This window comes from Esox lucius, chromosome 16, assembly GCF_011004845.1.
Source record: "Esox lucius isolate fEsoLuc1 chromosome 16, fEsoLuc1.pri, whole genome shotgun sequence".
In the NCBI taxonomy this organism is placed as follows: domain Eukaryota; kingdom Metazoa; phylum Chordata; class Actinopteri; order Esociformes; family Esocidae; genus Esox; species Esox lucius.
Window position 1 is genome coordinate 13,755,322 of NC_047584.1, and position 61,083 is coordinate 13,816,404.

Sequence of the window (61,083 nt, forward strand, 5' to 3'; positions counted from 1 at the left end):
AGCTTATGTGTCCTCAGGCGTAGAAGGCTTAAGTAATTCCACTATCTAAAAACGGTAAAGCTTTCCAGTGACTAGCAGCCACCCAGTCACCTTACTGCCTGCTCCTAGTAAAATCACAGAGAGAACTGTGTTTGACCACATATAATGCTGTTTTTAGAGAACAAGTTAACTACAGTCAGCATGCATATAGTGAAGGGCACACAATACCACCTCAGAATAAAATAAATGAATATTAAGATCTGGAGCTGTATTTTTTGACTTTGGTGCATCCTTTCTTGATAACTGTTAAATTCTAGTGTTTGATCAATTCTAAGGAATTTTTCAAACACTCTTCTCCTGAGTGACGTAGAATAGTGTAAAAAACACTCTTCTTTTAGTTTGACATGACGTACCACCGCTTGGTTGGAGAGGTACTTATCTAATATGACTCCGAAAGTGTTCTTCAGTGGGCTCCTCTGTAATGTTAGAGATGTAAAGTGCAACGTCCCTCCGGCAAGCTGTCTTGGTCTCTTTCTTTTCAGCGACAAAGAAACAACTTCTCACTTGTCTTACAGTAAGCTAGAACAGTCCGGTATGCTAATGACTCTACAACTCTACGTGTCAGCACACAAAGCCAGTGAGCTCACTGAGACTCAAAGGTATTTTAGGAGTTTGTCAGTAAAGCTCTACTCCATGTAGTGGACAAATAGGCACCCCGCTACCAAGATGAGCATCTCCACTTGGAAATCTCCAGAAAACCGATGACTGCTGTATTTTACACACTGGTATACAGTGTGGAATCAGGCTTCTCTGGCTGCAGAAAATGTGAGACCACTTGTGTCACCCAGGTAGCCACCAGGTTGACTGGGTGGTAATGTCTGACAATGTTAATCCTTATATGAGCGGCAACCATTTACAACATCAACAACAGACATTTCATTTGACTTAGCATGTAAGATTCAGAATGCATCAGAATGGATTGTAGGGTACCAGACTGCTAAACTTAACACTGACCCTTACCCTAACCTCAATAAGCTCACATTTATGCCTAAATGTAACCTAGCCTTAACGCCCAACCCAATTCCAAAACTATGCAGACACTGCATTTTCCCTAGTGGGAACCTGCCCCAAAAAATCTGGTTTTACAATCTTTGTGGGATTTAAGGTACCCACATGTACACATAGGCATGATGTCACACACACAAACACATAGACAAGAACACACACAAAGATTTTACCTGGGTGGTTTAGATTCATCTTGGCATCTTCTCCCTGGCCTGCTCTTGACAGCGCTCATAGAACAATAACTAATTCAACATTCATGGCTGTCTACTGCATAGATCTGTGCAGCTATCCATTGTTACTTTAATAATAACAGCAATTACTGTAAAGTAATTGGCTTCTCTCACAATAGTATCAACTTGATAGTTTTCATATGATTACTTTACTCATAGTGTGTAGCTAGCTAGAAGGTAAGCGATTGGACAAAATTCAATGTCACTCATTTGTTCCTCTATGCCTACCCACTGTCAGACCCCAACGCTCGTCAGTTACAGACGCGCACCTATGTGAAGCTAGCCTTAATATGGAAAAGCCATACCAGTGAAATGTGCGTTTTGACTTCAAAATAAAAGTCTCCCAAGAAAAGTAACGTAAAGGGGACATAAACCGTGGAATCAAACTAGATTTGGACTAGATAATCCACAACAAAGTTAGTATGCTGTGTAATATTGCTTTATAATGCAATAATATATTATTTTGAAAACAAAAACAATATTTTGAAAATAAATACCTTTAAATATTTTATATTTATTTTGGCCTTACTAATATTTATTGCACAGATTAAGCTGGAAATTGAGAAACCATAATATTGAGGTGTTTGGAGATTTACTCAAATCTGTTCCGGAGGTAGGCCAGTTATTGTTATTGGTTGATTCAATTTAGAGGGAGGAGCTTACATAGCAACTCTGAAATCACTCTATTTAAGTTTAATTCTGAACTGGTAAATATAAGGCTTAAGGTTATAATGGTAGGACAAACACTTTGGTTTAAGCTCAATTTTGAGCATTCAGTCCATTTTAAATGTTCTGCCCTCCACTGAGCAAACACATTACAATAAATGCTGCCTTGAGGGCAGATCTTCCTCCAAATCATGCTTGAGTAAGGGAAACACCAATGTACTAAAATGGGGCATCAGACCACTTTGAAAAACTCAGAATACAAGAATGTACATGAATCTTAGCTCTTATTTATTTTGTCTATAATCTTTGACCCAGAATTTACTTGGAAGGTGATTTTTTCTGAGTCAAAGACATGCAGTTAAGAGTTAAGGAATTATTTGTGTACAGGATGATATCATCCTTTTAATAGTGAACAATATACCAATGTACAATTACAGTTCAATACAAAAAATTAGACAAGCAAAATTTCACTTAAGAGAATTGGGGACTGAGTCTAGCCCCCAAGGAAGGGGTGTAGGCTTGTGGCTGGTTCTTACTCATTGGCTCATGTAGCCACTCCAGTAGTTACAATGGCTGGAGATCTTGATAGTCTGGTATAGCAAGAATATTCTGCACTGGTGTTTCAAGTCCCACAAGAAGTTAAGAAGCTAATATTTGTATACACTCTTCACAGTCAATCTGTGGGGGTAACTGTATAATATATTCACAGTGAAATGTGAGTAGTTTTTATTGTAAAACATTATTATTAATATATGAATTATTAAAATGATACAAAAACATTCCAACCTTGCTTACCATTATCTGGATCAATGTATATCCGTGTACGTCACTTTCAATGGGGAACGTTTATTTTGAAGTCATCTGGCAAACGCAACTAATGTGTCTAATCCTTATTGTGGCTAGTTTCACGTCATCAGACGCGCTGCCTGCCTCCCCTCAGTTCATATGTTGCCGATTCTGACTGGGAATAGAAAAATAAATATACAAACCTCTGAACAACAACTCAGAACGCCGAACGTTTCCGCCGGTAAAGACATTTTTATTATTTATATGTGTAACATGTTATTTTTTTGAGAATAATGTGTGAAGATAATTTGCGCAGTTAGCAAAGTTAGCTTGCTAGTAGTAGCTAGCTGGCTAAACGGCATCCAATGCGAGAAAGGCAATGTTGACGAAGCTTTGGCCTAGCTGAAAGACTACAGTAGCTAGCTTATTATAGCAGATGTTTACCAGCAGCCGACTAAAACGTTTTTTTCTTTTTTTTGACAAGCTTTTTTTAAGCACGTATCACGCTGACATAACGAGGTGGTTGTTAGTTTTGAACGTTCAACTAGTATCTAGTTCACTAAGTCATGTAACTAGCTAGCGAACTTAACATAAGTCACATTAGGTAGCTGGTTAGCAATGTGGCTAGCAAATGCTAACTAACCATGTGAGGCCTGCCACAATCTCGTTAAGGAGGCTGTAGTTGGCCATGCTATTTAGTTGGCTTAATGCTAGCTAAATAAATATCCATTAGCTAGCCACCAGTTAGCTTATTTTGTAACTATTGTCAGCGTACTTTTACCTCACTAGGAGTTACAGCAGTAAGGTAGGTACAATAGTTATATTGAAGTAATAATGAGTAAGAGTCGTAGTGGTTGTGGCCTGGTCATTCTGAAAAAGTTAATGCTCCTTGAAACTACCGGCGCAAGTTAGCCGGTGAAATTGGATTTTGTAATGCGATGAAAATGAGCTTTCATGTTGCTGTACTAGCTAGGCTAATGAATGCATTTGCCATGTATCAGCTATCGAATTATCCATATACAGTAGTTACACCATTGTCACTAAAGAAATGTGACAGGTTTGATTTCTGTGGTGTTCCTCCAACTTTTGTGATTTTTGGCTTCCCCGGAAGTAGCCCAGTTTAATTCTTTTTTTTTTCTATTTTTTTTTTGTTACTTGAAGGCGTTATGGATATTATTCAATATACAATATATTACCATTTCGTTCCCAGAATCCTCTTCCCAAGTGAATCAAACTTGGCCTATGGTAATAATTCCCGTCGCAATAGAAATTGGATGGATAGGTTTAGGGCTTATTTACAATAGGGTAGTTCAATTGTTAACTTCAATTAACAATACTTTTCTTGACATCTTCAATGAAAGTGTAACATCTCATTTGTCACTGGGATTTTCCTAGATTAAGGTAGTGTGAAAACATTGCTTTACCAATTGTGTATTTTTACATTATTTGATTGACAGTCCTGGTTGTCTACAGATTTTTGTTGCTCCAGCTTCAGACATGACATTTGTTCAGACTATGGAAATAGTGATACAGTGATGTTTCAAAACATTCTTCAAAAAAGGTTTATTGCCTGTATTTGAAAACCTGTAGTGTGCCATTATAGAGATACTGTGCTGTTGGGCTGCAGAATTTGGATAAAATATTGAATCGTGATTTATTTGACAAATATTGCAATTACAATTTGATTTGCGATTTTGCAACTTGGGTGTAAACAGTGTAAATAATTTAAATTAAAAAGAGTTCTTAGCCTCTGTAGTGAGCTATTAAACTGAATAAAATTGAGTTAATGTAGTATTTTTGAGACATGGGCGTATGATGCATGCCCAATGCCTTGCGTGAAGCTCATCTCATTCACCTTCTTTTTGGAGCTGAAAATCACATAAGTTGGCGATTTGAATATTGCACATGTCAGTATCGCAATTTTAATTATAATTCAGTTAATTGTGCAGCCCTACCGTGCTCCAACCAAAGCATTTCCAAACAGGGCTGCAACTAACCACCGTTTTCTTTATCAAGTATGTCAATTATTATCAATTCATCGGATACAAACAAATATACTGTCTGGAATTGAATGCATGTCTTATTGTAAATAAAAAGGGTTTTCCTAATCTTGCCCAATGCTGCATGTAAAACAACTTTAAATAGCAGTTATATAATTTTACAATTGATCCTTAATCCTACGATGTGCTTAACAAACATATAAAATATAAGGACTAAGGAGAGATGGGGAAACGTAAAACACTAAGATTCTCATTACAGGTAGTTTTAACTAAAGTTAATTAGAAAAATAATTGACTGGGCATAGTATCAATTGTGGAGAAATAAAATTAGGTAACTCTGACACTCATGACATGATCCATCAGTGGCTGTTCGGTACAATATCTTGCAAGGCTTTTGTGTAAGTCTAGTACCACTAAACATGTAGGCCACTGGTTTGGTGGTACTAGCTTTCTGTTTGTGCACAGCTCAACCATCCATTCAAGATTAGCGATATCTCATTTCAAAACACAACTCATGCCAAATCTAATATAACCTCTCTTGTTTTAGGTCAACGTATCGCTTTGAGCCCTCGTCAACCTCTGTCATCACGACTTTAATGTATTCGCTTTAGTGTGCGTGCTTCACTGTCATGCTGGGTCTTCAGTTTAAAGTGCTATTGAGTTGTACACATTTTTCTTTACTTTTGTAGTGTGTCCCACATAGAGTGAGGGGAAACCATATTTGATCCCCTGCTGATTTTGTTTGCCCACTGACAAAAAATGATTAGTCTATCATTTTAATGATAAGTTTATTTGAACAGTGAGAGACAGAATAACAACTAAAAAATCCAGAAAAAAGCATGTGATATATTGATTTGCGTTTTAATGAGTGCTCCTAATCTCAGTTTGTTACCTCTATAAAAGACACCTGTCCACAGAAGCAATCAATCAATCAGATTCCAAACTCTCCACCATGGCCAAGCTGTCCAAAGATGTCAGGGACAAGATTGTAGACCTATACAAGGCTGGAATGGGCTACAAGACCATTTCCAGGCAGCTTGGTGAGAAGTTGACAACAGTTGGTGCATTTATTCACAAATGGAAGAAACACAAAAGAACTGTCAATCTCCCTCGGTCTGGGGCTCCATGCAAGCTCTCACCTTGTGGAGTTGCAATGATCATTAGAACGGTGAGGAATCAGCCCAGAACTACACGGGAGGATCTTGTCAATGATCTCAAGGCAGCTGGGACCATAGTCACCAATAAAACAATTGGTAACACACTATACCGTGAAAGACTGAAATGCTGCAGCCCTCGCAAGGTACCCCTGCTCAAGAAAGCACATGGACAGGCCCGTCTGAAGTTTTCCAATGAACATCTGAATGATTCAGAGGAGAACTGGGTGAAAGTGCTGTGGTCAGATGAGACCGAAATTGTTCTCTTTGGCATCAACTCAATTTGCTGTGTGTGGAGGAGGGGAAATGCTGCCTATGACCCCAAGAACACCATCCCCACTGTCAAACATGGAGGTGGAAACATTATGCTTTGGGGGTGGTTTTCTGCTAAGGGGACAGGACAACTTCACTGCATCAAAGGGACGATGGATGGGGCCATGTACCTTCAAATCATGGGTGAGAACCTCCTTCCCTCAGCCAGGGCATTGAAAATGGGTCGTGGATTGGTATTCCAGCATGACAATGACCCACAACACACGGCCAAAGCAACCAAGGAGTGGCTCAAGAAGAAGCACATTAAGGTCCTGGAGTGGTCTCCAGGTCTTAATCCTATGGAAAATCTGTGGAGGGAGCTGAAGGTTTGAGTTGCCAAACGACAGCCTTGGAAACCTTACTGACTTGGAGAAAATCTGCAAAGAGGAGTGGGGCAAACCTGGTGGCCAATTACACAAAACGTCTGACCTCTGTGATTGCCAACAAGGGTTTTGCCACCAAGTACTAAGTAATGTTTTGCAGAGGGGTCGAATACTTATTTCACTCATTAAAATGCAAATCAATTTATAACAATTTATGTCTCTCACTGTTCAAGTAAACCTACCATTAAAATTATAGACTGACCATTTCTTTGTCAGTGGGCAAACATACAAAATCAGCAGGGGATTAAATTATTTTTTCCCCTCACTGTATCAAATTTTTTCCTAAAATTGACTTGTTTCGTTACCAGTCATACATTTTTTTGTGTTAGTAGTTGCATCCATGTTGCTATCCTACAATAATCAAATGGAATAAAACTATGTAGCACAACAATAGCTGCTTTTGATCAGCTATGCCTAATGTGCTATATCTGCAAGTTTACACAACAAAATAATATAGCGTTTTGAATCTTTAATATTTCTTGGAAAATCTAGTGTTAAGAGATTGCACTTATTTTAAGTCTCTCTGGATCAGAGCGTCTGCTAAATAACTAAAATGTAAATGTTAAAAAGGTTTTATTCCTATATAATAAATAGTTAAGTAAATATATAATAATTTTGTTTATTGCTACCTAAAGATTAATTTAGTAATTTCATGAGATTGATTTAATGGAGAGCCATCTATAGGCTGGACAATAGAATGCTTCTAAATTCACCCGTACCTGTAAAACCACTAAAGAATGCTGGCTTAGCTAGAACCCTAGCGCAATGCCATAGCAAATGAATTAAATCGAACCTTCGCTGAGCCTCTCGTGGCATGATTAATGCTAAATTCCATTCCCTCAAAATGGCACCAACAAATGTGTCCATTTTTATTTTAATCTTACCATTGCTTCTTAAGACGAAACTGGGGTGGAAAAACAGATGTCGAAAGTAAACATTCAACTCTGATGTATCAATTGTGATTACATCTGTGTAAACTGGAAGTATTAAAATAAATTGGAACTCCTGAATATTTGTAGTCTAGTATTCAATTACAAAGGATTGTGTGACCAAATTGCATTTTATTAAAAGGAGATTGTCTTGATTAAAATGATGCCCCAATTATAGAAATTAAAATATATATATAAAATATATATTTTTGAGATTTTCACCTAAATAAACCAGCATGTCTCTCCATTGGAAATCAATAGGCGAAGCTCAGAGTTCCAAGGGAAGAAGGTTTTTAGGCAGTAGCATTGTATTAGAATGAATGGCACAGTGTAAGCATATTTGGTTATGAAGCTGAGATTGTCCTGATTTAAAATGGTGTGACTTGAAATAGAATTATATAATATAATATTACACATTTTGAGATATGGTGTGAATTACACAGGCAGGTCTGCACATTTAGCCTTTCCATTGGATAACATTGGGAAAGCAAGATTTGGTATTTCTGAAATTTCAAAGGCTAACTGTAGATAACAATACATTTAAATGAAAAGTGTCTTCCTTATACTAGCAGTATGCATAGTGGGCTTTTTTTGTTTTGATTTAGTATGTGTTCTGAAGACAAGTTGATGCCACATGGCTCAATACAATTGATAGGAAGAGCCAGGGTGAAAAACACTTAAACTAAGGCCTAGGTCGTGGCTGGCTCTCAATTGGTGCCAAGCCCCGGAGTTTAGGACTTAGGTCGGGGTTTGCAGGTTGTGCTGTTATGTGCTGTGAAAATGCAGCGTGTTGTTCTATTCGAATAGCGGTGTGTATCGTTTGCTTTAGGCTTCTCGTAATGGTTTTCATTCGATTTAACAAACTGATCCCTGATAAAATAAAGAAAAGTAAAGCGACAGGACATGGAAGAAAGAGTTGGAACAACTGAAGGTGATATGATGCCATTAACTTGATAGAAAAACGGAGCGCTGAGACCGAGATGTACCCTGCAGAACCTATAGCCACACACAATTACCTAAATTCTGCCAAATCCTTCCATTAGAGGTAGATCGTTTTGACAAAATACTTATTAAACTAAATAATGAATACACTGGCTTTCAGTTGCAATGTCATTGGTATAAGTGGAGAAGGAGCCATTCACAGGAGTTTGAGGAAGGAATGAGTTTATTACTCAAGTTCTAATGCTGTATTGTAAACAAACTGAACATGACGTTATTGTTTATTTTATTTTACTAACAGAAAAATATCGTCTTTTATTTTTCATAACTGGAAAACCAAATCGCGTTGATCGTTTACCTCTACCTCCCCAGCTGAGCCCCTCCTTAAGTCGTTGGTACCAAATGTATAGTCGAAACAGGAAAGCCTAGATCCGACATTAGCACAAATCACTGAAGTAGCCCTGGTACCGGGGTAAAGCACCAGTGGAAATGCGGCATAAGGGTACTAGCATTGGTCTCTGTTTTTTGATAAGAATGCAATTGTGCCTACGCCTAACTGCACTATTTAAGTAGTACAGTTTACAGCAATTACCTGTGTTGTTTACATACGTTACATTTACAACTGCTAGGCATTTAAAAAAAGAAATATTTCTTAAGGTATTTAAAACTAGATTAGGTCTAATTGCAACTTCAATTAGGTGGGAATGTTTTGTTTGACTACTGCGAGGGTGACATGCATGTAGTGAATAATTCGTAATTTTTAGAAATATTTTGCAAACTAACTGCACTTCACTAATAAGGCCATTGAGAGGTTCCCCCTCAATGGCATTCATTTTCATCCGCTTGTCTTCCATTAGTTTAAGGGGAGATGTCTGTGTCAGTAGGTGGGGAAATGAGGCAATTTCATACGCTGTACAATAACATGAGTACATATTGTCTTTAGCATATGTTGGATTTAGAGGGAGCTCATTTTTTGTTGGATCTCTTGTAGATTTGAGTTGAGTTTCTAATGACATTACGGGCATGTTGAATTTTGCTATGATCTCTGCATTCTCGCTTGGTTTCCACTATTGTTCTGCATCTTTTGCCACATCATTTTGCATACTGGAGACTGTTGCCTGAGTTAAGTGAGAGAGAGAGTGCATCTTTTCCAGCCACACACAAACTTGCTAAACAGACTAGCATTGCTGTTTGACCAATTCAATTAACTTGGACTGAATAAAGAATAGTTGTTGGTGGTTGTTCGTATCGCCAATAAAACGTTACAAAATGCAACCATTTGGTCGCTGTCTGGAGCCCTAAAGCTGGTAATTGGGGAAGAAAAGCATGAATTCAGATCCCAATTATGAGTGGCTCATTCAGTTCCTTTTTATTTCAAGATCTCACTCTGTGCCTGTGTTGGTACCCTTTTTCTCAAACATATTGTGTATGTCACTCACTGTCATATACTGCTTTATGCTCAGTCATACACGAGAGAGAGAATATGTTTTACTTGGTACAAATGAGAAATGCTTCCTCACCTGCTTGGCGGTTGTTTACTTTGAGGTCAGATGATAAAGGTGGGCCCACCTCCCGCACTTGCAAGTTGTGACATCTCAAACAACTTTATTTATAAGAGCTAAAAAGGAATTTATAATAAAAGCAACGACCGTATCATCCCGATGTATTTATGCGTTCTTAAAATGCTTGCATAGAAAGTAACAGCCTGAATAAAATAAGTCTTAATATTGAATATGGCTAAGCCAATAGATTAATGAATTCGATGACAGGGTCCAATGTTAACTTTTTTCTCACTGGCTGTGATGGGCCCGTTGGTCTGAAATCTACTGGCCTGCATTACATTTTTACTGCCCCGAACTAAATAAAAATAGAATACAATGCAATTGTATTTTACAGAAGTATTTTATGTAAAATCAAATAATCATAATTTTGATTTGTACCACAGTTTTGCATGTGATGTAAAACGAGCTGATACAAGCAATTGCTGTTTACATAATATAATATGATACATAATTACTTTTTATAAGTAGTTATCAAACTATTACTATAAATATCATTATCATGTTTTCATGAAGGTTCTTTCATTTTATGTGACATAAAAGCATGAAAATAAAATAACTGAGTTAATATATTAACTCATGGTTGCATAAATATGGCGCAATACAGTACTTGTACTAGTTGGGTGATTGGCTTCTTGTTTCTCACCGCTGGCAAGCGTGTAGGCAGGCGTAGGACACGTGACGCTTACTATCGACAAGCCATGTCCTTATGGTTTCTCTAACCGTATTCACAGACCGTCGTGGACGTAGTCCGTGAATGGTTTCTCCCTTTTCACAATACGTTCCTTGGTGCAGCTGCAGGGTTGTCAACAGCCCTGTTTTCTGTAGTTGTTCGTTCCCTTGAAAAACAACTTTGTCTTATCAGTTGAGGAGCTGGCGGCTCTACTCTTACCTTTTACTGTTCTCTCATGTTAGGTGGGTAATTCTAACTACCAGATACTGTATGTCATAATTATTTGAAAAAATTAAAAGATCTAGCAATGTATTTTCCCTTTAAGTGAGGCTTTATCTTGTCTCTTGATTACTTTTCTCACATTCGTGATTTTTTTCCCCCAAAGTTGGCTAGAGTTTAATCTGCTACTGAGAGTGACGACTAGTCGACATCAAGCTAGTGAGTGACACAGACATGTCCTCCCACAGAGATGAGCCCAGTGACTCTGTTACCTTGGTAACCTTGTCGCTGTTAGTGTCTGCTGAAATGGTTTTTACCTAAATTAAAAGCAAGTACAGTCCTAGCAACATGGCACAACCCCTGTTGTTCAACTTGTGAAACCGTTGTTTTTATTTGAGTATTCTGGTATCATCTCACATCTGCCACACCTAGTGTAGGCCTACTCTATAAGTATGCAGTCTTATTAGACTTGTTACCTTGTCTGTTATGTTTGAAACTTAGTGAGAAGTGTGTCTACGTTAGGTTATTTTGTATTCGTGGAGGTTTGTATGCGTGGTTTTGTTGAGCAGTTTGTTTCCCTGTTATGGTGGCCAGATGCCTGGTTTAACTTAACTGAAACTGGCATGCTGCAGCAAATGGTCTGTACTCCATTGCTACCTAACATTTTATACTGGCGATAATACCTTTGGACACCATAGGGCATTATATTGGTACAAGCCATATGCCAAATAAGGAATGACAATTACACCAAAACAGTGCAGAAACAATGAAATATGCATTTGTATGATTCTAATTGTCATAATACTATAGAGATTTTTGACTGTCAAGAAAATGCTTGTGCCGATTGCCTGCAGTCTACTGGATTGCTTAACCTGGTCACAATGTTAATTAATATACATGATAAGAGAGCATTGTTTCAAGAGTTCATTTGGATCCAAATCGCTATTGAAAACATTCCTCATGTTTTCCTGGGAGATGCAGCTTATCCAGGTGTATTGATAATTAGTTGGAATTAATTACAGGTTTCCCATTTACCGCCTGTTCTACGCGGAGCCGATTACCGGCACTTCAAATGTTTTACTACTTAGCACCTTTCCTATTAGGTTAGTGGCTCCAAGGTATTGACTGAAATAGAATGAGTTGTAATACCTGTAACACACCTCAGCAATATTTCACCATTCATTTCTTCCATAGGGGATTTGTTCTCTTCAAAAGGTCTGTGTTTTACGGTGGCGGTAAACTTAATAAGAAATGTGTTTTAGCTTAAATATCACACTGGCGTAGCGGTTAAAGACAGCCACCTGGGAGACCCGGGTTCGAATCCAGTGAGGGCAACAACATTTATCTCTGTAATTGCCGGCCGGCTGAACTAGGCTTGCCTGGTTTCTTTTCTGGTTTAAAACTCCCATGTATAGAACTACCACAAAAACTCTAACTGTATGAAATGGATATCCTATTCTGATTAAAAATCATTGTGTAAATTTAAGAGAATCGAGGAGGAAATCAGTCATGGCATTATAAATATTATTTTGGTTCTACTTAGTGTTAGCATAACTAGCGACTTTGGCAGGTTTTAAAATGTTTTGGCCTTCATGAAGTGAATATATTTTTTGCCATTTTTCTTTTTCTTCACAATGCACAAAGCTTTGTGCAACCTGTTCCGATTTTTAATGCACTAAAGAAAATTGTCTGAATAGAACACTGGGGTTGGAAAGGGTGAAACCATACACTAAACAATTAACAATGCCTTTTGTAATGCATTTGAGTGGGTCAGAGTGGAGTGTGAAGGGCTGACTACAAAGTTGTTTCATGGCATTTCTGTATTTCTCTGGTAGTAGTAATAATTGGGGAATGTTGTTGAAAATGTGTCATCATGTTTGCGGTGTTGGCAGCAGCGTGGTCTATTCTTGTTTAGTAGTGCTGACATGCTGGTAAAGTTTAATCCCCATTGCTGTCCATTGCCAAAGCTGTTGTATTCTACTGGGATGCTGAAATGTTCCCGAACTGGATCAAACCATTTCCGATTCTGTTATATCAACCCCGCGCCATAATACAGGACTGTAGTTATATTACCAATAGGACTATTTAAAATGCAGCAATTACATTTGAAATGTTCTTTTTAGTATCTCTGATTACCATCTTATTTTCTGATTTTGAGATTTATTTGGTGCTAACAGACTTGTTTTATCATTGCAACTCTCAATAGGCTGTTGAGTGTACAATTGGAACATGCTTGCCTTTTAGACGTGTCACGTCAATCTTGCTAAACTGGGAAGTCTGCGAAATCAGGGCAAGATGTCACATTTGGCTAAAGTCATCCAACCAGCCTGAGGTGGGTTGAAATGACCTGCCTGAAGGTCAAGGAAATCAGTTTAAACTGATGAAACTTTCCCCTCACCTGTGATGCTGGCCAATTTGCGCTCACCCATGGGACTCCCAGGAACATGGTGTCACAGTTAAAGCCTGAACCTAGACTGTTGTAGATACCTTTTGCTTTCCATTAAGAATATAGTAAAAAAAATAAATCAACACGATTAACAGTGAGATTATACCTAATGTTGTTTTCCCTTACGTCTACAAACCTGATTCCAAAAAAGTTGGGACACTGTACAAATTGTGAGGTTAAAAAGGAATGGAATAATTTACAAATCTCTAACTTATATTTAATTCACAATAGAATATAGATAACATATCGAATGTTGAAAGTGAGACATTTTGTAATGTCAAGTATTGGCTCATTTTGAATTTCATGAGAGCTACACATTCCAGAAAAGTTGGGACAGGTAGCAATAAGAGGCCGGAAAAGTTAAATGTACAGATAAGGAACAGCTGGAGGACCAATTTGCAACTTATTATGTCAATTGGCAACTTGATTGGGTATAAAAAGAGCCTCTCAGAGTGGCAGTGTCTCTCAGAAGTCAAGATGGTCAGAGGATCACCAATTTCCCCCAATGCTGCAGCGAAAAATAGTGGAGCAATATCAGAAAGGAGTTTCTCAGAGAAAAATTGCAAAGAGTTTGAAGTTATCATCATCTACAGTGCATAATATCATCCAAAGATTCAGAGAATCTGGAACAATCTCAGTGTATAAGGGTCAAGGCCGGAAAACCTTACTGGATGCCTGTGATCTTCGAGCCCTCAGACGGCACTGCATCACATACAGGAATGATGCTGTAATGGAAATCACAACATGGGCTCAGGAATACTTCCAGAAATCATTGTCAGTGAATACAATCCACTGTGCCATTCGCCGTTGCCGGCTATAACTCTATAGGTCAAAAAAGAAGCCGTATCTAAACAGGATCCAGAAGCGCAGGCTTTTTCTCTGGGCCAAGGATCATTTAAATTGGACTGTGGCAAAGTGGAAAAGTGTTCTGTGGTCAGACGATTCAAAATTTGAAGTTCATTTTGGAAAACTGGGACGCCATGTCATCCGGACTAAAGAGGACAAGGACAACCCAAGTTGTTATCAGCGCTCAGTTCAGAAGCCTGCATCTCTGATGGTATGGGGTTGCATGAGTGCGTGTGGCATGGGCAGCCTACACATCTGGAAAGGCACCATCACTGCTGACAGAAGGTGCGACAAAGAAGACCTAAGACAGTTGAGCAACTTCAAGCCTGTATTAGACAAGAATGGGACAACATTCCTATCCATAAACTTGAGCAACATGTCTCTTCAGTCCCCAGACGTTTGCAGTCTGTTATAAAACGAAGAGGGGATGCCACACAGTAGTAAACATGGCCTTGTCCCAACTTTTTTGAGATGTTGATGCCATGAAATTTAAAATCAACTTATTTTTCCCCTAAAGTGATACATTTTCTCAATTTAAACATTTGATATGTCATCTATGTTGTATTCTGAATAAAATATTGACATTTGAAACTTCCACATCATTGCATTCTGTTTTTATTCACAATTGTACAGTGTCCCAACTTCTTTGGAATCGGGTTTGTATTTAGGTCTGTGGCTCACCGCTCAGATGAACTTTTGGCCAACCAAGCACAAATCTTTCTACATACTATGTTTTTGTACGTATTTATTCATGCCATGTTTTTCAAATATTTAATGCAGCAAGTGGTTTAATGCTTGATCAAACCATAGCTTCCCAGAAAGAAAACAATGCTAGTTACTTTAATGTAACAATGATGCCCCCCATGTGGTCTTAATGCCCTCCCCAAAATGTTTTCCTTTAACCGAAGGTGTCCGCCGTGCCCTTGGTCAACTGACTGGAGGACTGGTGGAGGGCTCTGTACAATGTGCATGCTTGAATCACAACTTACCACATAGGTTTCTGAGGTCAAGTATGACAGGATACCATTGCTGTTTTCTAAGTATTTCTGCTGTTTACTTTCATTGTTTCAACAATGCGTACAGTGGCAGGCCGCACACTAACCTACCGTGATATGGGACATTAGCAGACTCGTTGTTAGGAGCTCTGCGGGAGATCATCTGAATCTGAAAATATCCATAATCGCAGTCTGTGATTTCTGGCCACTGATATATTATGTCAACATATTACACGTCTAGCCTAAAGTGGGAGTTAGAAATATATTAATCTCAAACGTCTCAGACTGAATCTTTAAGTTCTTTTTGTTTTTCTTTGTTTAATTTCCATGGATTTCAGGGGGAGATGGTGTTTCTTTGCCATACTTCGTTTGTATTCCAGGCTGCATTTTTAAGGGATGTTTCATTCACTTGCTTCATGGTTTTTCAATGTTAGTTTGAGTTTAAACTGCAAGCAAGCAGAGATGTCAGATTCAAGCTTGCGAGTGTCACAATTGTTTCCCACAGAGATCAGCACATGTAGCTCTATTGCCATTGTAACCTTCTGTCCTGGTAGCAGAAAATGTGCTTCAAATAAGAAATGTAGCATTATTTCTTAAAAATTCATTATTTGATAACATTTCACTGCATACCTGTTAATGTAATTGGGGAAGTAGTTTTTTTTTTTACCTAGTAACAGTGTACCTAGTAAAATACATACATTTCTTTCTCACAACTGTACAATAATATCATACATCTAAATGATATTAAAATATAATAACTTGACTTTAATCATGTATACTTTGCTCACTCAAACTTGAATGTTTTTGGCCAAGAACCAGACTATTCACCATTACACGCTTGAGACATGACCGTCGGCAAGTGACAATGTTGCCACTTGAGTGCGTATGTGAAGTCCAGTAGTAGGCCCAGTGACTTACTGACAGATTCCAGGACGTCCATATCTTGGCAGGTTTGAATTAGATGCCGTGTCTTCCTGTCCTCAGACAGGACCTGGGAGAGAGCCTTCTGCTGCTCTAGTATCCTGCTGATCATCTGTTGTCTGGAACCCCATCTTGTTTGGCATTCTGATATGAGGGAATGTAAAGGTAGATTGCGTTCCTTCTTTGCTCGTTCAAGAGCACTTCTGGCCTTCCAGGTGTGTGTGTGTGGCAGTGTTCTCACTTGTCTGATCCTCTGGGGAATAATGCAGTCCACATTAATGAAGTGTATGGTCAGACTTATGTAGGGCTCTGTGGTCCGGCTGGACCACAAGTCTGTTGTTGCTGTATAATATTCCACTTGTGACAGCTCTGTTTCAACTTGTGCCTTGCATTTCTCACACAACTCTGGGATGGAAACTTGAGAAAGATAGTTGCGTGATGGCATTACATACCGCTTGTCAAGCGATCGGATCAAGTTTAAAACCATCTTTGGTAACCGTGTTAATTGGTACCATGTCTTTGGCGACTTGAAATGTTATTGAATCTGCTATTTGGAACCTTTGTCGTATGGTGTAATACTGGCAAAGGCATCCAAAATATGTTTTTGCTTTGGAGGGCATTGAGATGCTTTGCACTCGTCATATGAAGATTTGTGGTTCCGCCTTAAATGATCAAACAAATTGGTCGTGTTGCCTCGTGTTGTGGCTCTCTCGACAAAGTACCTTTTTTTGGTCAACATCATCCTGTCTGTATTTCCATATCTATATTTGTCTATATATGTCTATATTTCCATATAATTGACAATGCGTTTCTTTTTGCGACCAAATGTTCCATTTGTCTTTTGCCTGTTCCTCGCTCATCATTTCGTCACGCGCAAGCAGAGCCTGCATGTCAACCACGTGCAGCAAGGAACTCCGTGTTTAAAATAATAATAATATCGTAGTAAATCACGTTATATCAGACACATAATGCTAGTTGAACATTGAAAAAAATATATTTATATTCACACTGTAGACTGTATGTTTACCTTACTAAATTACAAGTTCTGCAATGTGACTATTGCTGATGCATACATCGCAATATCGATGCTGAAACGATATATTGTGCAGCCCTAGTCAAAATGCTCTGACATGAAGACTATGGACATTTTCATATGCCTTTACCTTGACAGTTCATCAGCAAAGAGCCCCTTGTTAAGCAGTGTTGTGATTTACTTTCAGTGTCTGTCTCACACCCTCGTCCATCTGGACAGCAATGTACTCAAGGGCATTAAGTCAGTTTGCAAAGCGCTTCGAAAAGACGAGGTGTTCTCTGGAGGCAACTGAACGCTGGACTTTACAGGGAGTGACCGCTTGCCGAGCGGTCTGGATGTTTCCTTTTTCTATATTGCTCTTGGAGTGGAGTTATAATTATCTGTCAAGTGTAAAAAAAATAAAATAAAAAGGGAGAGATGTGAAGACCAGTATCATGCCTTGGTTTCTCACCTTCTGTTCCTCCCTCCTGATAGGCTTCGTCCCTGACTATGTTCTCCATTCCAGGTTTGTCAGGTTGTCTAATCGCATTACAGCTAATCTCTGCCACTGTATTGTTTGGCAATGGTCTCTCTTTCCCTGGCCTGTATCTGTCAGGGGGATATTAATGAAGCTGAGGTGATGTGATTCATGGGTCGCCTGCTTCCCAAATGGCCCTCTATTACCTATGTCGTGCTTTACTTATAGTACATTGCAATAGTAGTGCACTGCGTAGGGACTCGAGTGCCGTTTAGGACGGTACACATATGGGCTCTAGAGGAAGGAGAAACAGAAACCAATGTCTGTCTCCATTAGGCCCCAGGAGACTCTCACTGGAGTAACTGCTGGGCTTTGCAGGGCTCACATTTGCAAACACAGCAATAATGTAATGTTGACCCACTTCAAACACACACACACACACACACACACACACACACACACTCTTTCTCTCTTTAGGAAATATTATCCTTGTTTTTGGGTACGAGCTGCATTTTTATTTACCACATGTTGTGAATGACCCCCCTCTCATTTATCTGTTGGAAGCTAGGTGTGTTTGCCTGTTTTATTTGGGATTGGATTTTTTTTCTTTTTTTAAACCACAACTCATTTTGTTGTTGTTCAGCTCTAATCATGTTTTGAGAAGTGTGAATAACTGGTATGATGGGTGCAGTGAGGCAGGCATGGTTTGGTGATAAATGGAAAAGTTTACCTGCAAAACATAGGGTGTGCCGCCAAGCTGCTTGTCAAGAGTTATGGGCTCGGTAACTGCCCTTTGTAGTGCTTCTGTGAGTCACAGGGCTGTGACTCACAGGTAGAGGTTCTAAAATGATGACAATACTCTATCTCCACTGTGAGGAGACTCTTGGACAGAAACTGACTGAGTAGTGGCTTTGAGCTCTTGCCTGTCGTCTGACTGACTGAGTTAATGTTTTGTCATTTGTGTTTGTTCATTAATAATTTCTTGCATTTTGTTAGTTTGTCCCTTAGACATCTTTGTATGGATCTATTGATATGATTTATGGAAATTCTATTAACCCCTAGTGGTTTGATCTTAGGGTAACTGGTGTTTTGCAGGGAGCTATCCTGAAGACAGGAATGGAGCTAGCAGTGTATTGTTTCTGTAATCACAAAGGGACGCATCACAGGTTATCATCAAGTAGTAAAATTGTCTTTCCTCCTTTAGGGCTTGTTTGCATTAAGAGAGGGAGAATAAAATGTGGCAATCGTGGGAGCATCAAGTGATATGTGTGCTCATTGCAAAGAAACTTTGTACAGTTCTGGCAGACTTCACACTTGCATCATTCCGGGTATGCTCTATTAACAATGTGACCATGGCTACCTAAATTTTGCGTCTCGAGATATTGATGTCTGGTAGTTTACACAACTGACCCCTGATGACATGCTGCAACTGGGATTCCATCTATGCCACACCTCTTTTGATTTGGTGCTTTTTGTAATTTTCTTTCTACAAATGGTCCCACAAGTTACAATTATGGTTAGGTGGTCAAATCTTATTCTGTTCCATCTTCATGCTACTGCTCTAAGTAGATCTTAATGGTATTTGTGGAGTATTTGGGATTATTATTATGATGAAGGATAAACCTCTCTTTCTGGGCTGGATGTGTAATATATTTTTTGTGTTCATAATCTATAACTAGAATCACTATCACACCTCAGTTAACCATGAAATCCAATGTTTAAAATGGAGTGCTTTGTTGGGAAGCCTATATAGACACAGTACACTATTTTCGGGGACACTACTTGGCTCCACAGCAGCATTTTTACAACCTGTGGCAAAACATCACCGTCTGCATCTTTTAAACGGGTAGTTCGTCCAAAAATCATATTTTGTCTACTCACCAAAAGAGAATCCTGAAAGCACAGTAATGTTTTTCAACCAGTCCATTTTTCAGCTCTGTCCCAGTCTGAAATTAGCGTTATTAGCATCGTCCACATTCATGAGTGGTTTGTCCCACTATCAAAGCTGCATTGCAAGCAGAAAACGACTCTAAAACTCTCCAAACCAAGTAGTCTTGTTTATCAGAAAGAACATGACCATATTGTATTCCTCAATTTTTCACGATCTAATTCTCATTTCAAATAAACGGTACTACTTGTGTTTACCGGTCAGTTTTGTTGATTATATTATATTTTGTTCTTTCAGGAAGAATGTGTACACATCATAGACTGTCAAACTTTTGCTTGAGAAAGGAAAATGCATATGTTATATATAATTTCTGGTTCTGAATAAGAGCTGGTAGAATACTTATGGGGGGATAGAGCCTTACTTGTTCTGACCATGATACACTGATTAGTTGACATTATTTGGAGAAAAAAAACGCTGTCTTCAGGATTCTCTTTTGGTGAGTAGACTGAATTTTGGGCAAGCTATCCCTTTAAGAACTGTTCATCAAACACAAGGGTCTGCTTGAAATAGATGAAATTTTCTGTCATTGTCAGGTCAATATTCCAATTTTGATTTGAATTTGATTAATTGTGCAGCCCTACACATTGTATGAAATGAGAAATAATGTTTTTTTTTAATTAAATATCCCTCATTTGCACCCACCTTTTGGAAGTTAGCTGAATTCCAGAGACGACACATTCAAAACAATTCTCCCTGTCAGTTGCGCATGTTTTACTTTCCTTCAGTTTGGTCCACCAAATACATCCAGGACCAGTCTGTTTGTAGCATCCACTGCAAGGTATCGGGAGTTTATGCCTCTGGAAAATGTGAACATGAAATGGTGTGGGAAGTGTTACTGCTGTTCTGGTACATAACTTTACATCTGCACTTCTCTCCAACTAAGAAAAAATTATAGTGACCCCCCCCAAATGTTAAGGAGAAAATGTAAAAAAATTAAAAGATATTATATGATTGTATGATTTAACTTTACTGTCAGTGGTTTGGGTTTGATGTAAATGTTTAAATTACTATTAGTCTCAGTTATTCTATTACTGTAGAATTGCCCTAAAGCGACATCTCTGGTTTATCATCACCCTCATGTCTACCTGTCCCAAATTTAAAATACTGGGCACAACATTTGTTGGAGCTTTTCCTTCGAGGCAGGCAGACAGCAGTTTAATCTATCCAACTCTGCAGTGACCCAAGTTCTGGCTTTAAAACCATTACACCCTCACCCCCATCAGTCTTCCACGTCATATGAATGCTTTCCGAATCCTGTGTCATCAGTCATCCGAAAAGGGTCATGCAGCCAATTAAATTGCACAATATTACGGAATAACCTACCGAAGAGGGCCTGTAAGTCTACATGGCGACTGTATCTCTGCCAGGTGTTTCTTTTGTGTTTGCGTCCCTCAAAAACAGGCTTGCAAGTGCAAGCCTGGGTGTGAAAATGTAGACGGCCAGGGTGAAGACCAGCATGTTTGTGGTCGGCTAGCGCTTTCAGCACTTCCCCTGCTCGGCTGCTGCTCAGCGCTCACTGTAACTCTGCTCAAGACACAAGGTTGATGTGTGTTCTGACAAACTGCATGTTGTCTTTTGTAACACAGGCTATTGCAAACACAAACATGACACAAACAAGCCAGTATTTGTTTTTCAGGTGGGGAGATGCAGGTATCTAGGAAAGTAATTGCTAGGCTACTTTACATCGAATATCCAACAGGCAACGCACAGAGAATGTAGTCCATAACAAATAAATATTTTACTATTATCCTCATAAACATTGTCTGAACAGGAGGCTGGCCCGTGAAGGTTTTTTGGTTCCCAATATGGCCAGTTATTCCAATATGGCAGCAAAGGACACACGCGAGGACACGCGCTTGTTTTACTACACGTGTGAAGTCATTTTTTGTGACCAAAATATATTTCCATGAAAAATCCTATCTTCTCTAACACCTAACCTTAAACCGAAGCCTACAAATGCCATGTATAAAATCAAGGACAGGCAGAATGTCCTCATTACCGTGGGCTACTATACTTGTGCGTACATCTGGTCCTCAAGTATAGTAATACACCCACACCGTCACACAAAACACTGATTATTTCTGTACCACACTGTATTCCCAGCCACTGCCTTCTGGTCTGCCCTTCGCCTGCTCTTGGATGATACCCTTTCCTACGTCCCCCTTCCCTCTCGCTCCCTTGCAGTCTGCTGGCCGGGTGGGGAGGATCTACCAACACCAGCTTCTGTCAGACCAACGTAGAGGTCGAACACTTGACCTAATTAGAATAAATGCCTGGCGTGACCCTTCTATCTGCTCTGTCCTGGACCCCTGTAGAAAGCTTCTGCGGTTGCCCCTAACCCTGCGTTTTTCGTAGCCACACTCATTGTCACCAGTGGGGGGGTGTATGGGCTGTCGTCTGTTCCTATGTGCCACAGAGCCACTCTTGCAGGTACAGGTTCACAGCTGATGAGCTCCCGTCTAATTGCTACAGATTTCTCCTGTGTCGTCTAATTGCTACAGATCTCCTGTGTTTCTAATTAGGTTCTTCTCCCTGAGATTTGTAGATTGCGGATGGAGGTGAGGAGACCGAAACACGGTCTGGTCTTGCAGGGGCTGTAGAACTGTTGAGATTATCTTGGTGTGGCTCTACATACCTGCACAATAGAACTGTATGTTGAGTTTTGGGAGGGGAGTTGTGGAAGAGGTTTGCAACCCTCTGAATGTGGGAGGGCTAGGGGTATGTTACAGCTTGGCAGCATGGACGAAATCTTTAAACCGTGCCTCAGATTATGTGATTGTGATGAATGGAAAGTTAATGGGTATTAATGCTAAAGGTATTTTTTCATAACCCTTTAAACTACTACTAGCCACCTGGTTAGTGTGTGCAGGGCTATAACAGTGAGACAATTTCACTTGCGTATTTAATCAAAAATTGTTCTCTGTGACCTGGAATTGTTATTTTGGCAAAGCATTTAAAATATCGAACTTTAATTGATCGTATTTGTCATTAGGTGCCTACATTGTGCACACCCACATTTTTCCTTATAGTTAAACACAAGGACATAATAAGGCATGTGTGTTTGAGTTGGCACGCCTGCCTGCCGCTTTAAGAATCAATGGTTGTGTGCAGTAGGCTGTAACCTCCTGCAGCACTATGCTGTGTTTGTTTCTGACTTCTGGGCTGGGGAAAGTGGGCAGCAGTCACACACGGTTTATGTCTTTGCTCAGTCATTTTGGGAAAGAAAAAAGGAAATAGAACAGGATCATCTCTCCTTTCGGTCAAGATTTGAGATGCGTCTTGATATGGTCTGGTGCCATACAGCTTTTAGTTGGTAGTTATTAGTTAGAATGCTTTTGGTTTGAACCTGTTCAGTACAAATTGAGGGAGAGGGGGGGGGAGGGAGAGATGGGGAGAGAGAGAGGTGACAAGAGAGCTAGGAAAAGAGAGCGGAAAGAGAAGGCTCTCCCTACACCCCAAGGGACCTCATTAGGACTTTTTTTATTTTCCCTTCCTAGAATGTGCAGGAATCAGTAGGCCTATGTCCTTGGGGAAAAATGTAAATAAACGCATCTCTCTCTTTTCTTGTTCTCTCTCTCTCTTAACTCCCCCCTCTTTTGTTCTTCCTTTTTCCTGAGAGCGAATTGCAATTCGGGGCTTAATTAGTAAGCGTGCCATTAAGCTTTCTTTATTATGCAAATGAATTGGTCGAGAGCTTTGGATGTGTTGTCTCCCAAGCCATGTGCCAGGTGTTTCCACGCTCCATTCCGGGGACAGTATTTATATTTTTGTGCATGTGAAAGACAAATAAGACAACTGCTGTATGAAATCATACGACAAGCTATAATTATTTGACAGATGATTTTGCGCACCCCCCCCCCCCCCCCTCCAGCTATAGTTCTGGAAATATGTGAGTGATGGGGCTACTTTGATATCCTTTGTTACGGATGGGGGGGGGGGGTGTTGGGGGTGGTGGTGGTAGTGTGTATACAACGTGTGTAGTGATTTACAGAATGCAGTGAGTGTTGAGTCTGAATTGGGGACTGACCGCTCAGTGTTCAGTTCGAGACACTCTCTCTTTTTGCCATTTTCCCAGTAAAAAAATCTTTGCCAGATGTGGAAATTGACAGTCATAAATCCATAATGTGTTGTTCCTGAATGGCCTGCAGGTGTTACCGGTGGTTTCATATTAAAGCCCTGTTTGTCGTTCCGTCTCAGTGGCAGATTCTGGGGTCACAGCCTCTTCTCGTTTCTCTCCTTTTCATAAAAACACAAACCTCCAGGAAGAGTCCACCCCAGCCAACAAACCACCTCCACATCTGAAGTCTGTTCCATTTGTGTGGGCAGAATGGACCTGAGAAGAGCCTTTTAAATTAGATAAGGCAGGAAGAGGAACATAGTTGGCTGGTGGTCTCAGTTCTCATTAAATGTTTTGGATGGAGTCAAATGATAAACTGTTTGATTGCACCACTTGTATTGAGGAGACCATCTGTTAATGGCTCATTGTCAAACTCACTGACAACAGGAGACAGTGGGAATAGTGGGTGTGACAATGTGGTTAAATTTGCCTCCGTTTTCTCTCTGTCCTGAAGCTGAGCCAGCGCATTTGGCACTGCCAATTCACTTATAGTACATTTATTGTTTAGAAGAATCCCCCTCATTGCAAAACTCATACTTGATATGGCTTGATGTTGAAGACCCACTCCTTTTCTGCCCCCCTGTGTGACTTGGATTCATTTCAATGGGAATATTTTGATGTAGTTCTTTCAGTGGGCCCCCTGTTTGCTGTTTGATTGGGCTCCTCACTGTGAAGGTGTACAGAATAATCCTGCAGTGTATCTACATGGGGAGAAATGGAATAGATACCAATGCATTTGGTTTCATAAGAGCCTGTGAATAGGCGCTTAGCTTCAGTCACTGGCTCCTGACTCTCATCTGGCCGGCTGGCAAACGGCGTGTTCCTGTTTTACTCTAAATCACTGCAAAGCAATGCATGCTATTTTGGCTCAGAACAACCATCAAATGAAAACTTGTAGCTCCTTGTGTGAGGCGGTAACTCCTTGAACTGGTGGATGCTTCAGGCTGTTCGAGTCCAATCATTTTATTGTGTCTGAATATTTGCTACAGCCTGTTTTATAGGCCTAGTCTATTGGTAACTCTGCGTTGTATGGTCTTGGTTTTAACCAGATAACTTTTTTTTTTTAAGTGCTGGGTTGGCAAAATCTTTTTATTTCAATTGTCACTTAGGTTTGTTTTCTTCCACTTTCAAATAAGATGAAGTAAAGTCTTCCATTTCACCAAATTGTCACTCCGCATGAAGGCATGATGTCGTCTGTCTTTCTGGGACAGCGTCAAATCCTTGCTTCCTCTGTCCTGGTTTTCCTCCTGCATTGGTTTGAGAGGAATTGATAAAACATGACAGTAAAAGCAATGATTTGGTATCTTCAGCCACATCATGAGTGAAATGGTGCAGCCTACACAAAAAATGATTATTTTCAGCTGCTACTAGCCTTTAGTTTCTTGTGGGGTGGTTGGTCTTTGTAAATGCCTTCTGCTGGCACCTGGGTGTTGAACTGAGCTATTCATCTGTTCTAGGAGCTGGCTCCAGCACCTGTGTGTCTGAATGTTGGCTTCACCAGTGTGTAGCTTGTAGAGTGAATTGTGTAGTCTGAGAGTGTAGTCACAGTTCACCTCTGCAGACCTTGCCCAGCTCCGATTGATGACATCATCTCCAGCCCAGCCCTGCTGTTCATCACCTCCACCGCACCTCGGCATGTACACCCAGAGAGTGACAGTTTGCACCTCAATGGTGTTATAACCCCCCAAAAAAATCATCTTTATGACAAATCGAATGAAATCGATTTTCCGTCATTTTCCCTCCACGCATCCACACAATCCTCTACAGGTTACAGGTGTTTCTTCAGCTGCAGGGGAAAGTCTTAAGCTGAGTATGTTAGCCTTCTCTTTCTGCCGCTGTTTTCTTTAAAGGTGATCATTTAAGCCCGAGCCAAATGCCGTCTTTTCCGCAGCTTAGGGAAGGTGTATGCTTCTGCGCTTTAAATCGTTTAATAGAGCTATCATTAAATATTAATATCGTCGGGCGCCAAAGGATAGGTTTTAATCTAAGACGTGAGCCTGCCAGGGCTAATGCAAGAATACAATTCAGCAAAAGGCTTGCAAAAACAAACGCTTACTTATATATTTTCTTTTACACAGATCTTTCCTCCTCGCCTCTCCCCCTCCAATTGAGTCTTCAGCTTTCTCATCATCTGCTTATTACCAAGGCACTGAATGCCTCTGTTATTGCCAAACACCTTTTCTCTTTGCGCACAACTTTGCAACGACCCCCGTTGTTGCCAAATAATGTCAACGAATTTAATGAATGCAACAACTCCTGAAGTCTGCTCCTCATAGATCTGTAGTGTATCGTTGGGGGAGGATGGAGCAAGCGCTCCCCCTCTTCTGGAATTGTGTTATTGTGAAGGTGTGGATCCCATGTGTTTCCTGCAGAGCCAGGTCGCCTCGCACTGCCACAGTGATCGTCTGCCGGGCTGCTCCCTTTAGGTGCCTGCCGTTTGCCCGAGGGGGCTTAAAAGGACTGTGCCTTTCTAAGGCAGATCAATGGCAGAGGATGAAGGATTTTACTGCCTGTTGTGTGTGTGTGCCCTAACCTTGAGGAATGCTGACGTTTCTCTTAATGCCAGATTTGAATGATTTGTAAAAATGGTTTTGTATTGTTCTGTCCGGTTTTCACCTCCTTAGAAGTACGGCAGTGGGATTGTTAAAACTGCAGCGTGAAATGGCTTTGAGGACTGCTGATGTTTACATTGTTAGATCACTGATCACATCTGTGGATGTTCTTTGGCGTTGACTGGGTCTAACGTTTCTTGGTCATTTGTTCTTTACTGATTAGCGGTGACTAAATGTATAGAAATGGTTTGTTAACTAAGAAATGTGGAGATGAAAGGTTATGCAAAACGTGAGCAGCTCGCTGCAGATTGTCTTCTAAGTAGCCCTCATAAGCCAGTTGGGCTCAATGTGCTCTCACCCTCTTCAATGTAATACCGTATTTCTTACAGAGACGATGCATAGCCAATTAACTTTCTGTTGATTTTGTGTAATCATTTCCTAATGTCTAAATTCAAGTTATTGTTGTTGTTATTAGGTTGGTCTAAGGTTGACAGTAAGGGTTTGTCCTCTTGGTGCAGAAGTGCAAATAGCGCATAACTTCAGTTTGGCCTCATAGTAATTAAGAGGCATTTTACATCAGCATTTACAAAATGCAGTAGCATTTCATTTGTCCATTTCATCTTCTCTTTTCTTTGGTAACATGACCGCTGCTTTGATTGACTGCCATTGTCAATTAAATAAAAGTAGGCTACACCAAGACGGTAGAATTCTCTCTGCTTTCTGTACCTCTTTACACTATTCGCCTGTAAGGCATATGCTGTAGCCCAACATACCCCCACCTTTCCCTCACACTCACGCCTACACACACACACACACACACACACACACTTGGGTGGGGTGTGATTTCTTTGGTGGGGGGGGGGGGGTTATTGAAGGATGAAGGGAGGGGTAAGGCAGGTAAACCTCCCACGGCTCCTCGACACCCCCAGCTCCAGCTGTATCGCTAATGAACAGCTCAATTTAGCCAGTGACGTGCCGCCAGCCCAGCAGAGCAACCTGAGTGGCTGAGGCCGGCTCTGACATCACACAGCCCAGCCGTTGATTTGGTGCTGTCTCCGAGGCTTCAGCGGCAAGAGTCTCAACCCGACCATGGGCTCTGGCACTTAGGTAGCCCGGCGCATAAAGTGCGATCTAGCGCTGCAGAGCAGAGAGAGAGAGGGAGAGCGCGAGCGCGTTAGCCAGCCAGAGACCGAGTGAGGGAAGAGACAGAGGCAGGGAGAGGAAATAGGGGGCTGTCTCGGGGACCTTTCTTCGAGCGGCAACTTTCACAGCCAATGCAGCCTCTGGTACTATGGAAACTAAACCCCTGACCAATGGAAATAATGGAGGCTACAATGTGGCAGGTGAGTGAGTTATGTGCTGTGCCCAGTAGAACAGTGTCTAATGAATGAGCTCTCTGACTGGACCTTTAATTGTTCTCTATGTAGGAACATTTATTTGAGATGTGCTTTTTTTTTTTTTTTTAACGCATGGCTGTATTTTTTGATTTTGAGCAGAGTGCAAAGTTGGCAGGGGAAATTCTGCTGCTTTTCTAGAAGTTTCCAAGTTTAGCATTATCAAAGAAGGGATACATTTGCAGGCTGTCTCTTTATTTTTCGGCACAAAGTTGTCTGTTGCCCATTAACTTATTTTTTTTGTGGTTATTTATGCGGCTGCCCTGTGCATTCTTCTCCATAGGGCTGATGTGTTTTAGTTTAAGGGTTTGAGGGGATAGTGGTTTGGTGGCCTGATCCCCTGCTGAGATCTTTTGATGTGTCCTGAATAGATCCATGACGCTGGGACCCAAGCTGCTCAGTCCCCCTCAGTAAATGGCTTCCCACTGAGCTGCGCTTGGGCTGAGAGTAAATGCATGCAGCACTAACACAAGCCACCCCTTCGCTCCTTCAATGGCAAATCAAACTGTGACCCATCAGTTACAGGAAATTCGGTCTGGCATTGTCACTTTAGCACATGCTGGCTTTTTTCTCTTTCTTGCACCTGAAATCTTGCGGTGTCTAATGGGGCGTGGAATCTGCACATCTTTTGCAACTCTGAGTAGTTCGACGTCTGGTAGGAGTGAGCTTCTTGATATTCATCCGTATTTGTTGCAGTTAAGTTCCTAAGGCTCTGATGCCCTTTGGAAGTTGTTCTAGTTGGCTGTTTTTTCTCTTGTGCCTCTGTCAGAATTGTCATGGTTGTTTTCTCTGTTGCCAGTTATTTTCATTTGCTCAGTCGTCATTCTGGTGAATAGCTTTTTTATCCCTTACTGTCATAGATCATTCAGTGACATTACGAGCTTGGTTTTATTCGGTAAGTTCTCTGGTAATTGCACCTATTCCGTTTCCCCACACAATACCTGAGGGGACCATTAGCAAATTATTTCGTTAAGTGCGTACAAACTGCCATAATTGGTAGTGTGGGACCGCTTGTATTTAGTTTGCCTGAATACTTTGCATCTCATTTCTGTTAAATGGGGCAATCAGAGTCTCGGTAAGGAGGGACAAGGTCACTGTGGGAATGGAGTCGGACGGCCACTGGCACCTCACACCGACCGGCTAATCTGCATTTAGTGGCCATCAGCCGTCCTTATCCAAGCCCCCTCAGTCCTCCTCTCACATCTCTTGATGTCTATTAATCATACATCTAATGAAGGGGGCCACGTTAATTATTCTAATTTGATGCCTAGCCCAAATGTCTCTTGTCATCAGTGAGATTTAGCTCCCGCCCGGGTCCCAGTGGGCTGCAGTGGGGAGCAAGATGTGAGAGAGGGTGGAAATAAATAACATTACAAAACCCGGCGCCACTGCAAGCCACCACGCTCCCGACATCTACTGTGGCGTTTTACATTACCCCGGAAACGCCGGCGTAATTGCCTTGAGATTAGGAGGAAAGGCCGGGGAATATCTGGCTCATAAAGGCGTCATTAAGGGGTGTAATCGCTGTGTGGATCCAGCCGGGGCCGGAGACGTGTCTGACGCACTGCCTTCAGACCTCCACAGGAAGTCCTCGTTAGCGCAATGTTGCGCTCCTTTGTGCTGAGTGGCGGCTGCTGCCGTCCTGCACAGGGTGAAACTGCCCCCGCCCGGCTTTTGATCCTTATCACTCCGTTCCCTCTCTGGTTTCATTCTTTCTCCCCTTTGGTAATTGAAAGGAAGCCAGAGATTTGTCGGCAGCCTGCCCCTTTCTGTTAGCCAACCTCTCTCACCTGCTACCAGAGTCTCTAAATGTCTCCACCGGTAAAAGTTATGGGTTGTTTTGTATGGTTGTGGACATGATAATAGCTATTGAAGTCATTTGTGTAGCTCGATGTACTGTGAATTCTCTTTTTTATTAGCCCTGGGCGAGGACACGGGTGTGGACTTCTATATTCCTGCTCCTTAGTTCAATCGAAACGTCTGAAAGGCCACTTGCTTTTGATCTCGGCTTTCTGTTTAAGCTGACGGAAATGGTCAGTACCAGCCGGGTCTGAGAGTTGAAGCGCCCCCTCTGGGCGTTCCGTCTCCTGATTCAGAGGGCACCCCGGGGCCGAAGGTCGGGCTGCCAGTCTCTGTCCAGCCTTCACAGGGTTGAATGCGGTGGAATCTGGAAGAGGGACCGGATCGGTGTGTCTCGGCACAATTCCACCCTGCCCCAGGGAATGACATTTCAGACGGTAGAAGGGCTGCTGGAGAAAGAGCACTTACAGAGTCCCTGTCAATGGATGTTTTCATTTGTGGTGTGTTGGTTTGTGTGTATAGTGGTAGTGTCAGGCATCAGAGCACCCCCTCTTGCGATTTGTATTCTGTTCCGACGCCAGCCACCTGTCAATCATCTGAAAATGTAATTGACTTCACCCAGTGCTGATGGGGATTATATTAATAAGGTGTTTGTGTGTGTGTAAGAGTGTGTAAGAGTGTGTAAGTGTGTGTGCGTGTGTGCGCGTAAGAGTGTGTGCGTGTGTGCGCGTAAGAGTGTGTGCGTGTGTGCGCGTAAGTGTGTGCGTGTGTGCGCGTAAGTGTGTGTGCGTGTGTGCGCGTAAGAGTGTGTGCGTGTGTGCGCGTAAGAGTGTGTGCGTGTGTGCGCGTAAGAGTGTGTGTGTGTGTGCGCGTAAGAGTGTGTGTGTGTGTGTGCGCGTAAGAGTGTGTGTGTGTGTGCGCGTAAGAGTGTGTGTGTGTGTGTGTGTGTGTGTGTGCGCGCGTAAGAGTGTGTGTGTGTGTGTGTGTGTGCGCGCGTAAGAGTGTGTGTGTGTGTGTGTGTGTGCGCGCGTAAGAGTGTGTGTGTGTGTGCGCGCGCGTAAGAGTGTGTGTGTGTGTGCGCGCGTAAGAGTGTGTGTGTGTGTGTGTGTGTGTGTGTGCGCGTAAGAGTGTGTGTGTGTGTGTGCGCGTAAGAGTGTGTGTGTGTGTGTGCGCGTAAGAGTGTGTGGGTGTGTGTGCGCGTAAGAGTGTGTGTGGGTGTGTGCGCGCGCGTAAGAGTGTGTGTGTGCGCGCGCGCGTAAGAGTGTGTGTGTGTGTGTGTGTGTGTGTGTGTGTGTGTGCGCGCGTAAGAGTGTGTGTGTGTGTGTGTGTGTGTGTGTGTGTGTGTGTGTGTGTGTGTGTGTGTGTGTGTGTGTGTGTGTGTGCGCACGCAAGAGTGTGTGTATGACAAACTCTCCAGGTCTATGTGCTTACAAGAAGACAGGTTGGTAGGCAGAAATATCATTGAAGTTCAAAAATATTTCACTTCGTTATTCCGATATCACACAGGATTCTAATCTTGCAGGATAAAAAATATATTTGGAACCCAAAACCGCTTTCTCCATGCATTAAAAGGGATCATTATTTTTGCGATTCACATAATTGCATATGAATGCATGTGGAAATACTGTTTACCTAGTATATTCTGGAGAATATAATTGTATGTTCCTTTTGAGTTCCCATGATTGGACAAACCGAACAGTGCTTTATTACGGTGTCAGAGTGACAGCAGCCGGCCGCCCCTGCTCTCCTCCCTATTCTGGTGGTAGCGTACTATTTTTGTCTGAGACAAATCTCTGCATGCATCCCAAATGGCACCCTACTCCCATCTAGTGCGCTACTTTCTCTGAGGCTCTGTTGAAAGTAGTCCGCTATACTGGAGTAGGCTGTCATTTGATACAGCATCCTTCCTCTTGTTTCACAACACAGCTGTAAGGAAGCAGCCACCAGATTATTTATCTAGACTGATGAAAATCAATACAGTCCCCACACTAAGCTGTCACCCACAAATATTTGTCTCCAAAGAACCATTGGCTGACCAGCTGGTTGATGTGACTGCATGAGAGAGAGAGAGAGAGAGAGAGAGAGAGAGAGACACACACACACACACACACACACAATCAATCCATTACATTCACCTGAGTCACTCACAAAATTGGTCGATTCCACCCTTATTTGTTCTCTCAGATTTCCCTCTGCTCTCTGGTGGGCTGCAGCTGAGCAGGTCGACGCAAACACCAAACCGCTGACCCATTCCCCAAGTCGACTGGGAGGTGAGCGGGTGCTGTGTGTTGTCTCCGTCTAGCCGCTCGGCAACAACACACTGGCCAATTAGTGTCGTGTATGGACACAGATCCTCCTCGCCTGCAGCTGCTCGCGCTCCAGCCAAAACACAGCAGCAACTCAGACTCTTTTTTTTCCCTCCACGGAGAGTAGAAAAGCTGTCCCTCAAGGCAGAAACGTTGGAGCTCAATGAACGGAGGCTTCTGCTGTTTTTCTGTCCCGGAGGACAAATAAGACACGCTCTCTCTCCTGTGCTTCTACGGTGTCTCTCATCCACCGGTTGGTCCTCCACCAGGTCATTTGTGTGAACCGAGTCCCTTGTAAGTCCAACCACCATCTGCCGTCAAGATAATGCGAAATACGAGACCACATGCACACCACGGCCCTGATGCAGAGTAATCATGGAACGTGCCCCCGCAAAAAAACCAGAAGGCCCGGAGGTCATGTGACTGCGAGGTCAGGGGTCGAGGCCTCCCGCCGCTGCCCGTGGCGCCACCCGGTGTAGTGCACGTTGACCCTCCTGCTGCCTCAGTCTGGTCAGCACTGGTCCCCCTCGACCAGCCCCCCGACTCCTCCCATCCGAGAGCCTCCATCTGGCCACTCTAGAGCCAGGGGCGTGGGAGGGAAAAGGTCGGCAATGCGTGGGCGTCCTTGCTTGCCTGGCGTGGCAGAGGGGTGGCGGCGGGGGTTGGTGAGCCTCTGAGCTCTCTTCAGAACTGCTCTTCTCCAGTCACATGAAAAACATAATTGTCCTTGAGTGGGTCTGTAGAGAAGATGCGGTAAAAACATTTGACGTCTCGTTCTGCCGCTCCCCGTGACCCCCACGGCGCTGCTCCAGTGGTTGACATGGAGGGGATGTGGAGGGCTTTTAGCAGGCTGTCACTCCCACGCAGCCCTGCTCAAGGCTGGCAGCCCTGACAGCAGGAGGCCTGGGGAGTGAGAGCAGGCAGAGGGATTTTGACAGACCACACACCCCGTCGACAGACCGGAATGTGCAGTACGCCAACCCGCCGTGTGTGTGTGTGTGCATGCACGCAATGAGCACTAGTCTGTCCGTTTTTGTGTTTGACTGTGGGTTTATCTGCGTGTTAAGAGATTCACATGCACACATTTGCTCTCCACTGATAGCGCCCACTGTCCTGGGGCTCCAGAGATCTCCTGAGTCCCAATCAGGAGAGGCCATCAAAGGCTTGAATAATGCAGTAGCCCGCGCCACCTCCATTAGCCTGATAAATGCGCCACATTGTCAGATTGTCAGAGTCGGGAACCCAGCGAGTGTTTGCTCTCCGGTGCCTCTCGTCTCTACATGCTGATAATCTCCGGCCTCCAGCGAAGACACTGCTTGTTGTTAATGTCTGCACTGGTGCGTGGTGTTTACGCTGCTCAGGCACTAAACATGTTTTCAATAATAGGAACTTGACTTGTTTGAAAGTTGCACAGTTTGTCATGAGTGATCCTGACTCGTCCTGGCCAGTTTAAAGCAGGCCAGAGAACTGTTTGTAAGTGGATTGTGGAGAGTCTGGATTTAGGAGTAGCTACCTATCTAGAGTCCGTGCCAGCCTATGAGGTGACGATGCCTGGCTGCCGCCCGGTTCTCTAAACGGGCAGAGGTGGAGCTTCAGTGAACCGGCTTACAGGGAGACTGGACATCCACTTGACCTTCTACCTGACCCCCCTGACTGTGGCTTCTTCGCCTTTGACCTGCTGGCCCACTGCCACAAAGGACCACTGTGTCTTTTGAGACTCTTTCTAAGATACACACTACTTCTTAACCCAGAGGAGTGCAGAGCTTATCAGGGTTAGGGCATGGGGGAGTTTAGGGGGAGCTCTCTGTCACCTCCTGCACTGCAGGTTGGACTCCAAATGTATTTTTCTCACCAAATCGAGTTGATTCAGAATGGTTGTTCTACTATCCATTTTAGTTCACTGGGTGGCTACACTTAAGTACCTCATCAGCCTGTTCTGCAAAACTGGGTTATAGATTAGCTTGGATGGATGATTATACACCAACAAACTCACCCTTTGTCTCTCTTCTCTCCAGGTCACTGAGGGGCATGAGAGCCTTGTCGGAGGCCAGCGCCGTTGCTTGCCGGACCCAGTGCTGGTGACGAGGACATGGGCCTCTTCCTCAGGGCTTCCAGCACCACCCAGCTCAGCACAAGCCAGAGCCTCAACCACCACCCGGTCCAGCACCACCCAGACACCCACGGCAGCAGTACACAGAGGGACCCTGCCTCAGAGGGCCTCCACCTTCTCTCCCGGCAGGCCCAGCACACAGCACCGCAGACGGTAAGCCGCTCCACCGCCACACGCGCCACACTCATACATAGTCCCAGGCCGCGTCTCAGGAGAAAGCTTTACAGAGGTGCCAGAGACTGCTGACAGATGGGCGAATAGGCGGCGGGAGACTGGGTGGTGTCTGCGGGCGGCCTGGTGGTGAAGAAAAAATAGGATGCCACTGTAGTGACAGGTTGCCAGATAGGAGGGAACGCAGTGAGATTGCTTTTCCCGTTTTCCCGGTAAGGAGGCGACGGGTCCCCGGAGATCACTGCTGCGCCACTCGTCCCGTAGTTCCAGCCTCCGCGGGCCCACACAGGGGGGAGTCGCCGTCTCCACGACGCCAGGCGGGCAGCCTGACAGGACAGTCACGGGCGGGCTGCGCCATCTGGCCCCGCTGACGTCCGCCCTGGCACCAGAGAGAGAGACACACACACACACGCACGCACTGACAGGCTGGCCTGGGGCTGGGGAGAGGAGCATATCTCACCCACTAATGTGTTAACGGAAGAGCTTTACAAGCCACTGACTCTCATTAGCTCTTTTTTAGCTTGTCTGGTTCTCCTGAGGGCCAGGTGCTGCTGACTGTCTCGGGGGCCCAGCTTTCATCAGTTTTAGGGGCGCGGGGTTGTTTTTTTGGGTGGGTGGGGGGGGGGGGTCCAGCCTTTACGGTGATTCATTATTACACGGTCGGCTTTAATATCGGGTGATTTGTCATTTAGGAAACGTCATTGATCTGTTAAATGGAAAGAGCTGCTGCTGCTGAATTTGTAGCCTCAGGGAGGCTCACCGCAGGAACCATGTTGTGTGGTGTCCGTCTCTTCCTCTAGGTCTCAAGATCTTGCTAGACGAAGCTCCAAGTAGCCTTCTCTAATGAGGATGTCTGATACTGTCACTGTAAAGGACACTAGCGACACTATGAGAGGTGTGGAGACGGAGACGAAGGAGAGCCACCGAGCCACGCTGACGCCAGCGGGAGGAGAACCGACCAGCACGGATGGCAGGGAGCAGGACGAGAGACCGCCACAGGCCCGACCCCTGACTCTGCTGGATCCGGAGATCCCGCCACGGAGGACAGATGACGGCTGCTGCCAAGACACGAACGTAACTCAGGTGAACGTCTCATCACAGTGCAGGGTTGTGTTTTACCCCCGGGCCCAGGCCGTCAGTCATTCCTCTCCCAGTTCCCCCAAGCCAAAATCCCCCGGTCTTCCATCTCTATCCAAGCCTCCTGAAGCGTGTCAGTTGAAGGGCTTGGGTTGTGTACTAGGGGACTACACTGACGGTATGAAACAGTAATGGGCTATTGAGACGGCCTGGGGGGGGGGCGGGGGTGTGGTGGGGGTTTGTTGGGCTTTGTAACGGTGAGCCGAGCGGAGAGAAATGATTGCTTTCCGATACAGCGGCGGCTCAGGGGCCCTGGGGGAGGCTCCGGCAAAGCACAACCAATCAATTGTCAGATAATTGAGTTATGAGAACCTGCAGAAGCGGTGTACCTCAAAACCACTACTCAATTTATTATACGCTTGAAGGTTAACGCTGTGGAGTTTTTGTATGGCGGGCAGCCTGCCCCCCCCCCCCCCCCCCACCCCGGCAGGTAACGTGTGAATGAAGGAACCGCTAGGCTATTCTCCCTTGATTCCTTGACATTTCCCACATGCCCTCCCCCCCTTTCCGAAGCCTTGTCCCTGCTGATGTCGGTCCTTTTTCTACCTCGTGGTGCTAGTCTGGACCCAGCCTGACTGCGGCTTCTTCGCCTGGCGTCTGTGAAGGAAAGAGGGCCGTCAGATGGGAGGGCTGGACAGGAACGGATGGGCCAGTACCTCTTCAGTCAGTCTAGTCACTAGAGGAAAAGCAGATAATCTTATATCCCAGGTTGCCCATCTTCGGATAGGCCAGTACCTCTTCAGTCAGTCTAGTCACTAGAGGAAAAGCAGATCATCTTAAATCCCAGGTTGCCCATCTTCGTGTCTCGTGTCGCCCCCTACGGGGATGAGGAGTGGAGCCAAAACCCATGTCTCTGCCTCCATCTGCCTCCTCCACTTTACAGATGGAGGCACTTAACTGCACACAAGGTGCTGCTTTAGACTTGTGTGCAGAAGGGAGAGCTTATATCACTGCTCCCCTCAGCCTTCCAAACCAGTCTACGTTATAGTAACTCCTAAAGCCTCTGCTGCAGAGCGGCCCTTTTTTCCCCATAAAACAACAAATGTAATAAAAAGGTATACATTCAGGCAAAACTGAATCTTAAACCATCTTTCTTTCATTTCACAGATTTCTTTCTTTTAATGGATCAGTTTTTGTAGGAATTGAATAAATGGTTTAAAAAGCAGACCCCGTGGATTCTGTGGTTTGCCATTTCAGTCCGTTTGTTAGAATCATCCCAGTGCTTACAGGCAGGTTGAGACCTCGTCTCATGTGATCCATTTTGTCTCATTGCCCACCGTACAGCGGCAAACTTCGGAACAGTCTGGAAAAAGGGCCAAGGTACCGTTGGAAGAGGCATGTCTGTAACAGTGTTTGCTTGACGAATGCCATCATCCAATATTTTGCAATTAATTCTTCCATTATATTTTATACACTGCCTGCATTTTATTATTCTTTTTAATCTTTTTTTTTTATCATAAATGGGAGCCCTTTTGTGTGAAATGTAGTTTTGTATTTTGTACGGTGTCTCTTTCAGGTATGGGAGAAAACAATGTTAATGCACCCGAATCGCACATTATCGATGATTGGTCTAACCAGTGACCAGTTAATGTCCAGTTAACCAACGTGACAGTCTGCATGTTTTAGTCTGAAGCTTGGGAACGAGGGTGGTGTGCTGTGTTTGCATGGGTGTTCTGGCTCCCTGCTCTTTTCCCTCCATGCGTTGTTGTGGTATGTTTCAAAACTCCACCTGTCTGTCTCATCCTGACTCTCTTCTTAACCCTCACCACTCTCCAATCCTCCAATCCCCAGTCTAACTCAAAGTTAAAGTTAGTTCGGAGCCTGGCGGTTTGTGAAGAGTCTTCTCCTCCCCCTATTACTACTCTTCTGCCTCCAGAACCCAAGGTAATCCAACCTTCCCTTGACAATACGCCCTCCCTTCTCCACAAACCATCAGCCGGTGTCTAACCATCATTTCATATTTATTCTCCTCGAGTGCCTCTCTTCCAAACAGGAAATAAAGACAAGTGGTTCATAAGACATTTCTGTGATTCTTTGCCACTCACCAACTATGTCCCTCTACTCCTCTTCAGCCTCAAGAACTAGAGTGTTCCTACAAATAATGGGATTCATAAAAAAATACGTTTTTGGTTTTGCATTTATGGACTCTTTACCTTTGAAGCCTCGATTTGGTTAATAACCTCATAGCTTATAGTTTTATTTATAAAATATTTAGTCTTATCTGAGGACTAGATTCTTGAATACTTTTATTCGTCATCATTTTGAATATTAAAGACCTTAAAGGTGTGAGAGGAATTCATCTTAAAAAAAAAAGTGCTTTTATTCTGACTGGATTGGTTACAATCAGTTGAGTTTATAGAAGCAAAGGTTAGTTTGTTAATTCTTAGGCCAACTTTATTTAATTCCGCTCATACTAAAGGAGTCAGTTTGTCTTTTGTTCAGTCTGGGGTACTGTGGACAAATTCTCAATCGAGCAGCATGGAATCTCTCCGACTGTGTGAATTAATTAAAGAAAGGCTAGAAGAAATATCTCCCACCTCAGAGAAAAATAGGCCTGGCATGGTGTCACACTAAGACGTCTTCAGTCAGATGGATGCCCTTGAACTAGTGAATGAATGACATTTCATTCCCCGGGAGTTTCTTTTTCAATTCGATCGGCCTATTCACCAGCCTTTCCTTCACTCCCTCGCGTTTTCACTCAGTCAGTCTCGACCGTCTGAACCAAAGCACTGTTAGCAAGCTGCAACTCTCACAGGCTACTTCTCACAGGGGCTCAGCAAAGATTTCAGTGGTTTTCCAGTATAAACATTTTTTCCCCCTTTTAAAGAAAAGGCAACTACACTTGCAGTCCCTTGGCATCATGTTGTGTGCTTGTTTGACTTTGTTCTACTTTAGTGTTGGCTCTGAAAAGCTAAATAGAATCATTTCTCTGTTAAGAGTAGGGGATACATTATACTTAGTTTCTAGCTACTCTCTAGGCTGTGAATGCATTAAAATGACAACCCTTTACATGTGGGCTTTCCCATGCTGCCACACTAGCTACAGAACCTGTACACTTGGTAAGATGAGAGTCCTTGTTATTGTCCTGATGGACAGCGTCTAATGATGTGAATCACCTGATCCTGTTTATTTAATTAACGCGAAGATTGATTTTTCTCATTTGGGTTTTGCAGGATGAAATCGAGATCCAGCTGTCCCAGTCGTTTGACAAAGAGGAGGCTCCGCCCATAAAGAATGAGGAGGAAAAAGGAGTGGAGAAGACTGAGAGGATGGCCAGGAAGATGTTGTCCAGAGGTAGGCTTTCATAGATTATTCAATGGAAATACTTGCATATCCCTCATTTGCATTAGTAAGCAGCGGCTGTGTCCTTTAAAGTTTTTTAATTCTGAATTTTTTTGAGACAGATATTTCTGCAAATATATCATAACAGAATTGTTTTTACCCAACAAGTTTCTGTCTATTCTTCTCCCTCCAGATTCCAGTCAGGAATACACAGACTCTACTGGGATTGATCTCCATGAGTTCTTAGTCAACACGCTGAAAAACAATCCCAGGTGTGTAGCCATGCCAGTCATTTAAAAACCTTTTGTCTGCTCCCACAAGCCCAGCTGCTGTTCTCTTTCACTGGTGATTAGGCAAAGGCTCATTCTCTAAAAGGTTACCTTTGAACACTTGCCATCTTCATTCGTCAATTACTAATTGCGGTTTCTGTCGTACCCTGAGGTAATGAGATGATTGCTAGATTACTAAACAGACACCAAACGGGTTCTCTCCATGTTCAATCTGTTCTATTGACAGGGACAGAATGATGCTGCTGAAGTTGGAACAGGACATTCTGGACTTTATCAGCAATAACGAGTGAGTCATTTAGCTCTTGATTTGTGTGGTGCATTTCAACCAAATTACATCTTCTGTCGTGTGTGTGTTTTGTGTGGGTTGTGGGAGTTCAGTTTTTCACTGAATGTGCTGTTTCTGGTCATTTACTAAGCCCCGTGTGTGATCTTGTCTGCCTTGGGAGAAGTAATAAAATATGACTCCAAGCTATATGAGACTGTTTTGCCCATAACGACAGTTCCTAATTATCCAGTAGTCCCTTGGTGAATAATTCCATTGTGTCCCCTCCTCCTCCAACCCCCCCCCCCGACCCACCCCCCCCCCTCCCCGTATCCTTTTCTCTGCCTTAGAAGCCAGAAGAGAAAGTTCCCTCCAATGACCTCTTACCACAGAATGCTGCTGCACCGTGTCGCCGCCTACTTCGGCCTGGACCACAACGTCGACCAAACCGGGAAATCTGTAATCATCAACAAAACTAGCAATACTAGAATGTGAGTAATCCGGTGCTCTTCTCCGTCTCTGCCGCAGCCAGAATTGAGTTTATTTAGCCCTGCTCTAATTGCAACGGCTTATGCTGCAGAAACGACGGCATCTTCTGTTGACGCAAAAACAGATTTTCTTTTCACGCCTTCTGAATTTAGTTTTTGACAGAAACTTAATTATTAGTTTTTTCCCGCATTGCGATGAGGAAGGTAGTGAGGAGATTGACAGTGTTTAATAAGGGGATGGTGTAAACATCGCCGGTTTCTTGGAAAAATGTCTATCTCTCACCTCCTCTGTCTCTGACACTCTTGCTCTGACTCTCTGTAGACCTGATCAGAAGTTCTCAGAACACATCAAAGACGACAAAACTGACGACTTCCAGAAGCGGTATATTCTTAAAAGGGACAACTCCGGCTCCGACAAAGATGACAACTTGGTAAGAGTGGTTTGACGTGATCCTTCCCAGATCTTCACTAACCCTAATTATGATCAATTAGCTTCTGAGACGATTAGAATGAGTTATTCAAGCAATGCATGTAAATTGCTAAAAAGATAAGAAGCCAATTGAGATGTTTTCATCTGATCACAAAGGAGTCACTGAACAAATGGTATTAATTGTTTAGGCGTTAGAGAAGTGTACTTTGCCTATTGTTTTATTTTTCATTTATTCAGTAACCCACAACCCTTTCAAAACCTCAGAAAACCTAAAGGTGTATGGCTTTTGAGAACCTGTACTTCCCACCATTTTAGAACCACTGGTTTAGGTTTGAGTGTATATATTTCCAAACCCTTTCAGTGCCACCAGTCATTGGTTAAGCAGACTGGATTAGTGCTGAAACAGTGTGTTCCTGTGTGTAGATGAGGATGCGGCTGAAGGATGACCGGAGGAGTAAGTCCATAGAGGAAAGAGAGGAGGAGTACCAGCGGGCCAGGGAAAGGATATTTGCTCAAGATGTAAGAACCCTTGCAGAACTCCCTTCAGATGAATTGAATTGCCTTTAAATGCCAATAACTATAAGTAGCTAACCCATCGTGTTTTATTACAGGGTCCAGATGGCTTTGCCCTTGAAAAAAAGATACAGGAAGATGAGTCTTGTAACAACACACAGCAAAGGCGGCAAATCTTTAGGTAATTATCCGTCACCGTGTATCTGTAACCCCCTTCTGCTGTCTGAGCCGGACCTACTTAAGTACTCTATGCATCTTTTCTATTTGCTAATAGACATGTAATTCCCAGAACGGTCTGACTTGGCTCCTTCCTCAGGTTAAAAGATGGCCGCGCGACCAACAGTCGCCAGAACAGCTCTGAGAACGAGCCCAAGTACTCTGACCCTCGGCCGTGGAGCAGCACCGACTCGGACAGCTCCAACCGGAACCTGAAGCCAGCCATGACCAAGGCCAGCAGCTTCAGCGGCATCTCGGTCCTCATTAGGGGGGACAGCTCAGGAAGCAGCAAGAGCATGGGGCGCCTCTCTAAGGCTGGTAAAGAAACAACCACTGCCTCCACAATCAACCGGCTTAGTTCTGCCGAACTGAATGGCCCTCTTCACGGGGAGTACTGTGTTTAGTCTGGTTCAAACAAGCCACAGTTCACTTCACTCCAAGTCTCCACTCATATTTTTCGAGCCAGCCAGTCAACAGTGCAGCACCTGCCACAACGCCCCGTCCATTAGAGGAAATCCAGTACTCAGCCATGTAACGTGACAAAGGCATATTCTAGAATGACGGCCATTATCCTGTCGAAGGGTTTACACGCTTTTAGTCTTCGACCGGGGCCTTTAACGAAATGGGTGCTTCACTGTTTGGTCGTGTGCTGTAGGTGTTTTCTCAAAAAGCTGTCGGCCAGATAGCCGAAATGATGCTTTTTATACCTTTTGACAGCCTGTGTTAATGGAACATATATTTTTTTAAAGCTTTGTTTTATTCAAGCAAATGTTTAGGGGGTTACTATTTTGTAACTCTTCATGCCAGTCTTTAGTGCATTGTCACAACATGCTTGGCCTTAACATACCACTCACACATTTTCAGTTTTGACTTAGTTTGCTTTCTAATGCATTCCTTTTTTAGCCTACTTTCTCTTCGTATTGGTCTACATTTCCCACTCCTCATTTAATTCCATTTAGTATGTTGAATGTGAATTCACTGGTTAATACATTCTCAAAACAGAGCTTCATCTCTATTATAAAATGGGTGATTCAAACCCTGAATGCTGACTGACTGTGAAAGATGTGGTATTTGAAACCATGGGTGTGACATTTATTAATACATTTATACATTTGTTGGTAGCTGGTTTTTAATAGCAGTAAGGCACCTCAGGGGTTTGTGGTGTGTTGCCAGTATCATGTACAGTTTGATAGGTAAGGCACGTTCTTGTAACTGTCAGTAATTTGGCTGTGTTTTTTAGAATTCCATTTATTTAATCATGATTTATTTAATTTAGCTGGGAGTTATTAGATCCTGGTGATCTCAGTGATCTAATTATGTATCAGATGTTGAATCTATTAATTTTCTACTGATTTCTGCCAGCTATGGCCAGGGTGGTGCTTGGACATTCAAGTGAATAGCAAAACAAAGTCAATAGCTAAATGAAGACATTAATCAAGACATTAATTATCTTGTCATTTAGTGTTGCTGATGATATCATTATCCCGTTTTCACTTCATGACAGCATCACTCCCACAGGTAATTAGAGTAGATAATTGGTTATGTAGGTTTAGAAATTCAATCCTGACCTTTCAAAGTAGTGCATTTTTTAAATAAAAATAATTAGTGGAAATCTCAAGGTATTTATGGCAGTGCCTCCGACCATTAATGCATAATGCATTAATATGGGATTGTGCGCGCCAGACGAATATGAATACCCAATGAATTCAAGCCGTTTCTCCATCACGTCCATTGACCAATCCGCTTTGCTCCGTGACCCTTGGCATGCTTGTTATGACTCCCCCTCCATCCCCATATAACCACTTTAAGCATGGTGTCTTAACTCTGCCGTCTCTGTAGGTTAAGGCTTTCCTTCTCCCTCCCCTCCCTCCTTCCCTAGGTTCTGAGTCTTCTGGTAGTGTAGGGTCCTCCACGGGTTCACTCTCTCGCTCCCAGCCACCCCTCCCCGTCCCGGCTTTAACCCAGGCTGGTCACCCCCACCACCACGCCGCCCCCCCCTGCCCGGTGGTCTACCCAGCCGTCTGCAGCACTAGTAGTACTGTGTCTTATGAGGCGGCAGGCCGGAGCTGCCCGTTGCCGGCACCGCCAACCAACACGGCTAACGCTAGCTACTATTTGCTTCCTCTGGAAGCCACAGGGATACCGGCAGGGAGTATCCTGGTCAACCCACACACAGGTTGGTACCCTACCATCGGACCGGACCCGGTTGGTTAGGTTCCGTTAGACTGGGGGGTGCATACTGTCGTCTTGTTTGTTTTGGTGTCCTGTCATTGGGTTACTTTCATAAACTCAAATCTCCTCTTTCAAACTAACACGACTCGCGCTCCCCACGGCTTATTCCCCAGCTGCTTTCTTCTTGTTGCCGTGCTTGGAGAGAGCGAGTGAGACAGTGTATCGTAGCTTGTAATGGTGGAGCCATTCGGGGGAAGATTGTTGCATCTCATGGGAGGGTTCCTAGAAGCAGCAGAGTGGTGGAACGCCGTCGTGCAACACAGAACACCAGGCATCTTTCATGCATTTTTTATGTTTCTCTGCCTCCCACAGATGAGGCCAGAGCGGAAACACTTTGAAAAACGATAGCTGTCTGGAAAGATCAATATAGCACAGCGTTGGTCAAAACAAATTCCCAAAAGTGTTGCTGAGACACGGTATAATGAAGCCGTACTGTACGGTGTTATTGAATATAGAAAAATGGATAGTCTGCGCTCTGATGTATAATGCAATCCTCTTCACTCTGCTGGTTCAGCGACCGTCCTACAGAATGTTGATTCTTAAATATGCATGTCTCTGGCTGATGTTGGGGTATATGACGCTGGCACTAATGTTTTTCCAGAGCCAGCCAGGGGTGTGTAATTGCTTATTGACCTTTTCTTAGAGTGGGCAAATAGGGATGTCTTGTGTACCACCCAAACGCCCCGGAATTAATTTACCACCCAACGGTTTAAAACTCAAGTTATTTTCGGGGGTCATCGAATGGTCATGTGACGAACATGGAAAAAGAACCGAGGAGAATCCACCCTGTCTGCTCGCTAATGAGCTCAAATATACAAATGTATAGCTTCTATTTCTTTCCCAGTGATGTGTTTTTGACCCGGTATGTGTAGGAAACATTTTACATACTGGTGTTGATACTCTGTCACTGATATTAGATTCAGTGAACTGGAGCCATGGCCAAACCCTCCACAGTCCTCTGGTAGTATTTGAGTAACAATTGGCTTTTTGAGTAGCTCAAAAAGCCAACGTGAAGTGTGAACCCTTGTCGCTTTCATAATGTCTATTACCATAAGACACTTCATTAGACGAGTGTGGAATACAAATGCAAGGAAAAAAACAGCTGAGGTTTTAGTGCTTAATGTGATGGATAATTCATACACTGGGGCTGAGTGTCTCTGGATAACTCCGTGGCACTAACCTATTTTCTGCATGAAGAATTTGGAATTCAGAGCCTGGCTTTTTCATATTGAACCACTGAGAAATGAATACATGTATTAATGCATTCATAAAGTAGCAGTCCAGGAAATACACTGTAGATATAAGCCCTCGGAAAGGAGGGCAAATATAGTTCATTTTCTTGATCTGAAATATTCTCTCGGCACTCTAACTGTACTGTCTACATAGACTGAAAGAATAATGTGACCCATTACGTGCATATCAAACCTCCGAAGAAGTTATCCATTTAATGTTGACAAGGGAGCCAATGTCTTGTTGAGAATATGAATTGTTTATGATGTGATTACAGCCATGGATGGTTTGTTGTGGATAATGTGAACGATAATGCTGAATGAATGATCACTGACGTGTTTCTTGGGTTGTTGGTGGTTTCCCGATTTCAGCCCTGCCTCTGTCCTCTCTGCCTGCAGGCCGTCCCTTCGTGAACCCGGACGGCAGCGCCGTGGTCTACAACCCCAACCACAGCCTGGCTCCTCCTCCTCAGCATCAACAGCACCATAATCAGCAGGGCAGGACCCAGCAGCCCCCTCCCCCTCACCAGCCCACCAATCACAACCACGTCCTCTCACAGGTCCGCTAACACCCTCGGCTCGGGGCATTCGATTCTAAATTAAATTCCGTCCCGTTGAACCCTTGAAAGAAATGTAAATGTCACCGACTTAACATAATATACACGTTACAAACGAGCAACATTTCTGATTGTCTGGACCAAGAGGGCAGGATGGGGGGGGGAGAAACGCTGCACGTCCTCCCCATCCACCATGATGATTGACATGGCCCTCATTTCAAAACATTAGCACGGCAGCTCATGGGGGTGCTTGTCATTCGGCCGGTGTAATCCGCCGAGGGCACTTTGCAACCCGCCGTTGTCCTCCGTCGCGCCCCTGTCAGAGTAAATGAATTGAGTTCAGAGTGTCAGCTGAACACCGTGACCCCTGATCATTAGCATTTATACAGGTGGTAGTAATTCCTATCTCTAATAACAAGATCCCCATCAACACAACCTGTCATGGAGAGCCCCTTAAAAAAGAAAAAGAAAAAGGCAAATCATCGCTGGAGGGTTTGAGCTTCATTAGTGAAAATACCTGTTCAGGAAATTGACTTGACCTCTGATAGTGTGGGTGGAAACCCAGGGGTCAGTCTAAGATGCCTCCTTTTCCCAGTGGTGAAGCAGCAACATCCCTTCATAATCAAGACATCATTAGAGACAGGGGGCTGATGAGGCTGTGGAGGGGTTTGCAAATTGGAGGATATTTATTTTGGACCTAGAGCTGTCCCATGGCTTCAGATTAATATCCTGTAATTGATTTCCGTCAGACGACCTTGGTAGAGGATAGAGGACATTCATATCCATAGTCAGCTATTGACTGAGCGCTTTGTCTTAATTAACTTCATTACTGTTTAGCTGTATTCCCCATGAGGTAGCTCTGATTTACTCTATAAGCTAATATCCTTCTCCTCTACTGTACTGCACTCTTTGTATGGGACAGTATTTTCTCCAGCAATGTCTCTGCTTTATATCGTTGACTAAAACCATCCCCCTCTTCCAACCTTCTGTCGTCCTCCTGCTGTTCTCTTTTCTCCCTCCTTTCTTTAACCTCTCCTCCTCGTTTTATACCTCTTTTCTTTAACCTTTCCCCTCTACAACCTCTTCTTTAATTTCTCCACCCCTTCTCTTCTACCTCTGCTTGTCTTTTGTCTGTTCTGTTCCTTTCTCAGCCGGTGCGACCCCTCCAGCCTTCTGCTCAGCCTCTCCAGTACTCATCGGTGTCTTACCCTCCTCAGCTCCTCTCTGTCTCCCCTAATCAACAATACACTGTGGTACTTTACTCTCTTTGCTTGTCCTTCTTTCCCTATTCTACTCAGTAGTTCTTCCTCTTCAGGGCTTGGGTGAACATACAGAGTGAGTTAGTCATCCACTCTGTTTCTGTTTGGACCCCACTGGGGTCACTATGTATAACAATGTCTGACGGTGGTATATGTCCAGTGGTGCTGTTGACCACCGCGGGTCAGACCACCATAGGCCATCAGGACTGAAGAGAAAAACGTTTAAATGATGACATTATTAGTACAATAAAGAGTCAACGTGGTTGTTACAATAGATGCCTGAGTCTTTTAAATGGGAATAATGTAGGGTAATTTCCAGACTATATAGATGACTATAAAATATTGAAATTCACTCAAAATAAGTGGAGCGAATGTTCTATTCTTGCAACATGCCTAATGGCTCTCTGACTACATAATGTAACCTTAAGGTTTGGGTATAAAATGTGGGTAAATGCTTATGAAGCAATACACTCAGAAGGACTCAACAGAAATAGCAGAAACAATGACTGGAGGTTACTTGTGTACAATTTACCTCAATGGGTCATTTTAGTTGGCCGACTCAACAATTTACCACGGAGTTGAGCGGCAATGAGTGCAGGCAGACTGGAGCATAAAGCTTTCTGTGGAATTGTGGACTTAGAAGTATCTGTCTTTACACACAGCATTTTCCTGTGTAAACGCAGGCTATTTTTTTCCCCCGCTTAGGGAAACGTTTACTTAGGCATTTGAGTTTTTAAGTCTGTGACTACGGATCCATCTTTTACTGTGTCCTAGATCTAGATTTTACGCGTCTGCAAATCACTTTCCATGCCTGTGTTTACATTGCTGTGATCACTCCGTGATCTGTATTCACAGTATAGCAGAGAGAATGCACACAAAGGCTATATAGAAAGGAATAATAATGTTTAAACATCCCTCTAATACAAAATGTATGCATTTAATTACTGCATTAACGATCATTTAAGTTTTACACGTGACAAATCCATATGAACTATTTGATCTCTACCAGTTGATCTCTACTAATTAGATCCTCTTCCAATTAGGTGAACACATTTTTGAGGGATGAAAAAGAAGCCTAGCCTGCGTTTTGTTCTTTGTTGGTTCACACTGTTGAATGTTATCCACATGCACAACAAACGTTGAGTGACAGCCACTCAATTTTTCACATGCGAATATTTTATTCTTATTTTACAAGTACAGAGTTTACTAACAGGCTATTTTTGGCCAGTGGGCCACCTGTTTCCGACCTTGGCTTTAGGCTGATCAATGCATGAAGTCAATAGTTCCTTTCCACTCTCCCCTGTAAGAGTTTATTTAATTATTTATTTTGATTGAGTTTAATTTTAATATGTTGTGCTACCCCACTCTCGATGGACGCAATTTGTGTGTTCCACTAGCTTCTTTCCTGACCTACCTCGACCAATAAACATCCCTTGATTACTAATTACATAGAAAATGTGTGGTAGGCTCCTTTTGAATAATTTATTCCATAGCAGATGTTGGTTGTGATTTTAGAATTTTCTATGAATAGCAATGCTAAAAGTCCCTAACCACCCGACATCCAGTAAAGTAAACCAAACCACACGTAAACAGGTCAGGAGGAATTAACTTAGGTTTTTGGGACCTTCAGGTTTTTGATCTGCATGAGTGTGTTGAGTTGCAACTCTAGTTGAGTTGCTAGTTATATGCTAGTTCAATAGGTAGTTCATTGACTGCAGTGGAAGCCAACTATTGTAGTATATAAGTTATGTAATGAATACTAAAGTGACTTGTAATATATGTTTGACATGTGTTCTGGTGTGATCCCACAGCAAGACAACTTGGGGGCCCAGTTCAGCCACATGAGTCTGGTCAGGCAGGCTTCTGGGGATGGCCCAGGTCGGGACAATCACACTGCCATGTACCCCTCATCCGTGGTTCTCCAACCTCCCCCGCAGCAGCAAGGATACATGGTGGCCCCCCCAGGCCAGCCTGTCCCTGCTCCACAGGCCTACAACGCTCCTGCCCCGCCACCAGTCAACCAGCCCCTCATGCAGCAACAGGGCTACTTGCAGCAGCAACCCATGCAGCAGGTAGTCAAGTGGTTTCTACCATTATGCTATATAATCAGTTAGAAACCAGGTGGTTCACAAACTGAATGCTGATTGGCTGATAGCTGTGGCAGTGCGATGGTAACTTGTTTTATGTCATGTACGCGCTCTAGAAAGTTGTCTCCTTTTTTACACATTTCGACACATGGGTAAATGAGCTAAATTCCAGCCACATTCATTAATAAAGGAAACCTAATTTAACAAATCAGACAAATTCAACTTTTTAAATTATTTTAACCATTTCTTTATGTGGCAAATTTCTTTGTGGCAAAAGTTAGTGCACCCCTACCTTTACAATCACATTAACTTGGTCTGGTTTGGTCTTAACCATATGGGTGTGTTGTAAAACATCATTCCACTATCTGACTGACTATCTAAAATGGATAAAACTCCTGACCAGTGACAATCTACATTGGACAAGTTGTCCCACCAAATTCAGGCCTGTAACTGACTGAAAGATGCTCTTAGATGTCTCTAAGAACCCCAGGGTAACACCAAGGCAACTACAGGCCTCTTGCCACAATCAGTGTGACAAACTGTCAGAGACTACACAAACTTTGCTTACATGGGAGGTCAGGAATGAAAAAGACACAATTGACTGTTTGCAGACAAACAATTTGTCAAAAAGCTGTAGCTAAACCAAACATGGATCTGGCAACAGACAATGATCCAAAACACGCAAGCAGAGCTACAGCAGAATGACTCAAAAATAAGTAATTGGAGGGTTGTCAAGTGGGCAAGAATTCCTACCAGTCGATGCAGGAACCTGATAGACCATTACAAGAAACAGTTACATTAAATTATATCGGCCACAGGCGACAACACCAGTAATGGGGTGTAGGGGTGTACTTATTTTTCCACCCTTTGAAAATGCATTTCCATTGGTTTTAGAAGAATAAATTATTGCCAAGTTTTAATCTCTTGGTGTCATTTGTTAAATAATTTTACATAATGTGTCATTGTCATATATCTAAATATAAAAAAAGAAAAGGAGGAAGTAAAAAACAACTTTCCAGGGTTTGTACGTACTTTTTCAACATGACTGTGTGCCGAAATTTGACTCGTGTCATCAAAACCACTCTTTCAAACCTCATTAGCCATAGCTTACGAAGCAATTATAGGTGATTGTAGTCGTAAATTATGCAAATACTTGTAAACAACATTTAACTCATTCATCCCAAATCCAGAGTGCACCTTTTAAAATGGCATCCGAATTGCCCTTTTTCAGTCTGCCACACATTAGCTGAAGGTATTAACTGGACCTGGCCCATCTGTAGTGGTATTAATGGTATGTTTTGGACTGCTGTGTCTCTGCCTATAGATACCAGCTTGTTACTGTGCGCCAGGCCAGTACCCTCTCTCCAACCAGCAGTACAGGCCGGTGGGCACCGTGCAGTACAACGCCCCGCAGAGTCAGCCAATCCCTCCGCCCCCACAACAGACAGGTAAGTGTCTAAACCGGGCTGAACCAGTAACTCGTCCCTCCTCACGGCCTACTTCCTTGAGTTTAAAACAGCTGTTACTTTCACACGACTCCTCTGTGTGACGCAATGAAATCCCTCAACGTTTCCCTTTTCAGCTTTCTCTGTTAGGTGTGTGTTTATTTTCCATACAGTCGTGTCCTACTGTGGAGGAGATTGCTCGTTAGCCCTTTCCTCTCTCCCGCTTCACCGTGATTTGACTCTCAGATCTTTTTTTTTGGTCTCAAGTTATCCACTCCTGTGGCGGCCACACAATGGGCTCATCTCAGGAAACTGCAGAGGGGAAATTAGATGGTGCCCCTGGGACAGAGGAGCATAGCCAAAAGCTAACTGCTGTTATTAGAAAGCTTTTCTCTGCAGGGTTTGCCATTGTGTCGCCTTGCCCTTTTAGAACATACAATAAGCATTTCCTGTCAAATACACCATTAGCATTATTTTCCACCCTACTGTGTATCGCAGAGCCATTATTCACAGTCCTTTTGGAAAATAACAGATGCTCAGCACTGAAATTCAAAAGCCAGTCTGATCTCAAAGGATACAGGGAATTGTCTTTTAATTACAGAGCGGCTTTTGGAAATGCATCTGTCATGCAGGTTGGCAGTGGAGGCGAGGGAGCCATTTCAAATGGGGAGAATGTTGTCATTTTGCCCCGACGTGAGGAATGTAGATTGAATGTATGTGTGGGTCCTGAGTCAGACGTTTAGTGGGTATTCCAGGCGGAGTTAGAACCGAAGGGCCTATTCTGGATGCAGGACAACATGTACCCTACATGCGTAGAACCAGGTATTGGCCGTCAACAGTAGAACCAGAGGCTCAGGATACGGGGCCGGGGCGCTGTCTGAGAGGCCTAAGATTCTCACAGTGAACCGGTCTCTTTTCCAGCCCCTCACTCTCACCACTTCTGACAGACCCCTTGGGCTGCTCCGCGCTACAGCTATGCGGGCAATCAAACGTCCGCAAAACTCATTTTAACAACCTACTTCTGTATTCCAGGTATATTTGAGGCTCGACCATCAAATCACTTATCCGACTTTGATGTGACATTAAATTAATCTCACCGTGAATATTGTTGATGGTTCATTATTTTTATGCACGATGTCCATGCTAAAATGTGTTTATTATTTCGGTAATGACTTAATGATTTATATAAATGCATATTTATATTATAAATAGGTGTAATCTTTTTGTGCCCTTGATTTTTTTTTATGGCAACATATTGAACGATATTGTATTATAATGCTCATTATTAAAAATGTTAAATATAAATGGCTTGTGCAAGAGTCTCAGCCTGCTTATCAGTCTGAAGATGGAAAATCAGAATGCGTTAATTCTCTATCAAATATCCAACTTGTTTAAATGTACTGTATTTATCCCGATATGGTAAGTTGAAGCCCAAGGAAACCTTTATGTATGAAAGAAACGGGGAAGAACATTTTTGTGGTAGATAATTGGAGTTTGACACCAGTACTGACAGAAAACGTTTTTTTTTTTTCCTCCGGCGGCTGAGAAAGCCCTGTCCTATTCAATTAATCTCGTAAGCAAAGATTAAGCTTTTGAACATGAGAAATACTAGAGCTTCTGCTGTAACAAGGAGAAGAGTTGCATGCCGTCTTCATCTTATCTCCTATAGCCACCTGACTGAGTTCCTCTTTTTAACCGGGCAGGCAAGATGGCAAGGCAAGCAATTCTTGCCTAGTCTTTTCTAGTCTAGAGGTCCTTGGTCTGGCTGTTACCAAACCTTTTCTGTCCTTCCTATCTTCCATCCTCGTCCTCAGTCTTCCAACCCAGAGTGTTTAATATTATATTTGCTTCATGCTCATTTTGTAAGTGGAGGTGAGAGAATGACACTAAAAATAGCGCTCAGCCTCTCTCTCGTCACCTAGCCCTCCTTCCTTTCCCTCTCTGCCGGGGGCTCTCCATTCCTTTTGTCCCACTTCTCTTCTCATCTGGGCCAAATTGATTGCTGTCGCTCTGGCCAAAAGCCAGGAGAAATTGAAAATTGCCCAGCCTGCCCCCTCCTTTAACTCCCTCGCTCCCTCCTCAGAGCCATAAGCGCTCTCTGGTAACCTTGACACTGATGTATTTTACCCTGTGAAAGAAAAGCTGTGTTTTTCTTTTTCCAGCGGATCATTTTAAAAATGTTTTAGATCTGCAATAATAATCCTAACAGAGGAGGGGAAATATCTTTGTTATATTCACCAAGCCATTTTAATGTTTACTTACCTGCGTCCTTGATTTCTTACAACAAAATGAGCAAACAGCCTGTTCCTTTACAAGAGCACTTTCATTTCAGTGCAATCCTTCTGAAGTGTTTCCTACTTTTTTGTATTTTTACTCATTTTCTTTCTTCCTCAATATTTCTTTTTTCTTTTGCTCTTTCTCTAGGTTACCAAACTGTGATGCCAAATCAGTCTCATAGCTATCCAAGTATGATAGGAGTGCAACAGCCACAGAGTCAGAACATGGTCAGTGGCCAGCATAATAGTATGGGAAATCAGATGCAAGGCATGATGGTCCAGTATCCCTCCATGCCATCTTATCAGGTAGGTACTCAGAATTTCCATGTTAGTCTATAATGGATCAGCGCATTAAACAATTAATATTTAGGCATATCACATTTATTCAAACCGTTAAGTAGCAAAGTGGTTAAGAACAGTTCTGTGAAGTAGAAAGCCCTATGTCACCTTTTTGTGTTCTGGGGCATGCGGCTTGGCCCGTCAGTAATATGGGTCTGTGTTGGTAGGTATCCATGCAGCCCCAGGATTCCCAGTCAGTAATATGGGTCTGTGTTGGTAGGTATCCATGCAGCCCCAGGATTTCCAGTCAGTAATATGGGTCTGTGTTGGTAGGTATCCATGCAGCCCCAGGGTTTCCAGTCAGTAATATGGGTCTGTTTTGGTAGGTATCCATGCAGCCCCAGGGTTTCCAGTCAGTAATATGGGTCTGTGTTGGTAGGTATCCATGCAGCCCCAGGGTTCCCAGTCAGTAATATGGGTCTGTGTTGGTAGGTATCCATGCAGCCCCAGGGTTCCCAGTCAGTAATATGGGTCTGTGTTGCTAGCTATCCATGCAGCCCCAGGGTTCCCAGTCAGTAATATGGGTCTGTGTTGGTAGGTATCCATGCAGCCCCAGGGTTCCCAGTCAGTAATATGGGTCTGTGTTGCTAGCTATCCATGCAGCCCCAGGGTTTCCAGTCAGTAATATGGGTCTGTGTTGGTAGGTATCCATGCAGCCCCAGGGTTCCCAGTCAGTAATATGGGTCTGTGTTGGTAGGTATCCATGCAGCCCCAGGGTTTCCATTCAGTAATATGGGTCTGTGTTGGTAGGTATCCATGCAGCCCCAGGGTTCCCAGGGGACGGTACAGCAGACATATCAGCAGCCTATCATCATGCCCAACCAGTCCAACCAGGGGCCCATGCCTGGCTCCGGCGTCCAGGTCTACTACAGTGTCATCACACCCAGTCAGCAGAACTCCATGAGGTAGGCCTTCTTCATCACTGTCACTAACATGGAAGTACACACTAATTAAAACCAGTTAAAGACCTGTTACCTTTTTGAATACAATGGGTTTTCTGTATAGAGGAAACACCTGTTGTTGGAGATTGCTGTTTTACGCGGACATATTCACATAAAAAACCGATGGCTTTTCATGAAATCCCTGCTTGTCGACTTTAACCGATAACTAGCTCTTCTCTGTGACGCTTCACACTGAGCTCTGGAAAGGGGGTCACTTTCAAACCCTCTCCTCTCTCCTCCGCCCGGGGCCTCTTCTTTAGTAGGCCACGTTCAAGATGATTTATAGGGCCGGATATCCACTGAGTCTTAATATAACAGCTCTGGTCCCGTGTGGTGAGCTGCTCTCTCTCCACACCATCTTTCATGCCAGCCCTCTGGTCCGCCGTGCAGACGTGCGTGTTCCTCAGGGGGCCTAGCGGAGCGCCAACTGTCTCCAGCAGCAGCAGCTGCCTGCCTCTGTGCTTTGGGCTGCCGCATCGCCCTGCCTCCTGCCAGCCTTCGCGCCGCTTATGTCCTTATTAAATCAGAACCAATGCCGGGAAGCAGAAAGCCCGACGTGGCCACAACAGCAATTCAGTAATGCAGACGCAATGGTAAATGTTGATCTTTCCCTTGATTTGTTTTCGTTAGGTTGAAAATGAGGTCCGTAGTGATTCCCCGACTCTCACCAGTTCCTGACTGAGGATATTTCTGGTTGTAATGTGATGGTGTTATTGATCCCCTGTGCATACAGGGCTCCGCGTCGCTAATTCAGCCCATTTCCAACCGATGAGGCAAATTCTGATTTCACAGAGCGTACCCTACAAGTGACTTGTACCCAGGCTTCGACTCTGCTGTTCAGCTTCAAATGTCTCCCTCTCTTTCCGCAGCTCCTCTGTGGGGTTCCTGCCTCCACCCGGCTCAGAGCCCATGCAGTTCCCTCGGCCGCACTCCCCCTGCGGCTCCCAGCAGCCCCTCCATCAAACACAGCAGAGCTCAGGTACAGCACCCGCCCCCATGAGGCCGCAGCTCTCTGCCACCCAGTCCAGTGTCAGCCCTAGGCTGTGTCCGTTCCAAGCAGGCCAACGCTAGGAACAAGCTGCACTAATAGTCTGGCAAGCAACAGTTTTTCTTAGCAGCACCATTTACATCTTTCTCCAACCTCTACCTTTTTGTTCTTCAGTGCCCTGTTCTAGCCAACCCGAACAATGTTGTTTTAGCCCAAACCCCTTGCACTAAACACATGAGTCGAAGAGCCTTTAAAACGTTTCACCAAACCCTGAAATTAGAAACCCCGCTAAACAAAGGCAGGTGTCGTCTGGAGAAATTACTTCCCTCTGAATTCTCTGGCAAATGGAAATGGATTGAAAAGGGTATTCTGGGTGAGGGGCCCAGGCAGGCGGCAATATCATCTGTAACCGTCTCCCAGGTTCACAGCTCCAATAATATGTGGCAACTCCAAAAGAAAGGTAGTCATGTAGACGCCTTAACATCCTGCCAGCCCCCCCACTCCTCCTTTTTGTTAGTTCTTAGGCTTTAAGGTGCTAATTGAAATTACACTCTCCAAGTCTTAACGATCTAATTATTGAACAGATATGGCCAGGTAATTAAAAAGTAATTCCTCTGCTGCTTTGTTCCCAGTTATGGACGCGTAAAAAAAAAAAAAAAAATGAAGGGCTTTCATGGGTCCTCTAATTCTAATTTAAACCGTTTTATGTTGCTTCAGTTAATGTGAATTTCCTCTCTGTGGCAAAGCCCTTGTGATCAGTATAGCGATCATTGGTCTCCACACCTCTTCCCTCCATCTCTCTCACTCTGTCTTCGCTTTTCTCCTTGAATCACTAATTAGAGGAGAGGAAATGTTCTTTCAAATCCTGAAAATAGATTTTTCTTCAGAAGTGAGGTGGTCGGCATGTTTTAATTTCATGCAGGGATTACCAAGTGAAAAACAAATTCCTTCATTTAAATGGCAAAGGCAATTTTGTGGCAAAGGCAATCTGGGGCTCCTACACAAACCAGGAATTATACTTAATGTAATGGGGCTTGTAGTGGTAGACAACATATAGAAGAAATAAAATTATTAAAATGTAAAATGGTTGTGCATTTATTTATAATGGCTGGTGAGCACATGAGGTAATGGGATATGCGCTTATGCATCAGTTTAAGGGAGTTGATGCAGAATTGTAGTCCAGTGTTCCGTTTGCAGGTTGATGCGGTGAGCGTAGTTCTGTCTCTACAGGCCAGATGGCCGGTGGTTGGGGCCACTTCACAGGGACATGTCCGGTGGTGAGATTTCTTTGGTCGCTGGCCAGATTGACCTGTACTGCCTGCCTTCCCTCCGCTTGCAGGAGGAGAATTTTGTTGGTACTACTCAATTCAGTTATTGTTTGGCTAGCTTTTATTTGAAGCACAATTTGGCACAATCAATTTTTTTGGTCATGGCCTCCTTTTTCCTGTAAGGGAATAAATAATGATTAATGACGAGCTGAGAGCAGTCAGGTTTCTAGGTCCAGCTGCAGATCAAGTAAATTGCCTGAACCTATATTGTAGGCTAACGGCAAATGCATTTAATCTGACATTGTTTGGCAGAAGGTATTAGATGCGAAGAAGCATTCATTTTCTGAGCTGCCTGTCCTTGAAAAGAAGGCACACTGGAATTTGGTGTATAAATATTTTTCTAACATTTAATTAATAATAATATTACATATCAAATGAGTGTGAGTTTAAAATCACTTCTAGATTACTAAGCATTCTAGTGGTGAGACAGCAAATGTGGTTTTGTTTTTACAATGCACTAATGAAATGTTAACCGAAGGGAACCATTAAATCACACTGACATACACTAATCATATTGAGCCTAAATCCATATATTTGGTAATATAAAATGTGGATATCCAGCAAGTCTTTGTAATTGCAGAAGCTGACACACACAAATGATGAATATTCTGTTATTCACAACTGTAACATGTGGTCAAGGCTTAGCACATCAAATATGTCTTCCAGAGAAATGAAAACAAGTTTTCCAGTTTTGGACTTGGTGTATCAGTGCAGGGTACTTAATAAACCATCTGCAGTACGTCGCTAGTAGATTAAGGCCCAGAATGCTTCCGTTCTCTTGTGGCTGTCTCTGAAACCAGTCGGGTTGCCTCCATTGTGTAGTAAATTTGTGAAGTAAACACCAATAGAACGATGGAGGCCACTAACCGCTCAGAAGCTGTTTTGACATGGGTTCTGCCCTTTTATGACGCAGTCTTAGATAATTGCGCCGATTTAAAAGCCTAAGATAAAATATTTACCCAAACGCGTCTTTAATGCCGCTCAAACGTATCAGTAAACCGTTGTCACGTTTGGTGTAACATTCCTACGTGTCCTTGCCGTCTCTGCCTCAGGCGTCCCTCCTCCCCCTGGCGGTGGGATGGTAATGATGCAGCTAGCGTTGCCCCACGGCCAGCAGCCACGGCCTCACTCGCCCCCACAGTGGAAACACAGCAAGTACTACAGTCTGGATCACACCAGAGGACAGAAATCCACGGAGCTCTCCGCCCTGGACACCTCACAGGTGGGAGTGCCAAGCTCTGCAGCCCCATGCAGGGACCACATTACAATTACAAGAACCTGCTGATTTTGAAGGGGGAACAGTCTAAATGTTTAGCCGGTGTCTTTGAAGGTTAAATGTAGGCGTGGGGTTTGATGTTGCATTCTGCAGTTTTTCTATAGAGGCAGTAGCCTTGCATGAATAATTTATTTTGATGGAACCAATGGTGGTCCTGGTGTTTGGGAGCCCTGTGTTCACCCTGAATCCCTCCCCTGTCCTCTGTCTGTACAGAGCAGTCCCCAGCTGGGCAGCCCCTCCACCTCCCCTGCCCAGTCGCCAACCCCCTCCCACCCACATCACCTGACCAATGTGAAGAGCATCCGTCCAGGCCTTGCCCCAGTACCCATGATGCCCCAGTTCTCTAGACCCTTTGTGCAAGGGCAAGGTAAGTGGGAAGCCCAGTTGTTCTCTACCCGGTCCTTGTGGACAATGAACAAGCCATTTCACATATCAAACAAATCTTAGTTATTGTTATTATATTTTGATGCCTTTTATCTTGCACCGCAGTATGACGGTTTCAGATAATTTGTAGCTAATCTAACTAGCTAGCTAAAGTTTGCTTGAACCGCATCAACTTAAGTGTCCACAAGCATCAAGAAAATAACAAAAAAGAATGTAGCCATGGAACAAAAACTATTTGTAGTAAAAAAAAAAAATCCATCAGCATTGTTTGTGGGTTAATAATACTCTAGATGGTGCGATCAAATGGCTTTTGAAGAAATTATTACATAAAAAACGGTGTTGTGGCCATACACATTATCTTGCAGCATTTGAAAAAAAAAATTGGTTTCATCTAAGGTAGCGAGCTCATTCATTTGGTGAATCAACCCATACAGAAGCCTTGTGTTACTAGGAAACCAGGGCATTTGTTGATCCAACCTATACAGAAGCCTTGTGTTACTAGGAAACCAGGGTATTTGGTGAACCAACCCATACAGAAGCCTTGTGTTACTAGGAAACCAGGGCATTTGGTGAACCAACCTATACAGAAGCCTTGTGTTACTAGGAAACCAGGGAAGATGCAAATGTCTGCGGATTATGAAATGTTTGACTCGTGTAGAAAGTAAAGGAAGTAGTAAATAATATCACAACATGCCTGAGTCCTATTGATTTAAAACTATATTGACATCATATTGATTTAAAACTGTCTGCTGTCATCTCTTTTGTTCTCAGGAGAAGTACGTTACCCATTGCTAGGGCAGCCCCTCCAATACAACCCCCAGATCCGCCCTCCTCTCCTTCACGCTCCCCCCATGGTCCCCAACCATCAGGTGAGTCTACAGAAGACACATTATCCACTCCATGTGACGCTACCTGTCCTGGTTTTTGGAGGAAATCTCATTGGGGATAACAATGTACAATTGTGAAATGCATGGCAACGCCTGGCAAATGTTTAAATATTTTGCAAAATAAAATAAAAGATCAAGTCAAACACTGGTCCCTGTCTTTTTTCCCCCCTCTGTCTTCCAATGTTGTCAGTATCATAAGTGTGATTCCTTTATTCCAAGTTCAGACCGTATAGTCACAAGACCAAATGGTCTTCTGAACCTGGTGTTGTCTTGCTTTCTGCCCCCAGGTTCCCATGGGGATCCGGCACGGTGGTGGAGGCAGTAGAGGGAGGAAGCAGCCAAGGAAAGCTCTGTCTACAGATCTCAGTGTAGGTGAATCAGGTAATGGTAGGGCAACACCTCTGTCTGTTAGCGGACAGAGATGTGGACCTCCAAGCCAAATGATGCCCATTTATCCCCCACAAAGAAGGGGGGGGGGGGGAGACTAGGGTTAAATACAGGCAAAATCCTATAGGAAAGGTTCCTTCTGTTATCTTTTCACACACACACACACACACACACACACACACACACACACACACGGTAGACGATTATCACCTGGGAGAGGCATTTCACATGACAATAACGAACACTGACATTTGTTGCTTATTAAAAACTGAAATTGTCTGACTTTAGTTTTAATCTGCTTGAAAACCTTTGGCAAGACGAAAACTGCTGTCTTACTGTGATCCACTAATCCAATCAAGGAAGTTAGTATTTTGTTTTAAATTCATCTAAAAAACTGAACGTTTCAAATTGGTTCTGACGCGTCTCCATTTTCTCTTTGAGGCAGTGAGTGGGCGAGTCCAGGAGGTGACTGACCCGACGAAGGGTATCACCCAGGCTGGAGCGGATCTTTTGCTTGGTGACCTCTCCAGAGTAGGGGCTGTGGTCCAGTGCCGCCCAGAGCACCACCGCAGGCACCAGGACCGGCAGTCTGGGGAGACTGGTGACCACCACCACGCCAAACCCCAGACCCGTGGCCAAGCCCATGCCAACCCAACCTCTGCTTACACCACCGCGACCACCATGCCCTCCAGGTACGCTGTGCCGGGCACGTTCCTTCGCAACAGCGGCCCCGGAGCCTCCTTCAAACTCACGATGAACCGGGGTCCCGGCCAAGACCAAAGACACCCCCTGGAGAGGGCCTGTTCCCAGTAGAGAGCCCTGGCTTAACCTTTCATCCCTGACCCCTCACCAGCACCGCCGGTCACTTCCTGTTGCCATCCCTCGCCCCATATCCCCTCACTCACTCACTCTCTTTAACAAGTTGGTTTGATGTAAAGGGTTGTGTTTCCACTTGATTTGTAGAGACTAGGTTGGGGGGGTGGGGGTGTTGTACTTTGTAATGTTCTTGCTAGAGATTTGACAAAAAAAGAAGGAACCTTAACACTGAACCGACATGAATGAACATCCAAATACCATGATTATTGAACTTCCAAATATTGTTAACCTGTCTGTTCTCTATTTTGAGAACACGCCAGAACATATCAAAAGGGCAGCCTGTATTTTTTATTTGTTTTATAGTTGTTGAAATGTTGAGTCAGACCCAAAGCTTAGCTCTTGCTTTGATCATTACTCCCCCAGCTCAATAGCAGTGTCTGGCCTGGTTCAGTTTAATTCAACCAAAGCCACCCAACCCATACATTCGCGCCACACACACACACACACACACACACACACACACACACACACACACACACAAGGTAGCCGATTATCAGCCACCAACCACTTGCCCCATATTGTGGCCAGTACATCATGGAGTTGCCCTCAACTACAGAATGGGTCTCTTGTTGTGCCTTTCTCGCTTTATTCTCCAAGAAACACAAAATGAAGACACCCCAGTCAGTGTCTATTGTTAAATAAAAGGACTGGCACCTTGTAAATAATTTATATAGTAGCTAAATAATTCAATCAGTTTCTCTTCACAGTGAACAGCCTGAGTCTTGGTCACAGGCCGGCGCAGATGAGAGCAGTGAAAAAAGAAAAGAAAAACTTGTTTGACACCCCTGGTTTTTAACTTAATTTAAAAGTAGAGATAAAAATGACACTCCTGCTGCAACGGCGTATTTTAGCAATCCTCTGCTTGGATGGCCTTTCTCCTACAAAGCCAACAGTGTCAAATCTTTCATTAGGTCTTTTAAAATAATATACCTACTGGGTCACTGGAAAAAAAAAACTGTTTGCACATTTATACATCTGAATATACTATATTATATCTATATTTTTCTTTTATTTCTCAAAGATCAAAATGTGTGGATTCTGAAAGGCTGTTCAATGCTGGTGCAAGTCATTTTTATTTCAGTTTGAAACCAATAAATGTTTACACCAAAATATGTGCTTTTTCAGATCACAGGAAGTCCTTTGAAATGGATGAGTCTTTTGGGGTTCTCTGTATATTTGTCCATCACCAAACAGCTTTGGATATCCTCTTTTCATGATGTGTAAACTGATGATTAAAGTATATTTTATCAACACCAAGAAATAGTCCTACATTAGATGTCAGTATAACAAGAGACTGGTTTGTTTTTCTATGAAGGGACGTAGGTTTTCTTGGTCTTCCTGGGTTATATTGGTCTTCTCTAATTTGGTCTTTGGTTAGTGCTATTTATCTCAATCCAGAGGAGGTTTTATAGGCTAATTTGTCAGCTACATTAACCTCCTACCAAACTTGTCTCGTCCAACGCCTCACAGCTCCCTCTTCCACCATCATATTTTTTCCCTTTTTCTAATAACGTCAAAGCAATTTACCACGACAAATCTAACCACCAGCCCCCATGTGTTCCCTGAACAAGTGATGGCTTCATCTCATCTTCATCTATTTTCTGCTATATGAAGGAGGCGTTGCAGTGTCTGGTTGTGGCATTAAAGATCTCTTCTGTCAGTGATATTACTAACTCAACATCTGGAAGACTTCAGCTCATGCTGGTAAAATTTAGATTTCATAATTGAGTACATTTTCACAGCAGTAAATTACCCTGGAGTTTTTTGGGATTGTATTTCTCCTTGCCCCCCCCCCAGGTATCTTAAGGTGCTAATTTAATACAATATTTAATAGGGGCCCAATATACCGCAGCTAACGGCTTTTGTTAGGCTCAGCCCAACACATTTACTTTACTAGCTGAGTAAAGTAAATGTTCACCATTTAGACAGGGTGATGTGATTATGAAACAAATAGTTCTTATTGATAATGGTCTTTTTTTAATGT

At 43.3% G+C, this 61,083-nt stretch overlaps 1 protein-coding gene across 14 annotated transcripts; it reads left to right on the top strand.

Annotated features, from left to right (window-relative positions):
• The first annotated feature begins 2,845 nt into the window (after positions 1-2,845).
• Positions 2,846-60,209, top strand: LOC105016235 (R3H domain-containing protein 1). Of its 14 annotated transcripts, none has more exons than XM_020054911.2 (26): positions 2,846-2,967; positions 33,725-33,972; positions 34,864-35,073; positions 36,412-36,447; positions 36,919-37,011; positions 38,301-38,421; positions 38,603-38,681; positions 38,926-38,985; positions 39,312-39,452; positions 39,772-39,880; positions 40,303-40,398; positions 40,491-40,573; positions 40,709-40,926; positions 42,488-42,784; positions 44,469-44,629; positions 45,778-45,879; positions 47,697-47,957; positions 49,297-49,420; positions 51,842-51,999; positions 52,783-52,937; positions 53,843-53,952; positions 56,342-56,511; positions 56,779-56,932; positions 57,721-57,818; positions 58,124-58,217; positions 58,669-60,209. In XM_020054911.2, the coding sequence occupies exons 2-26, from the start codon at positions 33,799-33,801 to the stop codon at positions 59,034-59,036; spliced, it is 3,672 nt and encodes a 1,223-aa protein (XP_019910470.2). In that variant the 5' UTR covers positions 2,846-2,967; positions 33,725-33,798; the 3' UTR covers positions 59,037-60,209. The 14 variants fall into 14 exon arrangements, with proteins under 14 accessions (XP_019910470.2, XP_012993328.2, XP_012993327.2 ...); XM_013137874.3 differs by having other exon boundaries at positions 58,124-58,208; XM_013137873.3 differs by having other exon boundaries at positions 39,315-39,452.
• Positions 60,210-61,083: the final 874 nt, after the last annotated feature.

Coding starts and splice junctions, on each gene's coding strand:
- LOC105016235 (XM_020054911.2), top strand. CDS start 33,799: ATGGGCCTCTTCCTCAGGGCTTCCAGCACCACCCAGCTCAGCACAAGC. Junction 33,973..34,863: donor AGCACACAGCACCGCAGACG/GTAAGCCGCTCC, acceptor GTCACTGTAAAG/GACACTAGCGACACTATGAG. Junction 52,938..53,842: donor AGTCAGCAGAACTCCATGAG/GTAGGCCTTCTT, acceptor CTCTTTCCGCAG/CTCCTCTGTGGGGTTCCTGC.